The 67,233-nt window shown below is 44.4% G+C and overlaps 1 protein-coding gene, 1 non-coding gene and 1 pseudogene across 4 annotated transcripts; 1 reads left to right on the plus strand and 2 right to left on the minus strand.

Moving 5' to 3' along the window:
- Nucleotides 1–26,556: 26,556 nt before the first annotated feature.
- On the minus strand, nt 26,557–43,104 carry Elp6 (elongator acetyltransferase complex subunit 6). 3 transcript variants are annotated; one of them, XM_029562277.1, is made up of 8 exons: nt 42,845–43,104; nt 42,473–42,617; nt 39,904–39,982; nt 36,084–36,154; nt 34,500–34,618; nt 31,929–32,130; nt 29,557–29,703; nt 26,557–27,110 (listed from the first exon to the last, which is right to left on the minus strand). In XM_029562277.1, exons 1-8 carry the CDS (start codon nt 43,087–43,089, stop codon nt 26,982–26,984), a joined length of 1,137 nt encoding a protein of 378 aa, XP_029418137.1. In that variant the 5' UTR covers nt 43,090–43,104; the 3' UTR covers nt 26,557–26,981. The 3 variants fall into 3 exon arrangements, with proteins under 3 accessions (XP_029418137.1, XP_008828899.1, XP_017652923.1); XM_008830677.3 differs by lacking the exon at nt 42,473–42,617 and having other exon boundaries at nt 42,845–43,009; XM_017797434.2 differs by lacking the exon at nt 42,845–43,104 and having other exon boundaries at nt 42,416–42,502.
- Nucleotides 43,105–45,906: 2,802 nt separating this feature from the next.
- LOC115069883 lies at nt 45,907–60,518 on the plus strand (annotated as a pseudogene).
- On the minus strand, nt 49,591–49,693 carry LOC115069952. Its single transcript, XR_003849185.1, has one exon. It is a non-coding gene; the product is annotated as a small nucleolar RNA U13 (small nucleolar RNA).
- Nucleotides 60,519–67,233: the final 6,715 nt, after the last annotated feature.

Consider the following 67,233-nt stretch of genomic DNA (forward strand, 5'->3'; position numbering starts at 1 on the left):
CACATGTAAACATACATACACATGCAAACCACACACACATACATGAAAAATGGAAGAAAAAAAGTTCTATAAATATAACAAATTAAGAACCACACTTTTTTTTTTTTTTGGAGGGGTGCCTATAATTATAGCACTTGGGAGATAGGGGCAGGAACAATATGCAATAGTAAAAGGTCATCCTCAGCTAACCAGCTCAAGTTCAAGGCAAGTCTGGACTACATGAGACTCTATCTCAAAAAAAAAAAAAAATCAAACTTCTGCACTATATATGGATGGTGGCTCATGCCTATAATCTTAGCACTTGGGAGGCAGAGGTGGAAGGGTTACAAATCCCAGGATGATGCCAGCCTGGACAACATAGTTAGAAGACAGAGAAGGGGGTATGAGGGAGGAAAGAGGAGAGGGAAGAGGGAGAGGAAAGAAGGGAGGCAGAAAGGGGAAGTAATCAAGTTTTCATAATAAAACCAATTCAGGGGCTGCAACGATGCCTCAGTGAATAAGAGCACCTGCACAAGCATGAGAACCTAGGTTCAGATCTCAATATGCACATAAAAAGAAAGCAAGCCCAGGGTCATGTGTGCCTATAACTCCAGAGCTATGGGGGAGCAGAAACAGAAAGATTGCTGGGGCTTGCTGGTCCCTAGCCTAACTCCAAGCTCAGTTGAGAGACTGTCTCAAATGAATAAGGTAGAAATCGACAGAGCAGGACACCCAACATACTCCTCTGCACATACACATTCACACACATGCATGTGCGCACGCACTCACGCACATACGCACACACATACATACACACACAGAAGGATCAGCAATTCATATCACTAGCAAGGTGCTGAATTTCCTTTAAATAAGCTTTTTTTTTTTTTTTTTTTTTGAGACAGGGTCTCCCTGTAGCCCTGGGTGGCCTGAAACTATGTAGATCAAGCTGGCCTCAATCTCACAGAGATCTCCCTGCCTCTGCCTCCAGAGTGCTGGAATTAAAGGTGCGTACCACCATGCCCAGCCCATAAATAAGTAATTTTTACAAAATCAATTAAGAATACCAAAAAAGAAATGGATATAAATAGCTTTTTCACAGATAAGAAAATGTAAATGGCCCTTCAACTTCATCACAACTAGAGAGATATAACCCTGAGGGCTAGAGCTATGGCTCAATGGTAGAATGCTTGCCTAGCATGCAAAAGGAGCTGAATTCAACACCAGCAGAGGAAAGACAAAGACAACACAGCACTGAGCTAGCACATTCCCTCCACTACTCTTAACCTTTCTATGTGCTGAGCTAAACAGTACGAGGGTGTGCAGAAATGTGAAACTATAAAGACCAAACCACACAGTGTTAGCCAGGGTTGTATCAATAAGGAGGCTCTGCCACAGGCTGCTTAGGAGCACGTGTACATAAAACTACTGTGAGTTTATCTGTAAGAACTAGAAGGGTCACAAGAGCACATGCTCCCCAACCCAGTCCCCTTCCTCTGGAAATGATGGGCAATTGCACTTGGCCATGAGGGGGCTGATGCCTACAATGCTGCCTGTATGAGTGTAAAAAAAATACCCTACAGAGTCGGCAAAATGGCTCAGTGGGTAAAGGCACTTGCTGCCAAGCCTGATGACCTGAGTTCCATCCCTGACACCCATATGGCAAGTTGTGGTGTAACCTTCACACACATGAGGTGGTATGCACATGACCATACACACACACACACACACAAATAAAAGTTTTATATATATAATATATATAGAAAATGTTTTATATATATATATATATAGAGAGAGAGAGAGAGAGAGAGAGAGAGAGAAGAGAGAGAGCCCCAGCTGGCCTGGAACTTGCTATGTAGACCAGGCTAGACTCAACCTCACAGCAATCTACCTGTCTCTGCCTCTAGAGTGCTGAGACCAACACCATCATGCCCAGCAAAATACATTTTTCTTTTCTTTTTTATTTTATGTGTATGAGTGTATTGCCTGCATGTATGTAAATGCACCTATGTTCTGCAATGCCAGCGGAGGTCAGAAGGACTAGTCAGATCCCCTGGAACTGGAGTTATGGATGGTTGTTTTTAGCCATCATGTGGGTGCTGGGAATCAAACCTGGGTCCTCTGCAAGAGCAGCCAGTGCTCTTTAGCCACTGAGCCATCTCAGTCCCTTTCTTTTTTTTAAAGAAATCTGATTAGAAGGAAATGACAGTCTTCTTTAAGAGTGTGGCCCCTGGTAGGTTGACCACACTCCAGTGGATGGCCCCAAACCCATGAGGACATGAAGTTAGAAAGTGGTGAGGAGGTAGGAGGTGGATCTGGGAGGAGTGGGGAATGGATATGATCAAAATACTTTGTATGAGTCAGGTGTGATAGAGCACCCCTTTAATTCCAGGAGAAAGGGATCAAAGTCTGATCTTTGTGAATTCAAGGCCAGCCTGGTCTACATAGCGAGCCTCTGTTTTAAAAAATAAACAAACAAAACAAAAACTATATGAAATTCTCAAAGAATAAAAAACAATGTATATTGTTTGTTGGTTTGTTTGTTTGTTTGTTGATGCAGGGTCTCCCTATTGCCCCAGCTGGCCTGGAACTTGCTTATATAGACCAGGCTGATGTTGATTTCACAGAGATCTGCATACCTTTGCCTCCCAAGTGCCTGGGGAATTAAAGAAATGCACCATTACACACATTGAAAAATATATTTCTTTGCCGGACATGGTGGCACACGCCTTTAATCCCAGCACTCTAGAGGCAGAGGCAGGTGGATTTCCCTGAATTCAAGGCTAGCATGGTCTATATAGTGAGTTCCAGGCCAGCTGGGGCTGCAGGGAAACCCTGTCTCAAAAAGACAAAAAAACAAACATACAAACAAACAAAATACATATATATTTCTTTAAAAATACTACAATTCTATCAATGGTGCTCTGGCTAAATAAATTAAGGCACATCTGAACAACTATCCAGTTGTAAAAACAAGAATGAATATGGAAGTTCTCATGTACTCTGTGTGTGTGTGTGTGTGTGTGTGTGTGTGTGTGTGCGCATGCGCATGTATGTGTGTGCATGGGAGCCGCTTGGGATTCAACTCAGGGTCTCATGCAAACACTCTACCACTGAGCTACAGCCTGGCCCAGCACTTGTTATTAATAATGAACAGTCATATCATAAGAAAAACATAGAACCTAGGCATGGTGACTCATGTTTGTAACTTCAGCACTTGGGAGGCTGAAGCAGAATAGCTGCTCAAAGTTTGAGGCTAGCCTGGACTATAATAGTGAGTTCTAAGCAAGCCCAGACTATAGAATGAAACTGTCTCATACATACACACAAAAAGTGGGGGATGGGGATGGAGTTCAGTTGGTAGAGTACTTGCCTAGCACATCGTGAGCATCTCATAAAACTGGACATGGTGGCATATGCCTACAATCCCAGCACCTGGGAGGTAGAGGCAGGAAGATCAGGAGTGCAAAGTTATCCCTGGCCACACAGCAAGTTCTAGGCCAGCCTAGATTATATGAGATTTTGCTTAAAAAAAAAAAAGTGGGGCTGGAGAGAGATGGTCTCTGGTTCCCAGCACCCACATGAAAGCTAACACCTGTCCATAACTCCAGTTCTAGGGGATCCAGTGCCCTCTTCAGCCCTCTACATGTACATAAGTGCACCACATGTATCCAGTACACAATTAACCCAATTAATATACATAAAAAAATAAATAAAATTTGTTGAAAATTATTTTCAAAAATGAAAGAAAAGGAAATATTCAGAGAAAAAAACAAGAGAATATCATGTGCTACTTTCAAGTTAGAAAAAGTTATCAGTGTGTATCTGTTTGTGCATGCACAAATACCCCTAAATGGACACATAAGACAGGGTAACACTGCCGCCTCTGGGGAGAGGATCTGTACCTTGGAGCAGGATAGAAGGGAAACTTTCCTGTGCATACTCTGCTACAACTTTTGAATTTTGTGTTCTGTAAGTAAATTCCTCCATTTTAAAAGCTAAAAGGCAAAAATAATGAAGCTTTCCTGTGGCTGCAGTAGCTCCCCTCTCTGAGCTTCTGCGGTATATTTCCAGCCTGCTCTGTGCTCATCTAGACTCTCTCTGCACCCTTTACGGACTGCAGTGCATCCAGGGAGGAGGTCACGGTTGAGTTACCTTGTGCTCCTGAGAGCACCCAGTGCCTCATTTGGACCAGGGTGGAAAGTCACTGCAACTCTGTTCACTGTGCTAAGCTAGTCCACTGGTGCAAACAATTCATTTCTTCAGGGCAAAGAAAAGTATGTTTTTTTCTTAAGTTGTTTTACAAAAGTAGCAAAGCTCAGAGCAGGAAACTTAGCTTCTCTAAGCATCAAAATTAGCCAAATAAGCTGGAAGAATTTTCAGCAGACCAAGTTAGCTATGCTGAAAAGAGAAAGGAATTTCTTTTCATTGCAATTAATGAAAGCTGATTTCAGAGACTGAAGCACAAACATCCAAGGAGATGGCTTCTGCCACATTTCATAGTCACTGTTGCGATGGCACAGCAACATCTACGTTAAAGGAAAACCGAATTGCATTTATCAGTTGAGATGACTATCATAACCATACACATAATCTTCAAAATCAAACACCAACAAATAAAGGTTTTTGTCCCTATTTTTATTTCTTCTTGACCTTGTCAGGAATGACTACCAAAATGATTGAACAATTGATCACTGGTACGAATTTAAGCAAAGAATCTATTTTTTACTTAATTTTTTGATTGATTTTTATTTTGTGTGTATGAATGTATTGCCTGCATGTATATAAGTGCACCTGTGTCATGCAATGCCCAAAGAGGTCAGAAAAAGGCATTGGATTCCCTGGAACTGGAGTTACTGATGGTTGTCAGCTGCCATGTGGGTGCTGGGATTCAAACCCGGGTCTTCTGCAAGAACAGTCAGTGCTCTTAACTGCTGAGCCATCTCTCCAGTCCCTCAAAAGAATCATCCAGTCCTTATGGGCCTCACTACCATGGATAAAACCCTTGGTTCAGGAGATGCCAGCAGAAGCAAGGCCAGGACCAGCACAATTAGGTCACACTGGCTGGAGGCCTGTTGTCTGATTTTCTGTTGGTAGTATACTCTCATGGAAGACACCAAGGCTCTAGATAATTTATACAATCTCATCTCTAAAATAGATGTGGTGAGTCTCTGCTCTATCACTACTACTTCAAGAGATCTTACTATAAATGCTATACAGAAGAAGCTCCATTCTAAACATGGAGAATGCAAAGAGCTGTCTGTGATGGGGAGGGTAGCAGAGAAGAAAGTCAAAAGAAGAAGTTCTCCTGAGGCCCTTTTTCTTGGGGCCAGAGTCTGGGAACCCTCCAAACTCTTAGCAGAGTACACTGGCCCCTTTCAATAACTTCTTTCCAAGGAGACTCTCCACCCCTGCAGCTCTTTCTTGCCATCTGTGCCCATGTCTCCCATCCTGTTCACTGCTAAGCCCAAACCAGGCCCCAAAACTCCTTTTGTAAATTTTTTTTCTTTTTCCATTTTTATGTGTGCAGTGTGTGCATGTGTGTATGCATGTATCTGCATGTGTGGGGGCATACATTTGGGGGAGTGCACATGATGTCAGGAATCATTCATTCTCAATAGCTCTTCTAAATCTTATTCACTAAGGCAGGGTCCTTCAATCAAACCCAGAGCTTGCTGACATGGCTAGTCTTATTAGCCAGCCTGATATTGGGATCCCCTGTCTCTACATTCTGAGGCTGGAATTATAGACAGGCCGCCCACTTTAACCGCTAAGCCATCTTCTCAGCCTCTCCTTCCATACTCTTTGAAGTCGAAGGATAGCTTGCTGATGGGCTCAAAAACCTAACAGCAATAGGTTCCTGTCAAGTCACAAGGTATGAAGCCTCACAGACAAATAGAAATCATATCTACATGGTACTCATTCCCAAATATTTGGTCACAGTCTAAAAACATGCTATTTTTATTTCTGGCAAATTGAACTGCTTTCTGCATATCTATAATCTTATACTGACATTTTCCAACTACCAAGACAGCCATGGATTATGATATGTTCTGTGACCAACACAATTATTCCAAATTTTCATAATCATTACTCAGGATTAACATGTGATTGCCTTCCTGACTTTTAGCAGGCAAAGAGACAGAAAGCAGAAAGCTAAAGATTCTGGAGTTAAAAGAGATGTAATCGCCAAGAATATCTGTTTTTTCGTTTGTTTGTTTTTGAGACAGAGTCACAATATGTAGCTCTGGCTGGCCTAGAACTCCCTTTATACTTTATAGATCAGGCTGGCCTTGAACTCACAGATACCCACCTGCCTCTTCCTCCTGAGTGATGTGCACCACCACCACCTGCTACAGTATCTTATTTTTACTGGTGAAGAAAGAGGCTGCCAGGCCTGGTGGCATGCTTATAATCCTAGCACTCAGGAGGCTGAGACAGGAGCATCAAGAGCTCAAGACCAGTCTGAGTTGAGTGAGTTTCAGGACAACCTACGCTACATAGCAAGACTTTATCTCACAAAAAGAAAGAAGAGAAGAAGGGAGAATGGGGAAAAAGGAAAAGAGGGAGGGAGGGAGAAAACTGCCTGAGGCTTAGGAAGATCATGCCATATGATCCAGATCACACAGGAACAACAGGCAACACACAAGTGCCAGCTCCCAGCCCAAAAACACTATGATAAATAGATGATTCCCTAGCACCTTTCAACAAAATACTTTGTTTTAATCTAGACAGCAGTCTACCATTCAGATTTAAATGTTTTACTATATTCAGGACAAAGTAATATACCTTTATTTTTTAGTAGTAAGTATACACATATGTGTATATATAAAAACATAAAATTAGGGGCTGGAGAGATGGCTCAGCAGTTAAGAGCACTAGCTGCTCTTGAAGAGGACCCAGGTTCGAATCCCAGCACCCACATGGCAGCTAACAACTATCATTAACTCCAGTTCCAGGGGATCAAATGCCCTCTTTGATTCTCCGTAGACATTGCATAACATGGGTGCACTTACACACAAGCATAACACTCATACAGGGAAAAGAAAAATAAAAAATTAAAACCATAAAATTAACATTTTAACTTTTTGTTTTGAGACCAGGTCTCACTATATTTTCAAAGCTGGCCTGGAACTTGCAATGATCCTCTGGCCTCTGACTTCTGAGTGCTGGGATTACAGGCATGTACCACCATCTGGCAACAACTGCTACCTATATACTAAGGGTATATTAAATCCACCATTCTTTCAATCTGAGAACTGCTTAAGGAAGGAGCATAAAACTCCTTAATGGGCTAAGTCACAATTCATGGTCCAACACCATCAGCAGCAACCATTAAAAGAGCTGACCATGAAGATATACCCAAACCTGAAATATATCCATAATTTGTTATTTTCTAGTCTCCAATGACACCATGTCCCTCCCTGGGGTCCAACCTTCAAGGGTCTCTGCCTCCTTGGCTCTATCCTTGCAGGCGTTGATCCTGGCTGGCTTCCTCATCCATCTTCCCCCCAGGGCTTCTCATCTAGCCTCCAGGCTCAAGTCTCATCAACTTGCTGACTCTTAAACACACCCATCTCAAGCTTCTCCCCTGAGCTCCTATTCACACTCCTGGTTTCACTTGGCATCTCCTTTCAGACTTCTAATAAGCATTTCAGATCAACAAGACCAAAACCAACCTCTTAATTTCTCCCCAAAAGTCTGTTCTTCCCTCATCTATCTTAGCTAACTCTATCACTAGCCACAATGATTATTGCTCAGGTCAAAAGTTTGAGATATGGCCATGAGTGGTGGCAGAGGCAGAAGAAGGTGGCTCACTGAGGATTTGAGGCCAGCCTGGTCTACACAGTGAGTTCCAGGCCAGCCAAGACTAAATAGTGAGACCCCATCTCAACTAAAAATAAAAATTAAAAAGTAACAAATAATGATAATGATGTGGGAGCTAGAGATATGGCTCAGGGGTTAAAGAACTAGCTGCCTTGCAGAGGGCCCAAGTTCAGTTCCAAGTACCCAGATGACTAACAATCATCTGTAACTCCAGTTCCAGGGAATTCAATGCTCTGCCCTCTGCAGGCATTGCACAAAAGGAGTGTACATACATACAGGCAAAACACTCATACACATAAAGTAAAAATAATAAATAAAATATTAAAATACTAATAAAATATTAAGAAAAAACGAAGAGAGAGAGAGAGACAGAGAGAGGAGAGGAAGAAAACAAAGAAGGGAAAAGGCAGAGCAGGAGGCCTCTCCTTCATGGCACTAATCACCTTAACTATCACAGCCTCTCTTTCGCATATGCCTTGGCTGTAACACAAAGGTTTCTAGTGCTTTTTTTTTTCCTGCCAAACTCAATGTTTTGTATTTCTTTATGCTCCATTTGCTTTTTCACTGTAGGCCTGTATAAGAGTAATCAGTAATAACCATGCCACAGACGCAACACTATGCAGCCTTAAATTTTCCTCTGCCAGCCGGGCATGGTGGCGCACGCCTGTAGTCCCAGCACTTGGGAGGCAGAGGCAGGTGGATCTATATGAGTTCAAGGCCAGCCTGGTCTACATAGTGAGTTCCAGGACAGCTGGGGCTACAGGGAGACACTGTTTCAAAAAGACAAAAAAAAAAAATTTTTTTTCCTCTGCCAAAGAAAGTCTATTACTTTTTTAAAATATTTTATTATTTTTATTTTTTATATGTATGCATGTTGCCTGCATGTAGGTAAGTGCACCCGTGTTGTGCAATGCCCGAGGAGTACAGAAGAGGCTGTCAGATCCCCTGGAACTGGAGCTAAGGACAGCTGTTAGCTGCCATGTGGGTGCTGGGATTTGAACCTGGGTCTTCTGCAAGTTTAGCCAGTGTTCTTAACTGCTGAGCCATCTCTCCAGGGCCAGAAAGTCTATTACTTTTTAAAAAATGTGTATTAGTGTTCTGCCAGAATGTATGTAAGTACACATGTATGCAGTGCCCACAGAGACCAGAAAAAGGCGTTGGATTCCCCAGGAATTGGAGTTACAGGCAGTTTTTAGTTGCCCTGTGAGTTCTGGGAACTGAATCCAGGTCCTCTCCAAGAACATTAAGTGCTTTTAACCACTGAGCCATCTCTCCAGCCCCAGTCCATTTATTTTAAATTTAACCTCATGTAAATTTTTAGGACATGGGCAGAAAACAAGTCAGATTCTTTCCCAAAATACACGAATGGCCTCTAGTACAGTTGCTATAGTCTTTGTTCCTGTCTGAAGCCACAGGCTGGGTCTGCACCAATGCACATTGCTCTCAGCACCACTGTCTTCCAGGCTTCTACTGGGACAGCCCAATAAGCTCTGCCTACAGCATTCAACTACATTTCTAGTACAAAATTCCAAACTCTTCTATATTCCTCCAAAAATAACAGGTTCTTCACAGCAATACTCTTGATGCCAACTTCTGTATTAGTTTCCTATTGCTGTGATAAAATACCATGACCATAAGCTTTATTTTAGCTTGTGGTTACTGAGGGGCAGTCCATATGGTGGGGAGGCAGGGCATCAACTGGCTGGAGCAGGAAACAGAGATCACATCATCACATAGAAAGTAGAAAGAGTCCACTGTAAGAGAGGCAAGGCTATATATAAACTCTCCAAGCTTGCCCCCAGTGACATACTTCTTCCTGCAAGGCTCCATGCCCTATAAATTCCATAACCTCTCCAAACAGTGCCACCATGTAGTTACCAAGTGTTCACATACATGAGGCTATGGGAGTCATTTCTCATTTAAACCACCACACACTAGGCTTGTGAATTTCTTTTTATTTTTTAAGACTCATTTGCACTTTTATTATTTATGTGTATGTGACTATCTGAGTATATGCTCATATGTGTGTGCAGTGTCCATAAAGGCCAGACAAAGGCCTTGAAACCCTTGGAGCTGGAGTTATAGGAGTTAGTGAGTCACCCAACATAGATGCTGGGGTCCAAACTCTGATCTTCATGATAGAGCAGCAAGCATTTTTAACCACTGAGCCATCTCTCCAGCCCTTCAAATTTTTAATATTACTTAAAAAACAAATTCATGGTTGGAGAGATGGCTCAGTGGTTAAGAGCACTGGCTCTTCTTGCAAAGGATATGGGTTCAATTCCCAGCACCCGCATGGCGGCCAACAACTGTCACCTAACTCCAGTTCTAGGGGATCCGATGCCTTCTACTGACCTCCATGGGCATTGCATGACATGGGTGCACTTACATATATTCAGGCAATACACTCATACACATAAAATATTAAAAAATCATACAATCTTTGGGGCTGGAGAGATGGCTCAGTGGTTAAGAGCACTGGCTGCTCTTGCAGAGGACCTGGGTTCTATTTCCAGCACCCACTTGGCAGTTAACAACCACATGCAACTTCAGATCCAGGAGAATCCAACACCCTCTTTTTTTTTTTTTGGTCTTTTTGAGACAGGGTCTCCCTGTAGCCCCAGCTGTCCTGGAACTCACTATGTAGACCAGGCTGGGTTTGAACTCACAGAGATCCACCTGCCTCTGCCTCCCGAGTGCTGGGATTAAAGGCATGTGCCACCATGCCCGGCCTACCCTCTTCTTTTTAAAAAAGGAATAAAGAAGTAAATAAATCACAATGATCATCTCAAGTGGTGCAGAAAAAAGTGACAAAGCTCAATACTTTCTTGATAAAAACACTAAATAAAGCTGGGTATGGTGGCACACATCTTTAATCCCAACACTCGAGAGGCAGAGGCAGGCGTATCTCTGTGAGTTCGAGGACACCTTGGTCTACTCACTGTGTAGGTCCAGGAAAAACCTAAATAACTAGGATTGAAGGAACAACACAAAAACACAAAATGGCTACATATGAAAAATTCACAGGTAATGCACACTCAGCAGGTGAGTCCACAAGCACCAAAATCTTTCCCTAAGATTAGAACAAGATAAGGATATCCCTTTTTGCCACTCTTATTTAATATCATACTGAAGGGTCTAGCCAGAGCAATCAAGTGAAACTCTTCTCCCCTTCCCCACCTATCCTTCTCCTTAGGCATCTAAATTCAAAAGGAGCAAATAAAATTATCTCTATCCAGATGACTTGACTGTAAACTACAAACACAACTATATTTCTATTTGTGTGTGTGAGTGCATGTGTGTATGTATAGATGCATACACAGGTATCTTTGTCTCTATCTTTTTTTTTTTTGGTTTTTTGAGACAGGGTCTCCCTGTAGCACCAGCTGGCCTAGAACTCACAGAGATACACCTGCCTCTGCCTCCCAAGTGCTAGGACCAAAGGCGTGCGCCACCACGTCCGGCATCTATCTTTTTTTTTTTTTTTTTATTTACTATTATTCTGTATGCACATGATGGATGTGGACAGGGTGTGTGTCACAGTGCTCATGTAGACGTCAGAGGACAATTTTGTGAAGTCAGTCCTCTGACTTTTACATTTAGGTGGATTCTAGGATCAAGCTCAGGTTGCCAGACTTTATGCAGCAAGTGCCTTTATCCACTGAGCCAGCCCCTCCACTTTTATTTTTATTTGTTTTTTGTCTTTTTGAGACAGGGTCTCCCTGTAGCCCCAGCTGGCCTGGAACTTGCTATGTAGACCAGGATGGCCTCAAACTTACAGAGATCCACGTGCCTCTGCCTCCCAAGTGCTAGGATACATGCTTGACCTGCAATCTAGAAATGGTTTAAAGTATACGGAAGGATTTGAGCAAGTCATATACAAGTTCTATACTATTTTACAGAAAAGTTTGAGCAACCACAGATTTTAGTACCATCAGGGGATCCTGGAGCCAATCCTCCATGGATACTGAGGGACAACTTTATACCCAAATTAACATGTAAAAAAAAAAATATATATATATATATATGCATAGGGGCTGGAGAGATGGCTCAGCAGTTAAGATCACTTGCCATGCTTGCAGAGGACCCAGGTTCAGTGGTTCCCAGCACCCACATGGTGGCTCACAACTGTCTGTAACTCTAGTTTCAAGGGATTTAACACTCTCTTCTGGCCCCTGAGGGCACTGCACACATGGGTACACATACATACATGCATGCAAAATACTTGTACACACAAAACACTCATACACACAAAAATTTTTTAATTAAATTAAACTTTAAAAAAACATAAAAGAACTAAAAGCAGGGACTCCAAGAGCTATCTGTATACTCATGTTTCTACTGCTCAGCCTTTTGGCTGAGATCAAGTATACACTTACATTTCTAGTGTCATTATTCCCAATGACCAAAAGGTGGAAACAGCTCCAATGCTCACTGACAGATATAAGGATAAAGACACTATATGGATACACATACAAGAGAATAAATGAAATCTGACACATGGTACATGGATGAATCATTCAAACATCAAGCTAAGTGAAACAAACCAGACCCAAAAGAAATACAATTCCCCTAAATGAGAGAACTTACCATAATCAAGTTCACAGACACAGAAATAACAGAGGTGGCCAGCGCTGGAAAATGGGACAAAGAAGGAGCTCTTTAACGGAGAGAGTTTCTATATGGAATAATGAAAAAATTCTGGAAATAGTAATGACACCTACACAACACTGTAAATATAGTTAGTATTACTGATTAGTACATTTAGTGGTTACAACTGTAAATTTTATATATTAGTCTTCCTCAAATTTAAAAAAAAAAAAAAAAAAAAAAAACAAAAAAAAAAGACTGCCAACAGTAAGCACTGGTAAATATGGAGAGCAGTTAGAATTTTTTATACATCATTGGTAGGAATGTAATGGTACAATCACTTTGGAAAGCTAAAGTTGTTTATGAAGTTAGAAGTATGTAAAAAAATCAGTAATAAAGAAAAGGATAGCAAGTAGAGATGAAAAGAGCACCCCACCTTTCTGAACTCCATCAGCCCAGATTCAGGTCTGTGATGCTGGCTTACTCCCTTTCATCACAACACCATCCACTACCTCAACTGCCAATGCAGCAACAGAGAAGACTATGAAATCGTGGGTACATCAACATTAAAATGTGGGCTGTTGTCAGGCAAACCTAGGTTTGCATACAAGCTCAGAACCAACTGACTAGTGACCTAAGGTCAGTCCAAAAACTTTTCTGAAATTCATCCATAAAAGAAATAACACTATCATCTCATCTGTTTATTATGGGAATTGAGATAAACTAATATTGGAGCCCTTAACACAGTACCCAGACAGCATAAGCACTCAACAAACTCAATAAATAAATTACCTAGAAGTATTACTTTAGGTGGCAAAAGTCACCTGGACCTTGTTTCTTTAGCCCAACTCAGGACTATATAGCAAGTTACAGAGGCAGTAGTTTAGATGGCAGAATTTGGCAGACCTGGTTTGAAGGCCTGATCCTTCATTCACTGGTTGGGTGTCCCTGAGAACCCAGTTTCTCTATGACAAGCCCTTTCATTATTCAATGAAAGTGATAACGCAAACCACACATATAGTACTTGTCAAAGCCAGTAAATAAAAGACTGGTGGTCAACGAATGGACACCTATGGTCAGGGTGAGTGAAGGGCACATGATCCTGAGTCATCCTAGGGTCCCTGGGACACATTTATCTGCAGTGATCCTGAGACAGTGGTGGCTTTACTACCACCATGTTAATAAGTATACACCAAAGCCCAGCATTTCCTTTCCCAACCTGACAGTTAACCAGCTCATATAGGACCTCAGGCAAACTGCTATCTCTATGCCTGTTTTCTAGCTACAAACTGAAAATAAACTTTTTGACCCACCTCAGGACAGTAATCAACATTGGTGTGGAGGGGGCTCCTAAACCAGTAATTATAAAGTATATGGAAACCTCTGGAGAGGTGCCATTTTTGCCAAAGTAGCAAAACAAGAGAGCATGCAAACATCAAATGAGTTCATAATAAGTGAAAATCAATTCTATTTCAATTTATTACCGAAAGAATGACTGCATAGCCAGGAGCAGTCACACACACACACCTGTTTTCCCACATACTCAGGAAACTCAGGCAGAAGGATAAAAATTCAAAGTCAGCCTGGACAACTTAGCGAGGCTCGGTCTCAAAATAGAGCCACAGGTGTTGCTCAGGATAGACCAATGTCCTAACCCCTCCCCAAATAATGAAAGAATGAGTATGGAAATAATATTTATACTTCTATATATTTTTGGTGGTGGTGTTTTAGCATGTGTCCTGAGGAATGCTGTAAATATATAAAACACTTTAAACTGAAATATATTAACATACATTTTAAAAGATACAGTTTTCAGGCCAGGCGTGGTGGCGCACACCTTTAATCCCAGTACTTGGGAGGCAGAAGCAGGCGGATCTCTGTGAGTTCAAGGCCAGTCTGGTCTACATAGTGAGTTCCAGGCCAGCTGGGGCTACAGGGAGACCATGTCTCAAAAATAAAAAAAAAAGACCCCCCCCCCAAAAAGATACTTTCCAATTAAGCATCACTCAAGAGCACCTAAAATGCATTCAACACTAACTAGACACCCTTAATCCTGTCTTCCAAATAAAAGCTTCAGCCTTTAGCACAAGATTCTGAGATGACTGCACACTAATAAGGACACCCTATAACCAAACCACAAATGCACACAAAGATAACATCATTAAAGAAACGCCCCTATGTCGACTTCACAAAAATTAATACAAGATCACCAGAGAGTTTAATCCTCAGCTCTGATTGTCATCATAGAAGATAAACAAAAAGATCAGAACTTAGGGGAGACTCCAGTCAGCCCCCCACCCCCTAACTCACTGCCCACTTCATCACCTCCATCTGCACAACTTTCTGGGATGTATGGGGACCTGCAAATAGCTCCCTGCAAGTAGCGCTATCACATTATAATCTTGAGGCAACAAACCCACCTAGAAGTAAACACCAGCAACAGGAGTGAGCAAAGTTTAGGTTTAAGCAATTGGGAAACTAGGAGCCGAGCACACCCAGCAAACAATCTACATGTTGCCTCCCGTTCGGATCTTCAGAGAGGCATTCACAGGGTCTTGCAGCCCACACTCGGGAAACCCCAGACAACCCCGAAGCAGCCCGAGGCCACTGGACGCCAGACCCCGCGGCGAGCCCCAGGCAGCGGGGCCCGGGTGGGGGTGCGGCCGAGGTCAGGGTGGAGCCGCGACCGCCCTCCCAGCTCCCCGGCGGCGATCGCCGGAACGGCCCTCACGCTGCTGGACAGCGCCCACGCCCCGGCGGCCAGCTGGCCCCCATCCCGGAACTCCCGGGCACAAGCGGCTGGAGGCCCGAGCCGGGGGCCTGGGGCGCCGAGGAGAGGCGCCCAGAGGTACCTGTGGCGCCTAGGCAGCTCTCGGGGCGGCGGCGGCGGCGGCAGCGCGGCGTGCGTGCTCCGGGGCCGCGGTCTGGTGTTTGGCGCCTGCAGCTCCCGCCCCTTCACCTCTCACCTCCTACCTTTCCCCTCCCGCTTCACCGCCCTTCACACGTGCTCCCAGCGGCGTGCGCGTGCGCAGTCGAGCTCCCCCGGTGGCTCCCGTTCGCCTCCTGGCGGCCGCCCGCCATAGGACCCCCCCTCGAAGGAAGTATTGTGGTGGTCCACAGCCTGAAGGTGGAAAGGGCAGCGAGGGTCGCTTTGAAGTCTTTGACAGCACGTTCCCCGAAAGTCCCAAAGAAAGTGCACAAGAGACTCAGGTTCCTTGTTTTATAATGCCGAAGAAGCGGGGCTGGGCTTATGACTCAATGGTAAGAGCACTTGCCTGGCACTCTGGAAGCCTGGGGTTCGATGCGCAGCATCACCAAAAAAGAAAAAAAAAAGGAATTAGAAGCAACTGGGTTATACAGCAAATGCAGATAGTTGAACTAAGTCTCCCATTTCAAGGCTATTTTATGACTACTTACAATGAAAGATAACCCTGAAAGAAGTTTCAGGTACAAGCTAGAGTATGATTACATTTTTGTTAAAAACAATGAGCCAGGAAGGGTGGAAGGAGATAGTAATGTGATGTGTGGTCGGTGTTTATCTCTAGATGGGAAGATTGCGGGCGTACGAGGCTCTTCTGGATGCTGATCTGCCTTTAATCGCCTTGCACATGTAACGGGTAATACATCATCAATAGCTGAGCTAAGCATGTTGCATATGCCCTCTCAATACACCTTGAAAACAAAAGTGGGTCTCACAGAAGGGGAAGGTGAGAGGTCCCAAGCACCCAGCAATAGCCCCAACTCTGGTTGCTACCCTTCCATTTGACCTTGGGTTCACCTGCTGAAAGACCTTGATCATACCAGCTCCAACTTTTGCCTTTCTGAATGTCAGGAGCATCATCACCCCCATTCTGCTGCCCTAAACATGGTCCTGTAACTCACCTTATCCTGTGTAAAATAGATTCTATTCCTGCAGTCAAGGGCCCCAATGTAAGGGGAACAGAAAGTTGAGGCACAGTCACTATGCAAGACAGAAATCAGAGGTGGCCCTTCTGACCACTAGAGCCCTGATGACCCTCCTAGGCCTTCTTCAAAAGATCATACCTGATCATTCAGCCCATTCCTACCAAACTCTGGATTTCTTCTCTGTCAGATTGGCCTCCCTTCCTGTCCTACCATAGTGGCAATAAAATAATACCAAGAACAAATATCTTTGACCAAAATAACCTTTGGGATTATGCCCTGTGTTTAGGGTTAGGGTTAGGGTTAACATGCCTTTTTTTTTTTTTTTTTTTTTTTTTGAGACAGGGTCTCACTTTGTAGCCCCAACTATCCCGGAACTTGCTATAAAGACCAGATAGATTATCCTCAAACTCAGAAAGATCGGCCTGCCTCTGTCTCCAAGTGCTTGAGATGTCTGGACAAAATAAGAGCTTTTATTCTATAAAGAATGTTGCCAGTGGTGGTGTAGTTAATTTAACAGAGTGCTTGCCTAGTATACACAAAGCCCTAGGTTTGATACCCAGCAAGGAGCAACCTGGGTATGGTGGATCACAACTGTAAGCACAGCACTGAGGAAGTGGAGGCAAGAACATCAGAAGTTCAAGATCACACTTGTCCACATAGTGAATTTGAGGCCAGCCTAGAATACAAGAGACTCTATCTGAAAAAATAAAAAGAAAAAAAGGAGGAGGAGGGAGAAGAGGAAGAAGTCAGGATGGGATATAGCTCAGTGGTAGCACACTTGCCTAGCATATGCAAGGCCCTAAGTTCAAACCCCAGTACTGAAAAAAAAAAATTGAGAGGCGTAAGGGCAAATGTGTAATTCTATCATCCAAGAGTCTAAGGCAGGAGGAGGATTGATGTAAGTTCAAGACCAGCCTTAACTACATAATAATTTCCAAGGTCAGCCTAGGCTACATATGGAGACCCTGTCTCAAAAACAAAAGGAAAAAAAAAAAGAATTCATTTGATTGCCATTTTCCAATTAGAAGTAACAGTAGAGGGGCTGGAGAGATGGCTCAGCAGTTAAGAGCATTAGCTGTTTTTCACAGGATTCAGGTTCAGTTCCCAGCACCCATATGGTGGTTAACAACCATGTGTAACTCCAGTTCCAGGGGATCCGACGCCCTCTTCTGGTCTCTGCACGCATTGTACTTACATACATGCAGGCAAAACACTCGTAGACATAAAAATAAAAAAAAAATTAAAAGCAACAGTAGAGAGTAAGGTAGGGAACTTTATCTTTACCCCATCCCATCCTTAGATCACTCTCTTCAAGTCTGAGCTCTCAAATCACATCTACCCTCTCAGAAACCTGGGTATAAAAGGATGTCACTTCTGTCACAGGTTCCTTTCTTTCTTACCCTCAGCCTCTGTTCTTTTTTGTTTTGTTTTGTTTTGTTTTGGGGGGTTTTGTTTGTTTTTTGACACAGGATCTCCCTGTAGCCCCAGCTGGCCCAGAACTCGCTATGTAGACCAGGCTGACCTTGAACTCATAGAGATCCACCTGCCTCTGCCTTCCAAGTGCTGGGTTTAAAGGTGTGCACCACCACACCCAGCTCTGTTCTTTTTAGTATATGTAAAAATCTAGCTAGCTTTTGTTTGTTGGGTGTTATTTTAAGTGCTGAGACTTGAACCCAAATTATGTTATAAAAAAATGCATTATGAAAAAAATGCATTATGACTGAGCCCCACCTAGTTTTTCTTGGCTGTTTGTTTGCAGTTGTGGGAATCCAAGGGTCTCCCACGCATGCTACACCATCATTCTACCAACTGAGCTATATCTCCAACCCAATCTTTCAGTTTTCTGATTGAACCCAGCAAGACTGAGCCCTGCTTTTTACTTCCAAGTTCCTTAAAAGAATGTGGTCCCAAAGTCACATCACAGCATAATCACTTAAGGAATATTCAAAGTCAGACCAGAGCTCTGCTGAGCCATGGGTCCACTGGACTAAAGTCTTGTCTCCAGAGAGGGAACTGTTCCCAGGAACTGCTGTCACTTCCCACTTCCCACCACACCCTATCCTTTCCCTACCCACCTTTCCACCAAAGCTGTATTCTTTCAAAACAAGAACCTGTAAGGGACAAGCCTCTAAGGGACACAACCTCTGTGTGTTGAAACATGATGTGCACAGGCAGGACCCACCAAATACCCCTAAGGGAACAGAAGCTTGTGGAGCCAGGGCAAATCTGCCATAAAGTTCCCCCCTACAGTAGAAGAAAGTGGTCGTGATTTTAGGTCTTCTCTCTTATATTTTTTCATAAAAACATGCGGAAAAGGTGATAAACCCATCACAGAGATACCATAAATTGTACAATTGTTAAGGTATTTCATATCTGCCAACAACAAAAAAAAACTATTCATTTCTCAATCCATCTTTTTTCTGTTTGCTTGCCTGCTTGTCTCTGGTTGGTTGGTTGGTTGGTTGGTTGGTTAGTTGGTTGGTTGGTTGGTGGTTGATTGAGACAAGAGTTTCACTATGCAGCCCTGGTTGGCCTTGAATTTGCAGCAATCCTCCTACCTCTGCCTCCCCAGTGCTGGGATTACAGGCACGCACCACCATGCCTCTCAAACCATCTTATTTTTTATGGTATTTTCAGTAAGTTGCAGATAACTAATTTTAAGTTTGTATATATAACAGTTCAGCCAAGTTCAACTTTATTTCAGGTTGGTGGTCCATGAGAAGCAAACTCAAGATTTTTTTTAAACATAACTAGAGTCAGGAAATCATCAAAAACTTAATAATTCCCAGTACTTATGTTTCTATCCTGGACCTAGTGTTATACCTGATGACAATTAATCCTCAGGACAATCTTGAGAAATAGAGATGAGCTGGGCATGGTGGTGCACACCCTTGATTGCCTTTGATCCCAGCACTTGAGAGGCAGAGGCAGGTGGATCTCTGTGAGTTTGAGGCCGGCCTGGTCTACCTAGTTGAGTTCCAGGACAACTGGGGCTACAGGGATACCCTGTCTCAAAACAACAAAAGAAAAAAGAAAGAAAGGAAGGAAGAAAAGGGGGGGAGGGAAGGAAGGAAGGAGGGAGGGAGGGAGGGAGAGAGGAAGGAAGGAAAGAAAGAATATAGCCAGGCATGAAAGGAAGGAAAAAAGAAAAATAGAGATGAGTCTATTTTACAAATGTAGAAACCGTCCTCTAAAGAGAAGCTATGTTGAGCATGGTGATGCAAGTCTGTAATCCCAGCACTTAGGAAGCAGAGACAGGATTGCCACAAGTTCAAGAACAACCTGGCCTATTTAGTGAAACCTTGTCTCAAAAAGCTAAAATAAACCAGGCACAGTGGTGCACTCATTTAATCTCAGCACTCAGGAAAAAGAAGCAGGCAGATCTCTGTGAGTCTGAGCCCAGGCTGACCTACACACCAAGTTCCAGGACAGCTAGGGCTCCAAAGTGAGACTCTGTCTCAAAAAGAGAAAAAAAGAAAAAGTGATAGCAATTGGCAACATGATCAAGCAGAAATGGCTGCTACAGGACTAGGCTCCTTGGATTCAATTCCAGCTCCAACATATACAGCAGCTGTGCAGCTGAGAGAATTCTTTTAACCCCAGGAAACCTCAGCAAGGAAGCCAAGATCCAGAACACAATCAAGAACATCACCCTCTGTGGTTTTTCAAACAAATTACATCAGGATGTAAACACATATAAAATGCCTTGATTCCAGTAAGTGGTAGACACTCAAATCACCATGATATAGTCACCTAAAAATCTTCAAAATTTCAATGCTGGATTGATGTTCATTCAGTGTCTGTATTCCCTAGTAGAATTTACCATCTGTCAGATACCAAAGATATAATAAATTTATTCCCTACCTATAATCCCAGAATTTAAGACAAAGAGGCAGGAGAATCTCAAGTTCAAGGCCAATCAGGTTATGTAGAAAGATCCTTTCTCAGTAAAACAAATTATAAAAGCTGGGGATATAGCTCAGTGGTAGAGTGTTTGCCTAGTATATGTGAAGCCTAGATTGAATCCCCAGTGTTATAAAATAATAATTAATTTAATTAATTAAATTTTGGGGGGTCTTTTTGAGACAGGGTCTCCCTGTAGCTCCAGCTGTCCTAGAACTCACTATGTAAACCAGGCTGGCCTTGAACTCACAGAGATCCGCCTGCCTCTGCCTCCCTAGTGCTGGGATTAAAGGCGTGAGCCACCACGCACAGCTTAATTAAATCCTTTGAGCCATCAAAATGGCTCAGCAGGTAAAGGTGCTTGCTGCCAAGCCTCATGACCCAAGTTAGATCACCAGAACCTGTACAATGGAAGGAAAGAGCCAACTCCTACGGTTGTCACATGATGGCACACACTTTTTATCCCAGTACTCTGGAAGCAGAAGCAGGTGGATTTCTGTGAGTTAAAGGTCAGCCTAGTCTACATAGTGTGTTTCAGGCCACCCAGAACTACATGGTGAGGCCCTTCCAAAAAAAAATTTTTTTGGTCTTTTTTGAGACAGGGTCTCCCAGGCTGGCCTCCATCTCATAGAGATCCACCTGCTTCTGCCTCCCAAGTGCTGGGATTAAAGGTGCACACTACCACCTCTGGCTCCCCCCAAATTTAATAAGAATAGAACTGTGAAATAAGAACTATTATCTCTCCCTTTTTAAGTGAGGAAACTGAGTCTAGAGAGGTTAAATCACTTGACTTCCAATTCCCACTCCCATCCCCCAAACAACTACTAATATAGCATCTGTCTCTACAGATCTGCACTTTCTGAACATTCCAAATAAATGGAATCAGAGGTAGGTGGTTTGTGCCTATAAGCTCAGGAGGCTGAGTCAGAAGGATTCAGAGTTTGAAGCCAGCACAGGCTACACAGTGAATCCAAGGCCAGCCAGGACTGTGTAGCAAGATCATATCTCAAAACCCAAAAGAAAATAAATAGTGATAAAAAATAACCAGGTGCCAGGCGTGGTGGTGCGAGCCTTTAATCCCAGCCCTTGGGAAGCAGAGGCAGGTGGATCTCTGTGAGTTCAAGGCCAGACTGGTCTACATAGTGAGTTTCAGGCCAGCTGGGGCTACAGAGAGACCCTGTCTCATAAAGACCAAAAGATAAATTAAAAAAAAAAAAAAAAACACAAATCTGTAAGCTCAGCACTCGGGAGGCTGTGGCAGGAGGATCACCACATAGTGAGACCCAGTCTCAAAAAAAACAAAACCTTTCCCCATGGAATCGCCATGGGAGCCATGATCCTGCACATTTACCCCTATAACTGGACCACCTTCAAGGCCCTCATCACTGATCAAAGTTCGGCGGGTTCCCATGTTCTCCACACCACGACACTTTCATTTTGGCCAAGCCAATCACACCCCTGAATTTCTCCAGTTTTCCTGGAGGCAAGGTTCCAGCATTTGAGGGTGATGGGAGTCAGTGTGTTTGAAAGCAAACCCTTCTCCTAACATATAAACAATGAGGAGCTTTGGGTGGTGCATTTCATGAGCATTGCTGACTGTGACATGGTTTCCCCAGCCAGCACCTGGGTCCTCCCCACCCTAGACATCACGCACCACAACAAACAGGCCACCCAGAATGCAAAGGAGGTGGTAAGGCAAATCTTGGGGGTGCTAGATGCTTGAAGATGAGGATTTGACATTGACCAATAGCACAGTTGTCTGCATCCTGTTGTGGCTCTAGAAGCAGGTCTTGGAACTTTCTTCCTGCCAGGCCATCCCCAACATCAACTACGCATTCCTCATCTGCCCTGACCAGTCACAGTTCAGGACAGTCTTGGGGAAGGTGAAATTGTGTGAGAAGATGACCCAGTTTGATGCTAAGAAGTTTGCTGAGAGCCGCCTAAAAAGATAGCAAGTTTCACATCATCTAGGGCTTCACAGCCAGACCCTTGTCTCAAACAAAGTTCCTCATAGATAATCAAATCAGAAGCACAAAACAAAAGGGGGCCAGACCACCACCATCACAGATCTCATGCATATTCCTGGGAACGGCCTGTCCACTTGGCCCTGCGCTATGGCTCAAGCTGGTATCTAATTTAATGAAGGAGCAAATTTACAAAGTGCCCAAGAAAGGCCTAAGCTTTTCACAAACGTGTGACTCTGAGGAACTCACTCAGCATTGTATGTTTCGTGAGGGGCAATAAAATCTTGAGAATCCTTAAGTCTGAAGGACTTGCTCCTGATCCTTCTGAAGCTCTGGACCATTTAGTTAAGAAAACATCTGCTCAGGTCTGGAGAGAGGCTCAGCGATTAAAAGCACCAGTTGTTTTTGCAGAAGACCCAGGTTCAGCTCCCAGCACCCACATGGTGACTGACAACCATCTGTGACTCCAGTTCCAGGGATTCAGCGCCCTCTTTTGACCTCTGTGGGGACTGCATGGCATGAATGCATTTAAATACATGCAGGCAATACACTCATACACATAAAATAAAAATAGTAGCCGGGTGTGGTGGCGCACACCTGTAGTCCCAGCACTTGGGAGGCAGAGGCAGGCGGATCTCTGTGAGTTCAAGGCCAGCCTGGTCTTCATAGTGAGTTCCAGGACAGCTGGGGCTTACAGGGAGACCCTGCTTCAAAAAGACCAAAAAAATAAAAATAAAAATAGTAAATTTTTTTAAAAAAAAGAAAGTAGCTGCTGTTCACTAGTATCCTGAGAGAAACAGGAAGGAAAGGGATGCCAAGTTTCATCTGATTCTGATAGAGAGTTGAATCCAACTGGCTTGTTACTCTAAGACCAACCAACCAAGCAGGTCCTCTGCACCCACTAGAAATGAGTCACCCTAGCCTCTGCCCTAGTGGCATAAATTTGTCTTGTGTACTCAAGCAGTAAAATCACTGTTTCAATAATTAAAAAACAGAGAGGGCATTAGTTTTCCATAAATGCTGTTGGGCAATCACTTATCAATATGAAGATAAATTATAGTACTGTAAAAAATTATAAAGGAGTTCAAATGTTACCCATATTTTAAAAATTATTTGAAACTAGAAAACAAAGATTAGCAACTTCATTCTAGTAAGGAAGAAAACTGCATTTCTGAGTTCTGAAGACTTAAAATACCATCAGAAATAAAACAGGAACATCTGAAGTCTTGTTTACATAGCCTCCAGAAAATTTTCATCCACTTTCTGCTCCCTCAGCCAAAACAAAACAATACAAAAAATGGTGAGGGAGTGATAAATGTCCTCTTCTGTGACCTCAACTCCATCACACTATTATTGTTCCAGGTTTTTCCTCCCATTGCACTGTGACCAATGCCATTAGGATTATTTTTTCTTTATAACCCCTTATATGATAAAAGTGTTCTAAAACTATTTAATAAGTATCTAAATATAAAGCAGTCATGTTTGGTGATAAATTTGTTTGTTGTATGGTCCGAATGTGTTAGTGCACCTGTGCTGTGCAATGACCGCAGAGGTCAGAAGGTGTCAGATCCCCTGGAACTGGAGTTATAGACGGTTGTTAGTTGCCATGTGGGTGCTGGGAATCAAACATGGGTCTTCTGTAAGAGCAGTCAGTGCTCTTAACCACTGAGTCATCTCTCCAGTCCTTGTTTTTTTGAGTCAGGATTTTACTATATGTAGCCTAAGGTAGTCTTGAACTTACTGTGTAGCCCAGACTGGCCTTGAACTTGAAGTGATCTACCTGCCACAGCTTCCCAAATGCTGGGATAACAAGTATACACCACCACACCGGTCTCTGAAAACAAAATATATTCTCAAAAAACCAGAATATCAGATTAAGATCAGTCTGAATAACTTAGCAAGTCCTTCTCAATTTTTAAGAAATATTTTATTTGGGGCTGGAGAGATGGCTGCCTGGTCTACATAGAGAGTTTCAGGCTAGCTGGAGCTACAGGGAGACCCTGTCTCAAAACGACCAAAAAAAAAAAAAAAAAAAAAAAAAACAAAAACAAAAACCACCAAACCATTACTGGCTAAACCAGGCATGGTGGAAACATGCCTATAATCCCAGTACTAGGGAGGCTGGGGCAAGAGGATTAACGCAAGGTGATACCAATCTGTTTCACATAGTGAGACCTTGTCAAAAAAGTAAAGCCGGGCGTGGTGGCACAGGCCTTTAATCCTAGCACTTGGGAGGCAGAGGCAGGCAGATCTTTGTGAGTTCAAGGCCAGCCTGGTCTACATAGGGAGTTCCAGGACAGCTGGGGCTGCAGGGAGACCCTGTCTCAAAAAAGACAAAAAAAAAAAAAAGTAAAGAAAAATAATTAGTAGAAAAATTTCCAAACAAAATAAAAAAAATTATAGCTACAATATTCTTATCAATTAAAAATAGTATTTTTGCCGGGCATGGTGGAGCACGCCTTTGATCCCAGCACTTGGGAGGCAGAGGCAGGCAGATCTTTGTAAGTTTGAGGCCAGCCTGAGATCCACCTGTCTCTGCCTCCCAAGTGCTGGAATTAAAGGCATGCGCCACCACACCCAGCTAAGAACATTTTTTTACATTGAGTTGTGTGTGTGGGTCTGTGTCTGTGTGTGTGTGCGCGCGCACGCACGGCAGCTAACAATTTTCCATAATTCCAGTTCCAGGAGTATGCGTGTATGTGCATGCATGCACACACGTGAAGGTCAGAGACCAATTTGAAGGAGTCAGTTCTCTTCGTCCACCATGTGGGTCCTGAGGATCAAACTCAGGTCATCAGGCTTGGCAGCAAGTGCCTTCTGAGCCATCTCATTCCCATGAATCAAAATAAGGGAAGTTAACTATTTAGGCAGCATAACCTATACATTAGTCAATTTGATACAGAGAAAGGTGTTTGGTTTCTTCCCCTTCATAAAATCTAAAAACTATCAACACCTTTTGGTGGGTTTTATTCTTTGTTTATTTTGTTTTTTGAGACAGGGTCCTTACTATGTAGCACTGACTGGCCTAGAACTTGCTACATAGACCAGACTGGCCTCAAACTCAGAGACATCTACTTCTCTGCCTCCAGAGTATAGGGATTAAAGACATGTACCACCATACCTAGCTAAAAATGTAAACATTTGGGCTAGAGAGATGGCTCAGCAGTTAGAAGATCAAGGTTCAGTTCCCAGCATGCACATGGCAGCTAACAATTTTCCATAATTACAGTTCCAGGAGTTTCAATGCCCTCTTCTGGCCTCCACAGGCACTGCACAACATAGGTGCACTTAAATGCAAGCAAAACACTCACACAGATAAAATATTTTTTTGGTCTTTTTTTTTTTTTTTGAGACAGGATCTCCCTGTAGCCCCAACTGACCTGGATTCGCTATGGAGACCAGGCTGGCCTTGAACTCAGAAATCTGAGGCCTACCTCTGCCTTCCAAGTGCTGGGATTAAAGATGTGTGCCACCACATCCAGCTACATAAATGTTTTTTTAAATGTAACAATCTTTTAAAAAGTAAAACATTTTGGGAGCTGGAGAGGTATCTCAGTGGTTAAGAGCACTGGCTGCTCTTACAGAGGATGCAGATTCAGTTCCCAGCACCCACATGGCAGCTATCAACAGTCCATAACTCCAGTTCCAGGGGATCTGATGCCCTCTTACCTCTGAGGGCATTGCATGACACGAGTATACTTATACACATGCTGGCAATACATTCATATACATAAAAATAATAAAATAGTAAAAGGAGGTGGTGTCTTTAAATAAAAATTAAAAATTGAACAACATATAAAAGTTCCTTAGTACACTGCAACAGTATTTTTAAATGTTATTCTTAAGTTATAGTGGCATAATTTACATGTAAAAATAATGCACTCATTTTAAGAGAATATCCCTGGTATTCCCTCTGAGGTGACCCTGACTAAGAAGCTGAGTGGAATCAGTGGTCATCACCAGAAGCTCCCTCCTCTCACTCTCTCTGCCTTCAAAGAAGAGGCAGTAGTTCCTCACCAAGGCCCCATCCTATGTGACAGCAAGGCATTTCCTTTCTCCTCTCTTCAAGGCCATACACAGGTGGCCTGTCCAGGGCCCCATGTGATCAAGGCCCCATGTGATATACCCTTGATGGCTAGGACTCCAGCATATGGGTCAAACTGCACAAACAGGTAGAAGGTTCACACCTCCAGGTGGGGAGCCTGCCCCTGGTCTTCATGAATGTGGGTCAGCAGGTATGGTCTTTGAAGTCCAGCCTAATTACCTAGAGCCTGCTCTAAGCCTTGACTGCCCTTTACTCCTCTCCAAGCCCATTTTCTCACTGGACTTCAAGGAAAAGTCCCTTTTCAGCATAGAAATGAAATTTAAAAGAGACAACCCACAGGAAGCCTAGCATGCGAACATTCTTTATTCCAGCCATCATTATCTTAGTTGTCAGCCTGGATGCCTGCCATCCAGGACAGTTTCCTGACTGGTCCATTCTACTCACTCTGGCTCTGAAAGGCACAACCACCAAAAATGGGTAAGTGAGGCTAAAGCAGTTTCATGGGATGCTCCAAAGGTCCCCTTCAGCTGGGGTTCATCATCTAACCTCTCAGAGCAGAGGTGATATGTAGATGCCTCCCTGTTTCTGAGCAGGGCCCAGAGAAAAAAAGGCACACACACACACATCTCCATAGCACCATTCAACCCATCTGGTCAGTGGAGTTGCCAGTCCAGCCTGAAATAGTCTTACAAAGGTCTGAAGGCCCATTCATGTTTTATCTTCTGTATCCAAAAACAGTCAAGAGTAGCTTTAGCTGCCCCCAAATCAGGTCATAGAACAGCAGGAGACATTCCTTTGGCAAAAAAGAACACGTTCTTATCCTGTATCTTGTACTGGTAAGTGAGGCTTCGATCTCGCTGGGCTGTGGGCTGCAATGGCCTCCTCCAGAGGATCCTCAGCTGTAGAGAGGGAAAAGAGTGAAGGAGGGGCTGTCACTCAAATACCATTGTCAATCACACTGGACCTTCCCCATCACCTTCAACTGAGGTTTCTGTGAGATCTCAGTTAAATTTGTCATATGGTGATAAGACCAACCTCCACGATAAACATTATCAGCCCACTAAAAATCAAGGTTCATCTATACATTACAGCAATGTATTTGTTTGCTGTTACAGAAAAGTTAAGGATGAAAAAGTCCCCAAGAGAAAAACTACAAAAGTGATTTCACATATTTCTCTTTGGTAGGTTTTTCCCTCTCCCCTCCCTTCCCTTCTTTCTCTCCCTTCCCCTCCTCCCCAGCCCCACCCCTTCTCTTTCTGTTGCTATACAGACTAGGTTGGCCACAAACTCATCAGGATCCTCCTGCCTCTGCTTCCAGAATGCTGACTGACATGTATCACCATGCCTGACCCTCCCTCTCTTCTTTCCTATTTATTTTTTAGTATTGGGGGTCGAATTTAGGGCCTTGTATATGGTGCTATTTAGGCAAGTATGCTAGGCAAGTGCTCTAACACTAAGCATACATACATCTCAACTCTTTAGTCTGGTTGGCCTAGAACTCACTATGTAGACTAGGCTAGCCTGGGACTCAGAGATCAGCCTGCTTCTGCCTCCTAAATGCTGGGATTAAAGGCATGTGCCACCACACCTGGCTAAACTAAATTTTTTTTTGATGTTTATTTATTGGGGGAGGGGGACGTACAGGCAGGGTTTTATTATATAACTCTAGCTGGTCTCGATTTTATTAAGTAGACCAGGCAGGCCTGGAACTCAGAGATCCACATTGCATTGCCTTCCAGTGCTGGAATTAAAGGTGTGTGCCACCAAGCCCAGCTTATTTTTATTTTAATTATGTGTATACATATATGTCTTTGTATAGGTATGTGCATGTGCACACAGGTATCAGCAGAGGCCAGAAAAGGACATTGTATCCCCTGGAGCTGGAGTCACTATAAGCTGCCCGATACGGTTTTTAGGAATAGAATTCATGTCTTCTGAAAGAGCAAGCGCTCGTACCTCTTAATCCGTAAGTCACCTCTCCAGCCTGTTTATATTTTTTACACTTATTTTGTGCATGGGGTATGTATGTGGGTACACACATATCAAGACACACATGTGGAGGGGCTGGAGAGATGGCTTAGCAGTTAAGAACACTGACTGTTCTTGCAAAAGACCCAGGTTTGAATCCCAGCACCCACAGGGCAGCTAACTGTCCATAACTACAGTTCCAAGGGATCAGACAATCTCTTCTGTCCTCCATGGGCACTGCATGACAAGGGTGCACTTACCTACATGCAGGCAATACACGCATACACATAAAATAAAAATAATAATAAATTAAAAAGAAAAAAGACACACATGTGAAATTCAGTGGACAACTTGCAGGAATCAGTTCTCTCTTTCCACCATGTGGGTTCCAGGAATAGAACTTGGGTTGTCCTATCTGGCAGCAAGTATTTACCTGCTGAGCTATTATTTTTATGATTTTTAAAGAAATTTCTTTTGCTAGGCATGGTGGCACACACCTTTAATCCCAGCACTTGAAGGCAGAGGCAGGCAGGTTTATATAGCAAGTGTGAGTTCCAAGCTAGTTGGGGCTGCAGGAGACCCTGTCTCAAAAACAACAACAAAAAATTATTATTATTTTATGCATGTGAATGTTTTGCCTGCATATATGGACATGCACCATATGCATATAATGTCCACAGAGGCCAGAGGAGGGCATTAGATCTCCTGGAATTGGAGTTACAAATGGTTGTTAGCTGCCATGTGGGTGTGCTGGGAACTAAACCTGGGTCCTCTGCAAGAGCAGCCAGTGGTCTTAGCCATTAAGCCATTTCTCCAGCCCCCAAGTCTTTATTTTTAAAAGAACTGTGTTGGGGCTGGAGAGATGGCTCAGTGGTTAACAACACTGACTGTTCTTGCAGAAGACCTGGGTTCAAATCCCAGCACCCACATGGCAGCTAACAACTGTCCGTAACGCCAGTTCTAGGGAATCTGACAGCCTCTTCTGTTCTCCATGGGCACTGCACGACACAGGTGCACTTACCTACATGCAGGCAATACATGCATACACATAAAATAATAATAAAATAAATAAAATAATAAAATAAAATAAAAAAATAAAAGAACTGTGTTGAGCAGAAAAATGTACAAAATACTACTTTAGCAGCACAGAAGAATTCTGCTGTTATTTGATGGTATGGCTATAATCCATTCTAGACAACTGTCAACTTTTCAGGAGAACACCACTTTAGTCACAAGTGGGATCACCAGGAAAAACATTCCCTGGTTCAAGAGTCTGTATACCATCTGGTACAGGGCTTTGACTTGCAGTCACACAACTCAGGACTCCCAAGGTTTCCCTCTACCCACAGCATACCCATTGCTCAGCCCAGTACCGACCTGCCCATGCACATCCTTGCAGAAGCCAGTGGCCAGGCCCTCAGCCCGCAGGATCAGGTGGCTCTGATGACTGAGGCCATTCAGCAGGATGTCATTCTCCTCATCCTCAGCATCTCCACTGTCATGCACAAGGGCTACAATGTTTCCCTGCATCAGACACAAAAGGATACCCGGGTCAGGGAACACCAGGTTTTCACATTTCCACCCCTCAGTCCCCACATATCCTTTCACAGACTACCTGCTGCTGCTACAACAGCCCCTTTGTGGGAAAGACCCCTGTGGGGCTCTAGGACCCTAATTCCAAACATCTGCTGGATACTTTCCCTGGTAAGTTCAACCTGAACTTTCAATTCCATTCCTCTGAAACCAAGCTTACCCTAGGGACTCAGTCTCCATTCTTGAATATTACTATTGCTATTATTATTATTATTATTATTACTATTATTATTATTATTATTATTATTTTGGTCTTTTTGAGACAGGGTCTCCCTGTAGCCCCAGCTGGCCTAGAACTCTCTATGGAGACCAGGCTGGCCTAGAACTCTCTATGGAGACCAGGCTGGCCTTGAACTCACAGAGATCCGCCTACCTCTGCCTCCCGAGTGCTGGGATTAAAGGCATGCACCATAACACCTGGCCCTTCTTTTTCTTTTTTAAAACTGTGCCCCCGCCCCTCACAAAAAGAAAAAAACCAAAAAACTGAGCCCCCAAGTTCTATTTTTCTAATATAAAGAAGCATTTTTTTTTTTCCCAAACACCAAGCAGTGGTAGGCCAAAGAGCAAGTTGAGCACAGAAGGTGGCACATAGAAGGCAGCTCTGCCTACTATACTCTCCCCCACTCTCCAGGGGCCCTCCATCAATTTCTTCTCTCACTTTCCTGGGGCCCCCCAAACCCCTCACACATTCTTCCTCTCATGTTCTCTTTCTGCATTACTCTGGTTCCTGGGCCCATGAACATCAGCAAGATAGTCTCAGCAGTTCCCTGAACTTCCAGGCAGGACTGTGCACACTTTGCTGCATCCCTGGCTAACTCATTTAACTCTTCTCTTTTGACTGTTCTGCTATACGTCTGGCCTCACCATGCAAATGTCCACAAGCTCCTACTGGCTATGCTATCACTGACTCAATCAGTGGCCCCTGTGTACCAGGCACTATGTTAAACACCACACTGGTGTGTTACGAGCCTCACCTCATTCAATGTCTTTTTGTTGTTTTGTTTTTTGAGACGGTGTCCTACATAGACCTGGCAGGCCTGGAATTATGTGGCCCAACTTAAAGGGCTAAGATTACAGGTATGTGCTACCATGTCCAGCTTCACACTCAAATCTTTTTTTTCCCTTTTTAAAAAAAAACACTATTGCTGGGCATGGTGGTGCATGCCTTTAATCCTAGCACTCAGGAGGCTGAGGCAGGTGATGGATCTCTGTGAGATCAAGACCAGCCTGGTCTACATAGTGAGTTCCAAATCAGTTGGGGCTACAGGGAGACACCATATATTTATATATTTTTATGAATATGAGTGTTTTGGCTGTAAATATGTATGTGAACCACATGCATACAATCCCTGCAGTGGTCAGAAGAGGGCATCAGATTCCCTGGAACTGAAATTATGGATAGTTAACCACCATGTGGGAGCTGGGAACTGAATCCCGGTCCTCTGTAAGAGCAGCCAGTACTCTTAGCCAGAAATTCTAGCCCATAAACAAAATAAAATAAGTAAATAAAATATTGGGCAGTGCTTTTACCTGGCCTCAAACTCACAATTCTATTGTCACAGCCTCCTAAGTGCTGGGTTTATAAGCATGTGATACCATGTCCAGTTGCATTTAAGCTTTTTGTGTCTCAAGTATCTCAGGTTAGCCTAAACTCACTATGTAGCCAAGGATAACCTTAAAATTCTGATGCTCTAACCTTTGCATCCCAAGTGCTAAGATTATAGGCATGTGCCACCACACCTGGTTCTATGCAGTGCTGGGGATCAAACCCAAGCCTTCTTAAATAATAGACAAGCATGCTACCAACTGAGGTACACCCTCAGTCCTACTTTACCATTTTTAAAGCAGTTTAATGGCAAGTTCTGGGCTCAATCCATGAAGAAAGACAATACAAAGCCATTATTTAAGTTCATCTTCAAAATATATTAAAGGCCCAGAGGCTGAGATTATAGCATCATCATATACAGTGCTGGCCATCCTTTAACTCTGGGGGATTTATTTTTAGTAATGCTAAGGGCAGGACAGGATGGGTGAGCCAAAGGATTTCTGAGTCTACCAAGGAAAGTCAGACCGCAAATAAACAGAGCAAGAGTGACAAGTGAATCTGGGCTCTTAGAGACCACAGAGAGAGCCTCGACAGGAAATCTCATTAGTACCTTCAGTTCACAGCACACAGCAGCTCTGCAGTACTGGATGAAGTCCAGCACGGTGACGGCCCCCACACCCAGGCTTAGCAGCACACTGAGGTTGTCCACCAACAGCACTGGGTACCTCCACATGGTCTCCTCACTGTCCCTGGGCTTCAAGGCATCCCGCACAAACTCATACAGTGACTGCAGGTTCCCTCCATTGGCCTCCCTAGAGACAAAGGACAAAAGACACCAGAGCTCAGTCTACAAATGTGGTGGATATGTTATGTCATGTTATTATTATTATTACTATTATTATTTTGGTCTTTTTGAGACAGGGTCTCCCTGTAGCCCCAACTGTCCTGGAACTCACTATGTAGACCAGGCTGGCCTTGAACTCACAGAGATCCACCTGCCTCTGCCTCCCAAGTGCTGGGATTAAAGGTGTGCACCACGACACCTGGCAGTGTTGAGACAGGGTTTTATATGTCAAGGCTGGTCTCAAACTCACTATGTAGCCAAGGATGACCTTGATCTTCTGATCTTCCTGTCTCTACCTCCTGAGTGCTGAGATTGCAGGCATGTGTCACCACACCTAGTTTTATACAATGCTGAGTTCTCAAGCTTTGTGCATGCTAGGCAAGCACTCTATCAACTGGGCTACATCCCCAGCCTTTCCTTTTCAATAGAACATCACTCTGGAGCTGGCCTATAACTCACTATACTACTGCCTCTGCCTCCCAAGTGCTAGAATTATGGGCATGTACCACCATGCCCAGCTCTACAAATGTTTATCTGGGACACAGTGACCCCAGGCAATGTTGGGGGAGGCAAAGAACCATATAATTGTCTGGAAAAGACATACACACGGTCATGAATAAATTTAACTCCAATTCAGTATTTCCTCAGGCGTACTAGGTACAAACCATCAAGCTAGAATTTGGGGGACACAAAAATGATCACATTTGGGGCCCTGAAGAAACATCATACAAACCTGGCATGGTGGTACATGCCTACGGTCCCAGTTACTAAGGAGGTTGAGGGAGGAGGACAGCAAGTTAGAAGTCAATCTGGACAAGAGAGTGAGACTGTCTCAAAAGAAAAAAATAAGATAAAAAGAGAAACCATACATCTCAGCCCAAGAGCCCATGGAATCTAGAAGATTAACTCAGAATGGGAAAGCAAGGAGGCCTTTCCAGAAGATCATGAGGGGCTATAAGTAGTTAAACAGTATTTCAAGTATCTTAGTGAGGGGTGATAGTCTATGTGCTGCTTCTACACATGACAGATCTGACACGTTCCTGACATGTTGACCCACGCACCTCCACCTTCCCAGTGATGTCCCCCGCAGTCACTTCCCAGCAGTGGGAAGAGGAATGGAACATAGTGCTTAGGGCAAACACCCTCCCACCTCATGTTTCAGGGATGAGCCTTTGCACTTGGGTAATCCTCACTAACAAGAACTCTCCACACACTGGGAGAAAGTGTAACCAGCCCCTGCAGTCAGATGATGAAACCAAGGGTCTGAAGTACTAGGGGACCTATTACACACAGGGTCAGAGAACATAGCCCTCTAGCCACTGCATAAGGGTATGTCTGAAAGAAGGAGTTCCTTTACCGACTCATTTGTAATAGGAAAGATTAGCAGCCACATTTAGGCCTGATGTTCAGAAAGTTTGAGAAGCAGCAAAACCAATCTCAGACCTACAACACTGAATACCAAAAGTTTTTTCCTGAAGTGTCATACAATAAATATTTAAGCTTGCAGATCATATGGTTTTTTATCTCAGCTACCCAGTCTGTTGCTATAAAGTAAAGCATCCAAGGACAATAAGGTAACATACAAATGTGGCTGTGTTCCAATAAAATTTTACTTATGGGCTGGAGAGATGGCTCAGGAGTTAAGAGCACTAGCTGTTCTTGCAGAAGACCTGGGTTTGAATCCCAGCACCCACATGGCAGCTAACAACTGTCTGTAACTCCAGTTCCAGGGGATCCAACAGCCTCTTCTATCCTCCTCGGGCACTGCACAACACGGGTGCACTTACCTATGCAGGCAATACACGCATACACATAAAATAAAACTAATACATAAAATATTTTTAGCCGGGCAAGGTGGCACACGCCTTTAATCCCAGCACTTGGGAGGCAGAGGCAGGAGGATCTCTGTGAGTTTGAGGCCAGCCTGGTCTACATAGCAAGTTCCAGGTCAGCTGAGGCTACAGGGAGCCCCTGTCTCAAAAAGACCAAAAAAAATATATATTTTTTTTAGAAATTTTACTTATAAGAATAGGTCACTGGCCTATGACCCTTAGTTTCTACATGAAGCCAAGAAAAAGCAAAGATGAGTGTGCTAGGACTCTGAGCCATGGTTGGAGAAACACTTCACTGTGCCATACTCCCAGCAAACGATGCTTTCCATAGCTTTCCTAACTATATTCCATTAGCCCCATGATCAGAGCCAATGGCTTTCTGATATGCTACAACACCAAGCAAAGTGTCTGACCCTTGAAGCCACTTTTGCCTTCCCATATAACAAGCCAAAGGAACCACAGAGCAATCATTGTCTGGGCCCCCTGCCAGCTGTGCAGTTCTGACCTGAAAAACTGCAAGGGGTGCGGCTCCTCCTGAGTCTGGAAGAAGATGTCTATTGAGGACTTGAGGCCTTCCAGAAACACAAGTTGTCCACGTTCCCGTGCTGTGGACAGGCTGACACCCTAAACATGACCAAAAAAAAACAAGAGCTAAAGAGATGGCTTACAGAGGATCCAGGTTTGGGTCCCAGCTCACAATTTCTATCTCCAGTTCCAGGGGATCTAATGCCCTCTTCTGGCCTCTGTGGGTACTGCATGCATGCCATGCACAGGGATAGACGTAGGCAAAACACTCATAAACATAAGAATATATACATCTTTACCAAAAAAACAAAACAAAAAACAGAGAGGGGACCTAGAGAGATGCTCAGCAATTAAGAGCACTAGCTACTCTTACAAAGAACCTGGCTTCAGTTCCCAGCACTCACATGATGGCTAACACCATCCAAAACCCCAGCAAATACAGTTTTTGAAAATTAAAGAAAAAAAAAAAAAAAAAACCAGATAGCCGGGCATGGTGGCACACGCCTTTAATTCCAGCACTTGGGAGGCAGAGGCAGGCGGATCTCTGTGAGTTCAAGGCCAGACTGGTCTACATAGTGAGTTCCAGGATAGCTGGGGCTACAGGGAGACCCTGTCTCAAAAAGACCAAAAAAACCCCCCAAAACCAGAATGAGTTATATGTCTTGTAGAGGAACCCATCAGAGTAGCTAGCTACCAGTTAACAAGAGGATTAAGACACATTCATGGCCAAGCATGGTGTCACACACCTTTAGTCCCAGCACTTGGGAGGCAGAGGCAGGCTGATCTCTGTGAGTTCAAGGCCAGTCTGGTCTACACAGTGAGTTCCAGGACAGTTGGGGCTACAGGGAGATCATGTCTCAAAAAGACAGAAAAAAAAAAAAAGATTTAAAAACAAAAAAAAAGGCATCCCAAACCCTGTTGAATTGTTCCTACTTCCATTCTGCTTTCAGATGTTTGTTTATGGGAAGGACTCATGTATCCCAGGTTGGCCTTGACTTAAAATGTAATGAAGTGGGGCTGGAGAGATGGCTCAGCAGTCAAGAACACTGGTTGTTCTTGCAGAAGACCTGGGTTCGAATCCCAGCACCCACATGACAGCTAACAACTGTCTGCAACACCAGTTCCAGGGGATCCAACAGCCTCTTCTGTCCTCCAAGGGCATTGCACTTACCTACATGCAGGCAATACACTCATATGCATTAAAAAAAAAAGTAACAGAGCATAACCTTGAAATTTTGATCCTTCTGCCTCTACCTCAGTTTATGCAGTGCTGGAGATCAAAATCAGGGTTTCATGCATACTAGGCAAGACAACCTTAGCTGCTCCAATCAGTTGGTTTTGATTAACTGACATCTATAAACAATAGGTCTGGTTCTATAAATTTTCAATAAAGCACACTCAGATTCTACCTTAATCCTTTGGATAAGGGGTTTAGGACCTCCAGATTTCTTTAGCCCCTTCTTTGCTAAGTTCTCACAGGAAAGCCCAGCCTTAGCCCATGTTCACATATGCATGACATACGCTTTCACTCAGGCATGTCATCACTGAGGGCTGAAATACTTACCAGCTTCTGTCCCACAATATTGTAGTGACTGAAGGACTGGATGAGTGCCACAAAGCAGACTTTACAATTAGCTTGAAAACAAATACAATGATTGTTAACAAATGTTCTACGTACAATCAGACCTGTACACCTCATTCCTCTGGAAACAGAAGCACTAGGTCTGGACCCCCAGAGGCCTTGTACCCTGACATGCTGAATTTCAGTCTAACATGCACCCTTACATAGCCCAAGCTGGTCTTGAATTCCCTATATAGCCAAGGGTGACCTTGAGTTCTCTATCCTTCTCGCTCTACTTCCTGAGTGCTGGGATTACAAGCATGCACTACCATACCTGGTTTATATGGTGCTGAGGATTCAACCCAGGGCTTCACGTATGCCAAGCAAACACTCTATATACTGAGCTACAGTTCACAGCCCCAAGATGCATTTTTCAAAAAACTATTTTTGTGTGTATGCATAATATGTATGCATGGAAATCAGAGGACAACTTTCTGGAGTTGGTTCTCTCCTTTCACCCTTATGTGGGTTCCAAGCACTGAACTCAAGTCACCAGGCATGGCAGTAAATGTCTTACCACTAAGCCATCTCATCGGCCCTTGTTTTTTTGACAGGGTTTCATGTAGCGCAGGGTATCCTTGAACTCCTAAATTCTTGCTTCTCAAATACTGGGACTAAAGGTGTGTGTCACCAAGGTTGGTTCACTTATTTTTCACATTTAGTAGTTTTGCCTTGTTTCATCGATTCTGAGATATCTGTTAGATACAATACTAGATACTTAATTTAGATTTTTTTTTTTTTTTCGTTTGGTCTTTTTGAGACAGGGTCTTCCTATAGCCACAGCTGGCCTGGAACTCACTATGTAGACTAGGCTGGCCTTGAACTCAGAGATCCACCTGCCTGTCTCCTGAGTGCTGAGATTACAGGCATGAACCACCATGCCCAGCTACCTTAATTTGGATTTTTAAAGCTATGTGCATGTGTGTAAGCATGGATGTGCATGTGCTGACCCATGTCTATGGAAGTAAGAGGACAACTTTTAGGGCTTGGTTCTCACCTTCCACATTTTGGGGGGCGGTCTTTTTAAGACAGAATCTCCCTATAGCCCCAGCTGGCCTCTAGAACTCGCTATGTAGACCAGGCTGGCCTTGAACTCACAGAGCTCCGCCTGCCTCTGCCTCTGCTTCTCAAGTGCTTGGACTAAAGGCATGCACCACCACGCCTGGCTTTTAATATGTTTTTATTCATTATTTTTATTTTATGTGTATAAGTGTATTGTCTACACGTGTGTAAGTGCACTCATGTCATGCAATGCCCAAGGAGGTCGAAAGAAGGCATCAGAACCCCTGGAACTGGAGTTACAGATGGCTGTTAGCCATCAGGAAGGTGCTAGGAATTGAACCACTGAAGCATCTCTCAAGCCCCTCACTTTCCATTTCTTTAGGCAGGGTCTCTCTTGTTTCTGTCACTGAGCTGGTACTCCAGGCTACCAGTTCACAAGCTTCCAGGCCATTCTCCTGTCTTTGCCTCCCACCTTGCTGTAGGTGTGCTGGGATTACAAATGTGCACTATTGCAACTGGCTTTTTTTTTTTTTTTAATTTAAATGTGTATGCGTGTATTGCCTGCATGTAAGTGCACCCGTGTTGTGCAATGCCCATGGAGAACAGAAGAGGCTGTTGGATCCCCTGGAACTGGAGTTATAGACAGTTGTTAGCTGCCATGTAGGTGCTGGGATTTGAACCCGGGTCTTCTGCAAGAATAGCCAATGTTCTTAACCATTGAGCCATCTCTCCAGCCCTGCATCTGGCTTTTTATGTGGGTTCCAAAGATCAAACTCTGCCTTGAGGCTTGTACAGCAGGTGCTTTTAGCCACTGAGCCATTTCCTTCACCCAAGGCAGTTAATTTCATTCTATTGCAAATTTTGTCTTTTTTTCCACTTTTAGTATGTTTACTGTTGGCATTCATAACTGATTTTTACGTACTTATTTATTTTTGTCCTTTTTTTTTGGTCTTTTTGAGAAAGGGTCTCCCTGTAGCCCCAGCTGTCCTAGAACTATGTAGACCAGGCTGGCCTGAACTCACAGAGATCCGCCTGCCTCTGCCTCCAGAGTGCTGGGATTAAAGGTGTGTGCCACCACACCCAGATCTTTTTGTCTTTTTTAAGACTCCCTAAAGTCCCAGCTGGCCTAGAATTTGCTATGTAGACCAGGCTGGCCTTGATCTCACAGAGATTCACCTGACTCTACCTCCCAAGTGCTGAGATTAAAATTGTGCACCACTACACTGAGCAACAGATTTTCTTCATTTGTGTATGAGTGTTTTGCTTGTATGTATGAAAGTGCACCATGTTCATGCAATGCCCACAGAGGTCAGAAGAGGGTGTCAGATCCCCCGGAACTGGAGTTACAGGTGGTTGGTAGCCACCATGTAGGTGCTGGGAACTGAACCCAAGTCCCTACAAGAGCAGCCAGTATTCTTAACCACTGAGCCATACCTCCAGGCCCTACAATTGATTTTTTTTTAATATTTCATTTATTATTTTTTAAAAATTACTTTATCTGGCGTGGTAGTGCACGCCTTTAATCCCAGCACTCGGGAGGCAGAGGCAGGCGATCTCTGTGAGTTCAAGGCCAGCCTGGTCTACATAGTGAGTTCCAGGACAGCTGGGGCTACAGGGAGACCCTGTCTCAAAAAGACCAAAAAAAAAAAAAAAACAAAAAAACAAAAAATTATTTTATGTGTATGCATGTATTGCCTACATGTATGTAAGTGCACCCGTGTTGCGCAATGTCCACGGAGGACAGAAAAGGCTGTTGGATCCCCTGGGACTGGAGTTACGGACAGTTGTTAGCTGTCATGTGGGTGCTGGGATTCAAGCCTGGGTCTTCTGCAAGAACAGTCGGTGTTCTTAACCACTGAGCCATCTCTCCAGTCCCTACAATTGATTTTTTTAAAGCAGTCTTATATTAATAGGAATTAGAATAAATACCAAGAAACCCTACCTACCTGACTGAACCTTATTAATTCTAATAGTTTATCCATAGATTCTCTTGCTTTTCTATGTTGACAATCTTATCATCTGAAGAAAACATAATTTCCATGCCTGTAAATTTGTATGATCAGGCATACCAAAGGTCTGCTAGTTATCCTGACTAGCAGAGTACATCCTTAGAGAGGATCCACTCTGCTGGGGATGTAGCTAAGCTGACAGGGTGCTTGGCTAGCATGTACAAAGTGCTTTGTTTGAGTCTCAGTACCAAATAAAGCCAGGTATGGTGATGTACACCTACAATTCCAGGACTTGAGAGGTACAGAAAAAGGCTCATAAATCCTGGGTCATCCTCAGCTATATAGCAAGGTCAAGGCTTGTCTGGCCTTCCCCCCGCCCCAATAAAGGAGAGATAAGTAGCTTTTATTTGGCTATTTCCTAATCTATTTCCAAATATAAACTGCAGTGGCCACGTTCTATAGGAGGCAGCCACTGCAAGGCAAAATGTCAACAGAGTCAAGGAGCCTAAGGCTTAAAAACACAAGGACTAAAGAACTAAGTCAGGAAGTCATCTAAGGACCTCAGTGAGGTGGTGGCTGCACAGTGCTGGAGAAGACGAAGTGCTGGAGAAGAAGGTAGTATGTGGCTATGCTGCCCACAAATCACTCTTTGGCAGGGTCTAGTAACACAACTATCCAGTAAAAATGGCTCACTGGTTACCCAAACACCAAAGCTGAGTAAGTGCTCTTCCCGTTGCTTCCTTACGTTTTTTCTTTTCTTTTTTCTTTGTTGTCTTGGGTTTCTTGTTCTACAGCATCAGGGAATCACATACCTTTGAGGTAGAAGGAGAGGAAGTGATGTACAAGGAAGCTGCCATCTGTCTTAGCATCACAGAGTAGAGTCAGTGTCCCCTAAAGGTTAGGAGGAACACAAGGTAAGTTAGACTCCCTGGAAAAAGCTAAGTTCCAGTAAAGAAATCAAGTCAATTGTGTAAATTTCTACACTTGAACAGCATATTTTGTTAATGATATATTTGTGCTAAATTTATCCAAAAACTGAATAAATTAGGGCTTAGGAGATGGCTCAGTAGGTAAAATGCTTGCTGTGCAAGAACAAGGACCTGAGTTTGAATCCCCAGAACCCATGTAAAGCTGGACTTGGTAGTGCACATCTGTAGTCTCAGAGCTGCCGTGGGGAGACGAGAGACAAAGACAGGAGAATTCCCAGAAACTCTTGGGCCAGCTGGCATAGCAGTGTAGAACAACAAAGTCCCAAAGTAGAAGGGGAGGACCAACTTCCACACCATGGCATGTGTACAACTACATTTACATACAAAAATTTGTGAACTCAAAAACACAAAGATTAAAAAATGAAAAAGAAATCACCAGGCCTGGTGGTGTACACCTTTAGTCCCAGCACTCGGGAGGCAGAGGCAGGTGGATCTCTGTGAGTTCAAAGCCAGCCTGGTCTACATAGTGAGTTCCAGGCCAGCTGGGGCTACAGAGAGACCCTGTCTCAAAAAGACCAAAAAAAAAAAAAAAGAAAAAAAAAGAAAAAAAATCACTGGGTATGGAGGCACACACCTTTAATCCCAGCACTCTGGAGGCAGAGGCAGACAGATTTCTGTTTGAGGCCAGCCTAGTCTACATAGCAAGTTCCAGGCCAGCTGGGGCTATAGGGAGACACTATCTCAAAAAGGCTAAAAAAGCTGGGTATGGTGGTGTACACCTTTAATCCTAGCACTTGGGAGGCAGAGGCAGGCCAATCTTTGTGAGTCTGAGGCCAGCCTGGTCTACATAGTGAGTTCCAGGACAACTGGGGCTGCAGGGAGACCCTGTCTCAAAACACCAAGAAAAAAAAAAAAAAGACCAAAAGACAGAAAAAAGAAAAAATTCAAGATTATGGGGAAATGTCAGTAAAGTTATACGTATTGTTACTTATGATGGGCAAGCATATATCTCAGTCTTTACTTTCTTTTTTAATATTTTATTATTTTATGTGTATGAGTGTATTGCCTGCATGTATTGAACCCATGTCATGCAATGCCTGCAGAGATCAAAAGAGGGCATTGAGGGCTGGAGAGATGGCTCAGCAGTTAAGAACACTGGCTGTTCTTGCAGAATCCCAGCACCCACATGGCAGCTAACAACTGTCCTAACTCCAGTTCCAAGGGATCCGACAGCCTCTTCTGTCTTCTTTGGGCATTGTACAACACGGGTGTACTTACCTACATGCAGGCAATACACATATATACATAAAATATAAATAATAAATAAAACAAAATAAAAAGAGGGCATTGAATCCCCTGGAACTGGAGTTACAGATGGTTATCAGTTAGTTGCCATGTGGGTGCTGGGAACTGAACCCCAACCCTCTCTCCAGCCCCAGCCTTTACTTTCTTAAGTCAAAAATAGGGAATAAAATTCTCTTCTCTACTCCTTACCTTGGTAGCTTAAGGAACAGTCTTAGGGAGAATTAGATTCAAAACGAAGCATGGTTTTATCACCAATCTTCAATTAAAATTAGATTGCCATGAATAGAAGGGACCTTCAGAAAAGGACTTCCAGCCAGGACTGGTGTAGGATTGTGAGTCTAAGGCCAGCCAGCCAGTGATGGACAGTGAGACCATCTCAAAAAAAGATTTTAAAAAGTGTCTTCTGCCCTAAACTTCCTCCCTGATGTCAACTTTGTACAGTGGAAGAGGAGAGTTCTCTCTCTTCCTTTGTTTTCTCTCTCCTCACTCTCGCTCTCGCTCTCTCTCGTCTGTGTATGTACCTCCAATGATAAAGTTCCCCAATAGCCCTGGTTCAGACTGTGATGAGCCCTAGAAAGCTGTCTGAAGATGGTCTCTTCAGTGTCTGGCTAACTGCCCCAGCCTCAATGCTGCACAACTTAAACAAATGTGCCTAATGTTTATGAGCTTCAGGGTTTTTTCCCACATATAAAATACCAAGACACACCCTCCCAACCAAGTGCTGTCATTTCTGGGTGTCTTTCTGTTCCCACCTCACAGGGCCGTGGAAGTGGCTAGCAACTGGCAAGGCAACCTAACTGGAGTTTTGGACAGACAACTACTAGGCAACTAAAATCCACAAGGAACCATTCAGAGCTACAATTTGTCTAGCACCATAAGGATAAAAAAAAAAAAGGCTTTATATACACGGCACGTTGGCTGCCTGAAGAGGCTCACCAGTTCATTAGGAAGACAAATTATAGAATAAGCCAACTATGCTCCTGGAAAAGATAACCCTTGTTAAAATGGGAGGTTTTGAGGTTCCATGAAGAGTGAAGAGATTTTGGCGGAACTCAGGGGCCCAAGGCTCTTAGTACAACGGTATGCTGACCATTCGGAGCTAATCAGAAGATGGGAATAGAAGAGGCATATGTTCCATGAAACCTGCCGAATGTTCTGAGGCAGAGGGAGACTCGGGGTAGGCAAGATGGTGGTCCCAAAAGGATGTAGGAGTATCGAATTTTCTCCTCTCGGGCCTGTTCTGCAACATCGTCTGGGACCAGGACCTCGCGGAGTACACGATCCTGGGAGGCCTGCAAGGGCACACGGGGCCTCTGTGAACAGGAAGGACCGTCTAGACGCCCACAGTCCGCAAGCCCCGGACTAGGCTCCGGGCAAGCCTGGTCCAGACTACAACTCCCAGAAGCCCAGAGTTTAAGACAGTAGGGCCTTTCCCACCCGGCCGGACGCGATGAATTCCGGATACAATCTTCCGCAGCGCCCTCAAGACCCGCCCGCTTCCGGCCGCGCGACATCTTGCCTGCTCGGTCCTGTCAGGAGTGGTGTTGAGGAGGTTATTGAGTTCCGGAAACATTGAGGACCGGGATGAGAAGCTGCGATTCTTCCGGAGAGACTGGAAGCTGAAGAGCAACACGCACGCGAGCTCGTGCGATAAAGTGTGCGTGCGTAATTACATTCCGCGACAGAGACGCAGCCAATCAGGCTGGTGGCTGGGGTGCTGCTGCGCACGCGCAGGAGCACGTGTCCCAGGTGTTTCTGGGCCATCTCTGGATGCCACTCTTGGTCCCTCCACATGGCTGTAGAAGGCTTCCTCGTGTGCTGGATCGATGGAGCAAGGCCACCACGGCACAGGCCCTCCCAGAAAGCAGGAAAACGGAATTTACTAGCACAGAATTACATTGTGAAAAATTCCGTGGATGAGAGCAAAAGCCCCAGCCGGAGAGATGGCCCAACCATAAAGAGTACTTATTGCCATTGTAGAGGCTCGGAATTTGGTTCTCAGCACCCATGTCCGGGTGGTTCATGACTGCCTGTAATTCTATCTCCAGGGGATCCGACCCCTCTTCTGGCCTCTGTGGACACCCTTACTCATGCACACACATAGCACGTAAATAAAAGAAAATGCCAGAGAGAGAAATGGCTCAGTGGTAGATAGCTTACCTAGCATATACAAACCTCTGTCCCATCCCGAGTACAGCAAAAACAAAAACTTGTCGTGTGATCGCAGCACTTGAGAGGCTGAGGCAGAATTGCCACACATTTGAAGGCAGCCTGGGCTACATGAGACTATCTCTAAAAAAATAATTAATTAAAACGTCCATTCTCTGGAGGTACCACAGAGTAAAGCAATAGCCAGATAGGAGTAGACTTCAAAATTAAAAAGGTTGTCAGGGGAGGCCTCACTAAGAAAGTGGTTGGAGCCAGGTGTGGTGATGTAAGCCTTTAATCTCAGCACTCAGAACGCAGAGACAGGAGAATCTCTTGTTAGAGTAGTCAGGGCTGCGTAGTAAGACTGCCTCAAAAAAAAAAGCTCTAATACAGCCTGCATGATCCTTCTCAGAACTTTTGCAATGAAGTTCCCTCTACCTAAAATGATTCTTTTGCCAGATGTTTAAAGTTTTTTAAAGTTTATTATTTTTATTTTATTGTATGAGTGTATTGCCTGCATGTATGCAAGTGTACCCATGTCGTGCAAAGCTCACAGAGGACAGAAGGCATCAGATCCCTGGGAACTGGAGTGACAGATGGTTATTAGCCACCATGTGGATTCTGGGATTCAAACCCCTGACCTCTGTAAGAGCAGCCATTGCTTTTAACCACTGAACCATCTCTTCAGTACCTCAGTCAATTTTTCAAAGATCTTGTTTATATTATGAGTATGGATGTTTTGTCTGTAGGTACATGCAGCACATGCATGCCAGAAGAGAACATCAGACCCCCTGGAACTGGTGTTTTTAACTCCCATTTGGGTTCTGGGAATGGAACCCTGGTCCTCTAAAAGAGCACTAAGATCTCTTAACTGCTCAGCCATCTCTTCAGACTGCATTCAGCCAATTTGGGGAGGGGGGTCTTTTTGAGACAGGGTTTCCCTGTAGCCCCAGGTGGCCTGGAACTCACTATGTAGACGAGGCTGGCCTTGAACTCACAAAGATTTGCCTGCCTCTGCCTCCCAAGTGCTACGATTAAAGGCGTGCACCACCATGCCCAGCATATTCAATCAATTTTAAGTCACAGCTTCCTTGGAATCTTTCACTCAGATGTCACTTTATCTTGGAGACCTTCCCTGAGCACCCTATTTACATCATATATCTTTTTTTTTTTTTAAACCTAATGAGCCTCAGACCATGAGAGACAAACCTGTAATTCCACTAAAGTCAAGCTGACCCATTGCATAGGTAAGCATCTAAGGGCCTGTCACAAAGGAAAAGAGAATAGGATTTGGAAAAGGGTGTATGGAGTTCGAAGGAACTGTTGTTTATAGTTTCATTTCTATTTTTGCGTTAGTTTTAGTTTAGGTGAAATTTAAATGAAGTAATGTTTGGTAAGCTCAAAACTAAATACATCTATGTGTGATGGGGTCACTAATTGGCCTGGATCCTGTTTTTGTAAAAGCTACAAGATTAAGATGAGGAATAAAATCCCTTATCTGAAGCTCTGCACCTGAGATAGAAATGAAAACCTACTTCTGTGTCAAAGTGACTCAGATCCATCCTCTAGCCAAAATAGGCTGTTTAAAGTATACTGGTGTGTGAGAAAGAAGAGCAACCACTGGGCCAGAGAGATGGCTTAGCATGTAAAAATACTTGCCTTGCAAGACTGATGACCTGAGTTTGATCCCCAGAACCGAGAGTAGAAGGGGAGATACAACTCCTGAAAGTTGTCCTTTGACCTTCACACATGAGTCATGGCACATGTACAACCACACTCAATGTATACACACACAATAATAATAAAAATTTAAATAAAAAAGAAAAAAGCAACTACCCCCTTCCCAGAGCTGGCCTGGGGCTCACAGCTAGGACTTGCCATTCTGTTGAACATCAACATCACAAAATATCAAACTCATTGTGCAAGGTTGTGAGCAGTGGGCTCATTTTTCTTTTTGTTTTCTTTTTCTTTTATGTTTTTGTTTTTAGATTTATTTTATGTGTATAAGTGTTTGCCTGCGGGTATGTATGTGTACCATGTGTAAGGCTAATGCTCAAAGAGGCCCATGGAGGCCAGAAGATCCCCTGGAACTAGAGTTGCAGACAGTTGTGAGCTGCTGCTGGGAACCAAACCCAAGTCCTTTGCAAGAGCAGCAAGTGCTCTTAACAGCTGAGTCGTCTTTTCAGCCCCTCACTTCCTTTTCTTTTTGTGCATTTGCCAGGGGTGGGGGGTGGGGGGTGGATGTTGCTTAGTTTTTGGTTGGTTGGTTGGCTGGATAACACTCATAAATAAAAATAAATAATAAACTTTTTTGACTGTCCTAAATTGTTTATTGGTTATGAATTTTACTAACACGACATATTAGTGGTAACGGTGGAGCTGGAGAGTGTTGTGCTGTCTCCTGGCTGCACAGCAAGAACCACCAATGATAGTATGGTGGAGCTTGTGGCCCTTTCCAAGGCCACCACTCTTGTGGCCTGCAGATATGAGCCCAGATATCTCCCTGTGCTTGTGGACTGCTCTGGTGATCCACTGGGTGTCAGGATTTCTTCTGATAGCCTTATGGAATGGATCAATGAGGACAACCTCAAAGAATTTATCTGTGGAATCTTCAACCCAGGAAGAATTTGGGACTCTCAAGGCCGCACGCAAGTGGGGTCCAGCCCTCTTGTTGGCAACAGACTGAAGGCTCCAGGAGAGCTTGAGCTGGTTAACTCCATGATGGACAGGCTTGCCATAAGACACACCCTTAGGAACTGGGCATTTGTGGTAACTTTGCTTGGCCTTGTAGACCAGCCTACATGCTTTGTCCAGTCAGATGGGGCCAGGTGCCCCGTTGGGTGGGCGGTAGTGCCAGCAACAGACCACAGCACAAAGCTCATCAGTCGGACTGCTTCTTCCACCACAGCTCCTGGAGGTACCTGTAGGCACCTATTTTGGCTCACCTGATGGCCACAGCCAGACAGAAAGCTTTTTTGGTCTTTTTGAGAAAGGGTCTCCTTGTAGCCCCAGCTGACCTGGAACTCACTATGTAGACCAGGTTGGCCTTGAACTCACAGAAATCTGCCTGCCTCTGCCCTCCCCACCCCAGTGGGCCACCACGCCCAGCCATAAATTAATAAACTTTAAAAAAAAAAGAAAAGAAAAACAGACCAGTGACATGGCTCAGCCTTACAACCTGAGTTTGATCCCCAGGATCCTGTGTAGAAGGAGAGAGCTGTTTCCCACAAGTTGTCCTCTGTCCTCCACATGCACACCATCACATGTGTGCATGCATGTGAACATACACAAGAACAAAATATATAAAAATATTTTATTTTTATCTCAGAGATTTGCCAGCTTCTGTCTCCTGAGTGCTGACATTAAAGGCAGGTGCCACCATGCCCAGCTCTAAAATATATTTTTTAATATTTTATTTATCATTCTTATTTTGTGCGTATAAGTGTATTGCCTGCATGTATGTAACTGTACCCCTGTCATGCAATGATTGTGGGGGTCAGAAGAGAGCATCAGATTTCCCTGGAATTGGAGTTACAGATGGTTGTTAACTGCCATGTGGGTCTGGGAAACAAACCCAGGTCCTCTGCAAGAGCAGCAGTGCGCTTAACCACTGATCCATCTCTCCAGTCCCTCAGCCTGAAAATATTTTAAAGAGTCTGGAGAGATGGCTCAGTGATGAAGAGCACTGACTGCTCTTGCAGAGGACCTGGGTTCAGTTCCCTGTACCCAATGACAGTTAACAACTGTGTACAACTTCAGGTCCAGGGAATCAGATGTCCTCTTCTGACTTCCACAGGCATTGCACCATATGTGGTGCACTTACATATATTCATACAGAACACTTATACACATAAAATAAAAATAAATTTAAAAAGTAGCAAAAAAAACAGAGTAATCCTGGTATGTTGGCACATGTCTGTAGTTCCACAGGTTCTGGAGGCTGACATGGCAGGATCACTTGAGCCCAGAAGTTTGAGACCAACCTGGGTAACATAGCAAGGTTATGTCTTAATGAGGAAGAAAAGCAGTTGGCTGTGTATGACTAGATTTGCCTCTGGGCACCTTTCTACTTCATTGACCAGCATGCTTGTCTTTACAACAGTAGCAATCAGGCTGTGTGTTTTGTATTGTTTGCTTTTTCTGCTTGTGTGATGGGGTATGACCCCAGGGCCTTGTGTGTGCCAGGCAAGTACTTGACCATGCTTATACCTTCAGTTCCTATCACTGCTAATTTGTTTGTTTGTTGAGACAGCTCACCTTGAATTTGCTGTGTAGCTAAGGATAACCTTGAACTTCTGTCCTCCTGTTTCCACCTCTCAAGAGTTGGGATCACAGGCATGTGCCAATAGTCCTGGCTCAATCATGATATTTCAATTAATACAACTTTACAATAGATTGTTCAAATCAAGTCGCATTAACCCTCCAACTGTTCTTTTTCTTTTTGTCTTTTTCCTCAAAGTTGTTTTGGTTATTCTAGTTTGCATTTCAGTATGAATTTTAAAATAGCTTGTCAATTTCTTTTTTAATGATTTATTTTTATTTTTACAAATGTTTTGATTGCCAGTATGATTATTGATGTGTGTAGTGCCCACAAAGGCCAGAAGAAGATGACAGAGCCACCATGTAGGTGCTGGGACTTGTACCTGTGTCTCTGGAAGAACATCAAGTACACATATCTCCTGAGTCACCTCTCTGGCCCCAGCTCATCAATTTCTAAAAACAAAACAATAACAAAAACCCACCCTGTACAATTTTGATTGACATTGCACTCAATTTATAGATCAGCTTGGGGATGATTGCCTTTTTTTGTTGTTGTTTTGAGGCAGGGTCTCACTATGTAGCCCTGACTGGCCTGGAACTTGGTATGTGGACCAAGGTGGCCTGGAACTCACAGAGACCTGCCTGCCTCTGCCTCCTGAGTGCTGGGATTAAAGACGTGTGCTGCCACATCTGGCATGACTGACATTTTAACAGTATACAGTGTTCCAGTCCAGGGACAGCTTTATCACACCACTCATTTCCCTCTTCTTTAATTTCTCTATGCAAGATTTTGTAGTCTCCAGTATTCACGTCTTTCACAGCTTTGAGAAATGTATCCTATTTCACATTAAAAAAAAATTTACAGCACTCAGAAGGCAGAGGCAGGCGGATCTCTGTGAGTTCAAGGCTAGCCTGGTCTCCATAGTGAATCCAGGACAGCTGGGGCTACAGGGAGACCCGGTCTCAAAAAGACACACACACAAAAAAAATTTATGGCCGGGCATAGTGGCACATGCCTTTAATCCCAGCACTTGGGAGGCAGAGGCAGGCAGATCTCTGTGAGTGCAAGACCAACCTGGTCTACATAGTGAGTTCCAGGCCAGCTGGGGCTACTGGGAAACCCTCTCTCAAAAAAGACGCCCCCCCCACAAAATTTTATTTATTGTTTTTATTTTATGTGTATGGGTGTTTTGCCTACATGTGTGTAGGTGAACCACATATATGCAATGTCCCACAGAGGTCAGAAGAGGGTATCAGATTCCCTGGAGTTACGGATGGTTGTCAGCTGCCATATGGACGCTGGCAATCAAACCCACGTCCTCTGGAAGAACAGCCAGTGCTCTTAACCCCCGAGCCATCTCTCTAGCCCCCTATTTCACATTTTTATACTATCATAAATACTAACCTTAAATTTTCAATTTCTCTTACTTTGTTGCTATTATTCAGAAATATAACTGTCATTACTGTCATTAGTTGTGGGGGGTATGGGAATGTGGGAACAATTGTGGAGTGGATTCTTCCCATCATTACATGGGTTTGTTGGATTGAGCTCAGGTCATCATGCTTGCTCTACAGGGGCTTTTACCCACTGAGCCTCTCTCTGACCCTGATCATTTGTTTTTTTGCATGTGTGCTGCAAGGGATTGAACCCAGGGCCTCACATGTGCGAGGCAAGTACATCTCCAGCTCTCAATTTATTTTGTGCATTGATTTATCCTTCATTTCTTCTAAATGTGTTAATCCCAGTAGCTGTTTTTAAAGATTCTATTGGCTATCCTATGTAGATGATCATGGTATTAGTGAGTAAGGATAGTTTTATTTTTTATTATTTTTATTTTTATTTTCTCCCCAAGTTCACGTCAGACGGGTGATGCACCAGTGCATGACAAGGTTCTTGGGTGGCACATGTCATGCATGCATGTGAACACCCAATTACCATGCTTATGAACCACAAAAGGATGTGAGTAAGGACAGTTTTACCTCTTCCTTTCTCACCTATGCACCTCTTATTTATGTTTCTGAAAATGGTGAGAACACGCATCCTTTAGGGAAAATATTTGATCTCTCAACATTGAATATGTCAGCTGTGGGTTTTTCATTACTGCCCTTTATCAGGTTAAAAAGATCCCTGCTCTCCCTGGTTCTGTCCCCTTGTTTTTCTTGTATTTTCTTCATGTTCTTGCTCTGTGTCACAGTCTTTTCTATGGTACTCTGTCCTAATAATTCTAGGGCCTTGATCTGCCCATAACCTTAGGTCCAGTCTTTCAAACTCAGGGACCACGCCAGGGGCTGGAGAGATGTCTCAGCTGGAGAGATGATTCTTCCATAGGACTTGAGTTCAGTTCCCAGTATCCACATCAGGTGGCTCCAACCACCTGTAACTCCAGCTCCAGGGGACCTCACACTCTCTTCTGGCCTCTACAAGTACCCATATACATAGCAGATATACACACATACATGTAAAATAAATAAATAAATAATAGGAGAGATGGCTCAGCAGTTAAGAGCACTGCTGCTCTTTTAGAGGACCAGAGCTCAGTTTCTGGCACCCACATCAGGTAGGTCATAATCACCTCTAACTCCAGCTCCAAGGGATCTGACATCATCTTCTGTCCTCTTGTGTCCTTCTGTGGACACACACACACACACACACACACACACACCCTTTAAGAGCTGAGCATGATAACATATACCTTTAATTTCACCATTTGGGAGGTAGAGACTGGTGGCACTCTGTTAAATTGAAGTCAGCCAGGGGCTGGAGAGATAGCGCAGCAGTTAAGAACACTGACTGTTCTTGCAGAAGACCCAGATTTGAATCCCAGCACCCACATGGCAGCTAAGAACTGTCATAACTCCAGTTCTAGGGGATCCCATATCTTCTTCTGACTCCTGTGGGCATTGCATGACATGGGTGCAGTAACATACATGCAGGCAATACATGTACACATAAAATAAATATTTTTATGTCGGGGAATGCCGACATAATCCTAGTACTTAGTAGGCAGATATCTGAGAGTTTGAGACCTAATTGGTCTCCATAGTGAGTTCTAGGACAACCAAGGATACATAGTGAAACTATGTCTAAAAAATGATGAGGATGATGATAATGGAGATTATCCCAGGCCTTAGTTGGGCCTTCTCAACTCCAAAGGCTTTTCTCCCATGGGAGTGTATTGCCTGCATGTATGTGAGTGTACCCGTGTTGTGCAATGCCAGCAGAGGTCAGAAGAGGGCTTCAGATTCTCCTGGAACTGGAGTTGAGGATGGTTCGTAGCTGCCGTGTGGGTGCTGGGAATCGAACCTGGGTCCTCTGTAAAAGCAGTCAGTGCTCTTAACCACTGAGCCATCTCTCCAGCCCCAACCACCTGGGTAATTGCTTACAGTTCCCTGGTTGCATTCTTTTTGCACTCTTCTCCTTTGGATACTGGTGACCATCAGTACTAGGACACACCACAGAACAGTTCCCAGCTCTATTCCAAACACTGCCACTTCCCTCTGCCTTCCTCTAAATTGATGAGTTATTTTCTTCTTTTTTAAATATAATTTTATTTATGTGTATGAATGTATTGCCTGCATGTATATAAGTGCACCCATGTTGTGCAATGTCTGTGGAGGTCAGAAGAGGGTGTCGGATCCTCTGGAAGTAGTTACCAGGAGTTGTTAACCTCCATGTGGGTGCTGGTTAATCGAACCCAGGTCCTCTGTAAATGCAGTCAGTGCTCCTAAGCACTGAGCCATCTCTCCAGTCCTGAGTTATTTTCTTCTAAGTGCTGCCTAACACCTCTGCCATCTGACTCAGATGGAGTTGAAGGTGCACCTATATAACTCACCAGGCAGAAGTAAAAGGAGAGGTAAGCAAGTTGGGCTATCTCCTACATAGCCACCAGAGGGCAGCAGACACTGGCAGATACTGCTGGGTTAACAAATCCTAACAGAGTTATGCATCCTGACAGAGACTCTATCTCCTGTCCCAGCTCCCTTAGTTCCCATCTTAAGAAGCAAAGACTGGGGTAGTGAAACATGCCTTGAGTCCCAGCACTAGGGAGGCAGAGGCAGGGGGATCTCTGTTAGTTTGAGGCCAGCCTGGTCTATATAGCAAGTACCAGCCAGGACTACATAGTGAAACTCTGTCTCAACAAAAAATAAGCAATAAAATAAAGTAAAATAAAATAAAATAAAATAAAATAAAATAAGTGGGGGTGGTGGAGAGATGGCTCAGCTGTTAAGAGCATCGGCTGCTCTTGAAGAAGAATCAGGTTTGGTTCCCAGCACCCACATGGCAGCTAACAACCATCCATGACTCCAGTTCTAGGGTATCCAACGCCCTCTTCTGACTTCTGTAGGCATTGCATAACACTGGTATACTTACATACATGCAGGCAATATACTCATACACATAAAATTTTAAAAAGAGCTGGGCGTGGTGGCGCATGCCTTTAGTCCCAGCATTCAGGAAGCAGAGGCAGGCAGATCTCTGTAAGTTCAAGGCCAGCCTGGTCTACATAGTGAGTTCAGGTCAGCTGGGACTACAGGGAGACCCTGTATCAAAAAGACAAAAAAAAATTTTAAGAAGGAAGGAAGGAAAAAAGAAGAGAAGTCAAGCAGCAATTAATCCACGGGCACTGCTATGCCAGGGCCTCCCTCAGAAGTGTCCTCCAGGCCTCCATGTCATCTGTCTCACAGTGAAAGCCAGGGTCATCAGGTGATCCTCAGGTCCTTGCTGCCCTGAGTTCATGTTCTCTTGCACACATGTTCTATCAAGGGCCTCAGAGACAACCACACCAGCTCTGCATATTCATATCTACTGTCCTAAGCCTTAGATATCTGCAGGTCTAGCTTCCTTGAACTCCCTTGGTCTCTTCTACATGAGGCCCTCGCTGAAGCATCCATGTGGTAGACACAGTTACACCCACCCCCACCAGATCAGACAAACCTCCAGTTCTGTTTTCCAAGGACTTTCTCCCCCTGCATAGCACTTCATCCAAGGTCACATCTTTTCCCCAGAAGCTTTGGTCTGCTAAGTGAAGCAGGGCTAGAGGGGACTGACCATTTCCACCCCATATGGGACACAGATGGAATACTCCTGTTCCAGACTGCCTCCCTGAAACTTTCCTGGGTTTCCAACACTGTTCAAGTACCAGTTCTTCCTCTATCCAATCCTGCTTCTTCCTCCTTCCTTCACAGGCATTGACTGCACATTCCATCTCCGCATTTTCTGCCAGAGAACTCAAACGGGGGCATTACTCCCCAAACTCCCACTTCATTTGTATCCCTAAAACTTACTACCATCTAACGCGCAGTTCAGTCCACTTACCAGGTATCCTTCCTCACTACAATGCAAGCTAGATGAGGGCAGAGATTTTTGTTTCTTCCTCACTGATGTATTACTAGAACCTAGAGTACTTGTGATGCAGTAGGTGCCATGTAAACATGAATGAGTGAATAAGACATGGGCCTGTGGTCAGGTTAGTATAACTGGAGGAAAACGGGTTTGTGAAAGAGTTTAAGAAGAGTGGCTTTAGCCACCTTTCCCCACATGACTGGACTGAGAGGAAAAGAACTTGGATGGGAACTCGGCAGAGCAGGAAGTGAGACAGAAGTAAGAGAGGGCTAGACAGGGGTGTGTGGTCAAATCAGGACTGCTGAGGTCTGAGAAAAGAAGGCAAAGTGTCTCCCAGAACGTGTACCTGACAGGATAGGCAACCAGAACAATTTTATTCCTTCTTTCTTAATTTCTATTACACTTTATTTACTTACTGTGTATATGTACATATGCGTGAGCATGGCACGACACACATGTGGAGTCAATTAAGGCTATGGGAATGCTCAGCTATGATTTATATGCATGATGTATTTTTTGAGACAGGGTCCCCCTATAGCCCTATCTGGCCTAGAACTCATTGTGTAGACCAGGCTAGCCTAGATCTCACAGAGATCCACCTGCCTCTGTCTCCTGACTGCTGGGATTAAAGGCTTAGACCACCAAGCCCAGCCAAGACAGGGTTTCTAGCTGGGATCTTAGGCTCACCAATTAGCCTACACCACTGGCTGGCCAGAGATCCAGGGATGCTCTTTTCATCTCCTCAGTCCTGGGATTTTGTGAGTGCTAGTGATCAGACTCAGGTCCTTGAGCTTGCACAGCAAGCAAGCACTTTACTGACTGAGCTATCTCTCCAGCCCCTGCAATGGTTTTTCTATCCACTTTTGTCAGGCCTGGTCAAGGGTCAACCCCAGTAGGGCTGATTACCCATACCTAGGTCCACTGAGGCTCGAGACACATGAATCTCAAGCTGAGGTGAGAGGTTGAGCACAAAATGAGTCAGTCAATGCTGAGAAGAGAAGAAAGTGAGAGGTAATGTGAATAATGGAATGTGAAGGCAGGGCCTTGGGTGTCAAGCTGCTGAAGAGATGGGGGAATATAGCAGGTATGTAGTTCAGACAGCCTTGAAGCCAGCGCAGCACTGGCTGCCTTGCATTAGAAGAGGTGGGACAGAAAGCCAGAAAGGGCTGAATCCCACCTGGTGATGAAGACAGTAAGATATTTAAAAGATTGGAGAAGTGACAGAACCTAGGCTAAGAGTAGAATTAATTCATCAGTAGCCACAGGAGGTCCAAGAGTAAAGACAAGGGTATGGAATTGATCTAGTATGTTTGGGGCCTAGAAGGACACGGTGCGCATGTCCAACAACCCACCTGGGAACCTGGTGCCTAACTCAGGGTTACAGCTGGGGGAGGGGGAAGTGTGTAGGGAAAAAAATCTTCACTGTTCTGGCTAAGAGTAAGGAGAGGCCTTCTATGTGTCTTGTCTATAACCCCAGAGGGTTTCTAAGGTGCCCTTTTAGCTGTGGGAGGACTGGGTTACTGCCCTGTCCAACTTTGGTTAAAAGGGAGATCAAAAAGGCCTTCTCACTGCATGACATCAAGCACAGATAAAGCTGGTCAGTCTGGACTGCGCTTTGGAAGCTTTTTGAGGCCACAAGAAAGAGAAGTTACTATTTAAAGTCTCAGCTGCCACCTGGGTCCTTGAGAAGAAAGAGCGACTTTGTGTAGACAGGAAAGGCAGGGTTGAAATGATATCTTGAGAGAGAAAGCAGTGAATGGGCCCTGCAGAAGCAGCATAGTAAGGAGCCTGTGGCCCAGGCTTGGGTGCTGTGGAGGCATGTGGGGCCTGTAGCTCCCAGAGCACTTTGAAGAACAGTGATATCTAGCATCATATGCTTCTTAAGCCCTTCGGTGTGGTGAGCCTGCTGCCAATCTAAGCCCTGAGATAATGACTCCATCTGCAGAAGCCTCTTGTGAAGGGCTCAAAAAAAGAAAAGGGGGCTGGAGAGATGACTCAGTGGTTAAGAGCACTGACTGCTCTTGCAGAGGATCCAGGTTCAGTTCCCAGCACCCATATGGTGGCTAACAACCATTCTAACTCCAGTTCCAGGGGATCTGATGCCCTCTTCTGGACATTGCACAATATGGATCCACTTACATGCATGCAGGCAAAACATTCATACACATAAAAGGTAAAAATGGGCCAGGTGTGGTGGCACACGCCTTTAATCCCAGTACTCTGGAGCTACAGGAAGACTCTGTCTCAAAAAGACCAAAATAATAATAATAATAATAATAAATAATAATAATAATAAAAATAATTGTAAAAAGCAAAGAAAAAAATTTCATTCTCTTAAAATGGTTCTAAGGTCATAGAGTAAATATGATGGTGTGCACCTGTAATAGCAGCACTCAGGAGGCAGAGGCAGGTGGATCTCTGTGAGTTGGAAGCCAGCCTGGTCTACATAGCAAGTTCCAGGCAAGCCAGGGCTACATAGTGAGACCTTGTCCCAAAAAACTAAAAGAAAAAAAAAAATCTACTGAAATGTGATAAACTGATCAAAACTATAGAATTTTAAAAAATATTTTTTAAAATTCCATAGTTTTGATCAGTTTATCACATTTCAGTAGATTTTTTTTTTTCTTTTAGTTTTTTGGGACAAGGTCTCACTATGTAGCCCTGGCTTGCCTGGAACTTGCTATGTAGACCAGGCTGGCCTCGAATTCACAGAGATCCACCTGCCTCTGCCTCCCGAGTGCTGGGATTAAAGGCATGCGCCACCACGCCCCACTGTAAGCCACCATATTTTGAGGTTATTCTTACACAGTCATAGAAACCAGAGCATCTTCCCAGCAAGGCCTTTTCAAAGACTATCACCTGTTTACCCTGTTTCAAAACTCAAGCCACACGTCCACCTGTCACCCCCTCCCATTGTATTTTTCTCCTCAGCATTTCCCATACTGACTTACTATACACTTCAATTGTTTATTTAATGTCTTCCCCAGTAGGGTGTCAACACCCTGCAGGGAAGGATTTTTGCCTGTCAAGTTTATTGCTGAATTGCCAGTGTATAGACTGCTGTTTTACACAGTGTGTGCTCTGTGTTTGTTAACTACATGGATGGGAAGACTCAACACCAGAGTATGGTTGGTGGTTATTTCTGGAAGGAGAGAGTGGAAGCATGTATCAGGAGATCTGACTATCACCTGTATTTCCTTCCTTCCCTCCCTCCCTCCCTCCCTTCCATTCCTCCTTCCTTCCTTCCCCCTTTCCATGCTAAGCATGTGCTCTACCACTGAGCTACACTCTCATTTTCTTATTCAGAAAAATTGAAGCAAATACAAAAGCTATTAATCTTTCATTAAATTGTTTTTTTCAAGACCAGAGAGATGACTCTGTGGTTAAAGGTGCTTGCCACCAAGCCTGTTTAACTAAATTGGATCCCCAGAACCCACATGGAGGAGGAGAGATTTGACTCCTATAAGTTGTTCTCTGACCTCTGCACAAGGGCTGTGGTACTCTGGTACTTGTGAGTACACACACACACACACACACACACACACACACAAAATCTTTGCAAAGTGAAGTGTGGTGTCACAAGCTTGTAATCCCAGCACTTAGGAAATGGAGGCAAGAGGATCGGGAGTTCAAGGTCATCCTGGGCCACATAGTTAATTTGAGGTCAGCTTGGGCTAAGGAGACACTATCTCAAAAACAAGAGCAACAACAACAACAACACAACCAGAACCAAAAACAAAACAAATAAATGAAGAATAAAACCCTCAAAACAAACAAAACCTTTGCCACATTATCCTCTATACTTCCAATGATAAAATATTTATGCAAATAAGGTTTGTACAAGGATGCTCATAACAGTTGTTTGCAATAGACAAGAGGAATCGAATCAGATGTTTGTCAGTTGCTGGCTCGATAACAATAAAGCGGAACAAAACTACTGATGCATCCATACTCAAAATCATCAGGCTGGGACTGGAGAGTGGTTAAGAGCATGGGCTGCTCTTCCAGAGGATCCAGGTTTGGTTCCCAGCACCCACATGGCAGCTAACAATCATATGTAACTCCAGTTCCAGATCTGACGCCCTCTTCTGGCCTCTGCGGACTTTGCATGGCACAGATGCACTTAGACGCATGCAGGCAATACACTCAAACACATGTAATAAAAATAAATAAGCCTGGGTGTGGTGGTGCACACCTTTGATCTCAGCACTCAGGAGGCAGAGGCAGGCAGATCTTTGTGAGTTTGAGGCCAGCCTGGTCTACACTGAGAGTTCCAGGTCAGCTGGGGCTACAGGGAGACCCTATCTCAAACAAAATAAAACAAAACAAAAAATTAATTAAAAAATAACCATCAGGGGGGCTGGAGAGATGGCTCAGCAGTTAAGAATACTAGTTGTTCTTGCAGAAGACCTGGGTTCAAATCCCAGCACCCACATGGCAGCTAACAACTGACCATAACTCCAGTCCCAGGGGATCTGACAGCCTCTTCTGACCTCTGCGGGCATTGTACAACATGGGTGCACTTACCTACATGCAGGCAATACATGTGTACACATAAAATAAAAATAATAAATAAAATTAAAAAAAAAAAAACAACCATCAGAAAGAAGTCATATGCAAACAAGTGCAGGCTGCATGACTCCATTTACAAGAGAGGCTAAGGTAGGCAAAACCACCCATGGTGAGAGCACATCAGCCCAGCACCCTGCTGAGGATAAGGCCAGTTCCAGGCTGTCCCCTTTCCTCCTCTTCCTTCATTCTGTCCCTGCTCAAATGCTCCAGTTCAGTATAACCCTAGGTACATCACAGCCTTTTTCTGTACCTCAGTTTCCCCATATGTGCATTCGGGTGCTCCAGCACAGAATAATCCTGGGCACATCATAACCTCTTTCTGTGCCTCAGTTTTCCCATACATGCATACAGAGGTTGGAAAGGCAGAGATAGGTTTCATATGGCCTAGACATGCCAGGACTTTGAGTCCCATATAAGCCATTGCTGACTCAGCAAATCCCCTGCCAGCCAGTGAGTGGCTCTGGCCTCTTTGGCAGGGAGAGGATGTCTAAGGCCGGTGGAGCTTTGGCCTTAGACAGAGGCCATAGCGGCTTGGTGTCTACCACCCATCCCTGATGGGGGCGGGGTTCCCTGTGCTCCCCTAAAGCACCAGGCTCTGAGGGTGAGAGACTGGAGGTCCCTCCTCACCTTTTGTTTTTGTCTCTTTCTCCAGGGCTTTGCATGCCAATGAAAATGCAGCCTTGAGAATAAAAGCCCCTTGTCCACAGTTCTGAGCCCTAATCCTCTTACGTATCATCAGGGGAAAGCTGGGGCTGGGGGCAGGAGGGTTGCTCTAATTCCCTGCCAGCTCAGCCCTTGTCCCACACTCTAGTGCCAGCTGCATCTCATCACAGAGGGCTATGGCGCAGGCCAAGCAGCCCCAGAGCTTGTGATCACCCTTCAGTCCCTAATGAGAATATGAGCTCTGGATGGAGCTTAGATAGTTCAGATGGGTCTGAGGACTCATCTTGTCCCAAAGGCCACGGGGCACTTTAGAGCTCTAGCCACTTCCAGTGTGGCCTGGCCAAGGGTTCTACCTCCCTGTCCTGGAATGCAGAATTATTCTTCAAGCATTAAGGGAGTTTGAAATGGGTGGTCACAGGGTCTCTCTGGTCTCATTAGTTTTTTTTTTTTTTTTCAGGAAGCTTAGATAGAACCTCAGCTATGCTGGAGACTGGCTGGTTCCATGGGAGTGACAGAGGGTCAGACATCCCTGCATTAGGGAGAAGTACCACCTTCACTGCGGCCACACAGACACCCAGCTGCTGGCCAGACCCTGGGGAGATGAGGATGACTATAGGGTGTTGACAAGTAGGTAAGAGAGGTCAGCAGACTGGGGTTGGAGTTGGGGGCTGGGCAGCAGCTGGACATTGGCATTCTGAGGGTTTGGAGCTGTTCTAGTTTGTTTCTTCATTGCTGTGTCAAAACACTTTGACCACTACCAACTTGGGGAGGAAAGGGTTTATTTGTCTTACATTTCCTGGGTCACAGTTCATCACTGAGAGGGCCCAAGGTAGGAAATTCAGGGCAGGAACCTGGAGGCAGGAGCACAGGCCATGGAGGAACACTGCTTACTGGCTTGCTCCCCCAGCCCCTGCCCAACCTGCTTTCTTATACAACATAGGCCCACCTGCCCAGGGGTGGCACCACCTGCAGTGGGCTAGGCCCTCCCACATCACTCAGTAATCAAGAAGATGCCCTACACATGGCCACAGGCCAGTCCAATGGAGGCAATTCCCCTATTGAGGCTCCCTCTACCCAGGTGTGTCAAGTTGACACTATGGCTATCCAGCACAGGAGCTAACCCATGTGAAGTGGTAATAGCTTAGACCAGAATGGTAGCCTGACAAATGAAGGAAGCAGTGATGTTCTAGGTAGATTTTGAAGGCAGATCTAACAAGTAGGATATCCTTACTCTAGTAGGTTCTGAGTTTAATAAGATTTGTTGAAGGCTGGGTATGGTGGTGCATGCCTTCAATCTCAGCACTTGGGAGGCAGAAGCAAGTAGATCTCTGTAAGTTCAAGGCTAGTCTGGTCCACATAGTGAGTTCCATGCCAGTCAGAGCTACACAGTGATTACCCTGTCTCGAAAGAAACCCAAAACTAAACCAACAACAAAAACCCAACACCTCAGGCTGGAGAGATGGCTCAGCAGTTAAGAACATGTACTGTTCATCCAGATGACCCAAGTTTGGTTCCCAGCACCCACAGTAAGCGGCACATAGCCACCTATAACTCTAGTTTCAGGAGGATCCAATGCCTCTGGCTTCTGGTGGGTATCTGCAATCACGAATGCACACACAAACACACACACAGAGATACACAAACACTTTAAAAAACAAAACAAAACAGAAATACCCCCATAGTCCCAAGCATCTCTTGTAGTCCCAAGTCCCTCAGGGAGCCTCATGTTACTGTGAAGATGTGGCCAAGGTCAAGAACCACAACATACACAACCAGTTCCCAAAATGGGACAGAAATGGCATCCAGAAACCCCTGATCACAAAGATAGAGGTATCTTAAAGGAGTAGACCACAAATTCCTGAAGAACATGCGGTTTGCAAAGACACACAACAGTAAGGGCCTAAAGAAGATACAGGCCAACAACGCAAAGGCCATGAGCACATGCACCGAGGCTGTCAAGGCCCTTGTGAAGCCCAAGGAGGTTAATTAAGCTCAAGATGCCAAATGGTCCTAACGGCAAGCTCTATACCGTCTTGCTTTCATCGCCCACCTCAAGCTTGGGAAGTGGATTCATGGCTACAAGGCCAAGGTTCACAGCCTCTGCCAACCAAAGGCCAAGATTGGGGCTGCAGCTCCAGCTAAGACCCAGGCTCTGGCTCCAGCTCAGGCTCTCAAAGGTGCCCAGGCCCCTGTGAAGACCCCATAGTAAAAGTCTCCATCCACCAGTGTGAAGACAGATGGATCCAAACAAACAAAAGCCAGACATGGTGGCACACACCAATAGTCTCAGAACCTGGGAGATAGAAGTGGGATGACCAGGAGTTCAAGGCCAGCCTGGGTTACAGAGTGAGACCTTGTCTCAACAAACAAACAAACAAAAATAATGTGAATTTTTTTCAGTGCCAAAAAGAGGTTTAGAAGAAAGGTTTGTGAGATACTTTGGATTGTGCTGGCTGGTTTGTTTGTTTGTTTCATAAGTAGGGTAGTGACATAATTAGAACTATATGTAGATAGGCCATCTTGCCAACCAAGTCAGACATCCAGTCTCCCACCAGTCAGACAGCAGTGAGGAGCAGGGAGGCAGGCACATCTATGACAGGTATTTCATTAATTAACTACGATTAATATAATTTATTTATTTATCTTTTTGAGACAGGGTCTCCCTGTAGCCCCAGCTATCCTGGAACTCACTATGTAGACCAGGCTGGCCTCGAATTCACAAAGATCTGCCTGCCTCAGCCTCCCAAGAGCTGGGATTAAAGGTGTGTGCTACCACACCCAGCTGATTAATTACAATTAATATATTTTAAAGGTTTATTTATTTTTATTTTATATGTATGAGTGTTTTGCCTGCATGGATGTAAGTATACTGTGTACATCTAGTGCCCACAGAGGCAAAAAGAAGGCATTGGATCCCCTGAGACTGGAGTTACAGATGGTGTGAGCTACCATGTGGGTGCTAGGAACTGAACCCAGGTCATCTAAAAGAGCAGTCAGTGCTCTTAACTACTGAGTCAGCTCTCCAGTCCCTTAACTAATATTTCTATTTAGTTTTTGGGGGTACAGGGTCTCACTCTGTAGCATAAGATGGACTTGAATTCACAATCTTCCTGCCTCAGACTCCTAAGTGCTGGTATTACAGGCATGAGCCACCACACCTGGCTCATGGCAGTATTTTTATGGGTCGTGATAAAGGAAGAATCAGAATGTGACATATGTCTCCTCAAAGTGTAGGAGATGGCAGGGGTTTTGTGGGTGTTGTATCCTTGGAACCATGTCAGGAGGAAGGCCCAACCAAGTGCTCTGGTCTATGGGCAGAGGAGATGGCATCAAACCAGAAGAGCTGAGATGCAAGTGACATGTGGGGACAAGAGCCAGCATGGTGGTAAGAGCAGGTGACACCACAGATTCCATGTGTAGACCTGCAACTTGTAAACCTGAGGTAACTGCAGATGCTTGGGCAGCAGTAATCATGGGCTGCATGTTGCTTGGTCCTGAGTCAGCCCTAAGTAAGACAGATCATCATAAACAGAGCCACTTAGGTACTGGGAGGCAGGGCATGACCTCAGTAATACAAATACCCAACAGCTCCACAGGAAACACTCTCAGTCAATGGGGTGCCCATACATTGTAGGGCTGTCTCTCTTCTCATGGTTTTGTGATCCTGCTCTCATCTCACCTCTGCTCCTGCTATTCCTAGATTGTCTTATGTCAAGTTTACCAATGAGCTCCAGACTGTTAACCTACTATAGTCAACTCTCATTGCTTATCCTCTGACTTGAGAATCAGTATTTTTTCCCACAATGGACCACTTCTTAGCATATGTCCCCTGCCTTACTTTCCTGACTCTCTTGCTTCCCTGTCTCCTTTTCAGTGCCCTTGAAGTTTCCTCCTCTTTCTCAGACTTCCTCCAAGACGGTCCAGGGCTCAGGCAGGGAGTCTGCAGAAGCTTAGAACTCTACTTTAAAACAATTACTGGGAGCTGGAGAAATGGCACAGAGGTTAAGAGCACTTGCTGCACACAATCATGAGGACCAGAATTTGGGTTCCAGCACCCCATATAACAAGCCAAGGGTTCTTCCTGTGCACACCTGGAATCCCAGCTCTGAGGGGAGGTGGAGACAGCTGGGGCTTGGTGATTTTCAGCATAGTTAAGAAAATGGGAACCTAAGATTCAGGGAGAGACTCCGCTTCAAAGGAATAGGTGGAAAGTGATAGAGGAGGACACCTGATGCCCTCTTCTGGCCTCCCTGTATTCCATACAGTCACATAGACATACACAAACTCAAATACATATTTTTAAAATATAAATAAATAGGGCTGTGGAGAGATGGCTCAGCAGTTAAGAGCATTGGTTGCTCTTGCAGAGGACTTGGGTTTGATTCCCAGCACCTACATGGTGGCTAGAAAACATCTGTAACTCCAGTCCTAGGGGATCTGATGCCCTATTCTGACCTCTGCAGGCCTTGCATGACACAGGTGCACTTAAACACATTCAGGCAATACGCCCATACACATAAAATAAAAACAATAACACATTTATATATAGAAAGAAAGAAAGAAAAAAACAATAACTGCCATTGTTGAGGACTGGCTGCTTGGTATTGGAATAAAACAACAACCTTAATTCCCTCTCAGGAACCTTACACTGCTTACCTCCAATCCCACACACCAGTCAGTACATGGTCTGATACAAAATAAGATATTGTTCGGGGCTCAGCAGGAAAAGGCACTTGCCACCCAATTCTGGTGACTTGAGTTTGATCCCTGGAATCCAGATAAAGGTATAAAGAGAGAGCTAACTCTACAAAGTTATCCTGTGACCTCCACATGAACACTGTGGCACCCCCCCACCACATAGACACATCATGCACATATACACAGACAAAAACACACACAGTAATAATAAATACTTTTTTTTACAGAAAACCCAGGTTCATTTCCTTGCAGTCACATCAGATGACTTAAAACTCCTATAACTCCAGTTCCAGGGGATCTAGCATTTTCTTGTGGCCTCCGTGGGCACTGTATGTACATGGTGCACATACACATGCTCAGTTCCACACACATATACATAAAATAAAAAAAGTATATATTTCAAAATGTTTTTCCTAAATCGTTGACAAAAGCACAGAGGTTCTGCCTTGGGTGAAGCTATTGAATTAATACACAAGATGGTTGAGAGATAAACACTGAAGTATGATGATGTCTCAAGCCACAATTCTGTGAAACAGTCACTTTCTGTGGTGTAGCCTTGATGAATTACACTGAGCTCCTGATTTTTCCTTTTCAAAACCACTAAAGATAATGTGTCTAGCTGGGCATGGTGGGGCACACCTTTAATCCTGGCACTCTGGAGGCAGAGGCAGGTGGATCTCTTTGAGTTTAAGGCCAGCCTGATCTACATAGGGAGTTCCAAACCTGGAACTACAGGGAGACCCTGTTTCAAAAAACAACAAAAAAGATAATGTGCCTGTTAGTCTTTCATAGACATAGGGTCAACCAACTGTGGATCAAAAAAGTTTTTTGTTTCTGATCCAGAGTGGCAGCCCACACCTTTAATCCCTGCACTCAGGAAGGAGAGGCAGCCAGGTTGCTGAGAGTCTGAGGCTAACCTGTTTATCTATATAGCCAGTTCCAGATTAGCTAGGGTTAAATCACGAGACCCTGTCTAAAAAAAAAAAAAAATTCAGGACTGGAAAGATGGGTCAACCAAGAGTGCATACTGCTCTTGCAGAGGACCTGAGTTCAGTTTCCAGCATTCACATCAGGGAGCTCACAACTGCCTGTAACTCCATTTCCAGGGCATCCAACACCTCTGGCTTCTGTGGGCACCTGTACTCACATACACATACCCTCACAGACACAGACACATATACATAATTAAAAATAATAAAAATGCCAGTCGTGGTGGCACATGCCTTTAATCCCAGCACTCGGGAGGCAGAGGCAGGCGGATCTCTGTGAGTTCAAGGCCAGCCTGGTCAACATAGTGAGTTCCAGGTCAGCTGGGGTTACAGGGAGACCCTGTCTCAAAAAGACTAAAATAAGAATAATGATAATAATAATTAAAAATAATATCTTAAAAAATGTTTCTGGGGGCTGGAGAGATGGTGTAGCAGTTAAGAGCACTTACTGCTTTTGCAGAGGACCCGGGTTTGATTCCCAGCACCCACATGGTGGCTAACAACCATCTGTAACTCTGGTTCCGGGGGAATCCAACACCTTCTTCTGACCTCCATGGGCATTGCATGACATGGGTGCACTTACACACATGCAGGCAATACACATAAAATAAAAATAATAAATAAAAATATTTTTTAGTCGGGCATGGTGGTGCACGCCTTTGATCCCAGCACTTGGGAGGCAGAGGCAGGTGGATCTCTGTGAGTTCAAGGCCAGCCTGGTCTACATAGTGAATCCAGGACAGCTGGGGCTACAGGGAGACCCTGTCTCAAAAAGACAAAAAAAAAAAATTTTTTTTTTAAAGTATCTGGCCAGGCATGGGGGCACACACCTTTAATCCTAGCACTCAGGAAGCAGAGGCAGGCAGATCTCTGTGAGTTAGACGCCAGCCTGGTCTACATATCGAGTTCCAGGCCAGCTGGGGCTACAGGGAGACACTGTCTCAAAAAGACCAAAAATTGTTTCTGTACTGAACATTCAAGACTCTTTCTAGTCATTCCCTAAACAACCCAGGATGGCAACTATTTATATAAAATTTATATTTAATTGGTATTATAAGTAATCTGAAGATGATTTAAAGTATATGGGAGGGGCTGTCGACATGCCTTAGTAGGTGAAAGAGCTTGCTGCCAAGCCTAACAACCTAAGTTCAATCCCCAGGACCTACATGGTGGAAGGAGAGAACCTACTCCTGTAAGTTGTCCTCTGACCTCCACAGGCATGCCTGTGGCACATGTGGTCCCCCTCACATAAAAAATAAGTAAATATAAAAAAAAATTAAAATTTGTAGGAGGCTACATGTAGGGTTATATGCAAATACTGAGGCATTTTATAGAAAAGGATTTGAGCATTTGCTGATTTTGGTATTTTGGGGGATGGGGTGGTCCTGGAAAAAATTCTTCATGATATCAAGGACGTCTGTAATGCTATTGACTACAGTGTACAATTTCTGGCTCCATGAGAGCTATTTGGCGTATTAATCACAGTTCAGTAAATTCTGGGGGATGGAGGCTTATTAGGAAGGGATTTCCTGTCATCTGAGTTATGCAGAAAGCCTCCACACTTCTCACAAGTGTGTCAGAGAGGTAAAGTTATTGGATGGCCTTAGTTGACTGAAGGTGGATGTCTGGAGCTAGAAAAGGCTACCAGGGTTGTCTGGCTTGGGCCAATAGGGCCAGACTTTTCTACCACCCCTCCCCAGTCTGGACCAGTTATTGGATGTGGGCCACCTGGAAAGGGTGATGGGTATAGCAGCTCTGCAGTAGACTCTAGATTCTAGACTTTGCTGACTGTGGCCCCAGCTGGGCTATCAACTCTTTCCTGAGGAAGAGATTCTGTGTCCATACCACATGAATGTGCTTAGGGCTGATGGTGGACACCCTCATAAGGGTCTACATATAGATGTGTTCCAGCCCTGTTCATGCCCCTTAGTCCCATCTTGGACATCATCCCTAGAGAAGCAGGCTTGGGCCATTTGGGCAAAGGACTCTGGAAGCGTGGCCTGTGGTTGGACCTGTGCCAGCTAAAGCTCATGCAAATTTGGGGAGATGAGGGCAGTGTGGCTCTTATTGGGTTTGAGGTGCTGTCCCGGAAGACCCATAGTCTGAAGACCTGCTAAGTCAATGTGCTGGGAAGGAGTCCAACTGTTTGTTATAACACAGAACACAGCAGGAGCTTCACAGTTTACAAAGTGTTGCCGGCACTCCCTGCTCCCTACCCTTCCTCCTACTATCATTAGCTTGTTTTTAGCACCACTAACTGGCAAGCACCCTGGGACCAACAGAGCCAGGGAGGAATGTGACACCAGGTAGGATGGCCAGGCTCTGGAGCTGGTTGCTCTCAAAGGACTTAATTGAAGATGTAAATGACAGACTCAAGACTCAACAGAGTGGCAGATGGGACTTACAGTGAGCTCAAAGGTGACTGTAGAACACAATACAGGACTTGAAAATTAGCTTAACAGATTAATGCTCAGTTTTTACAAAGGTTAAGTCACAGCCTTGGGTACCAAGCCTCACTGTATAATTAGAAAAATACTTTCATCATAACCAGTGTCAGGGGGACTGAGTGGGTATGTGCTCAGGATGACTCAACAGAAGGGAGCAGGCTACTTGAGGAAGAGGAGGTGATGGGGCTGATCTTCCAGCCCAGCAGATTCTACAGCTGAACTCTGAGGAGGTCAATAGGTCTAAATAAAAACTTAGGTTCTGGAGTGATGGCTCAGCAGTTAAGAGGATGTACTGTTCTTGCAGAGAAACAAAGTTCATTTTCCAGCACCTATGTCGGGTTGTAAGAGTGAGACCACTGAGGACAAGTCAGCCTTCGGGTTGCAACAGCATGAGGTTTATTTGATACACAGGTACCTGTGGGCACAAAGTCTCCTCGGAGGACTTGCGCGCCTACAGGCTGGGGTTTGGCACTTTTATAGAGCAGAAGCAGGGTACAGAAGCAGAAGCGCGGTTATTGGTTAATTCAAAAACACACAGAGTAATTTCAAAAGCACACAGAAATATGGGGTAAGGGTCGGGGCTAAGGGGAAGTGGGATTGCTAAATGGGAGGTGACCTCAGGGACACAGAGGTTTTTCTCCTGATTTCCTGGTATCGAGCCCCAGGGATTGCCAGATGCAGATGGCTTGACCACTACGTCCTGTTTTTCTGATAAGCTAGTTTCTTAATGCTTGACATCTTGTCAGGCATTCCTATCAGGTGGCCTCATGGCGCCTAGGTTTTTTCA

Source organism: Nannospalax galili, unplaced genomic scaffold (assembly GCF_000622305.1).
Source record: "Nannospalax galili isolate Female #2095 unplaced genomic scaffold, S.galili_v1.0 scaffold1050, whole genome shotgun sequence".
In the NCBI taxonomy this organism is placed as follows: Eukaryota; Metazoa; Chordata; class Mammalia; order Rodentia; family Spalacidae; genus Nannospalax; species Nannospalax galili.

Coding starts and splice junctions, on each gene's coding strand:
- Elp6 (XM_029562277.1), bottom strand. CDS start 43,089: ATGGCCCAGAAACACCTGGGACACGTGCTCCTGCGCGTGCGCAGCAGC. Junction 39,983..42,472: donor CCTCTGCCTCAGAACATTCG/GCAGGTTTCATG, acceptor CCTAACCTTTAG/GGGACACTGACTCTACTCTG. Junction 36,155..39,903: donor CCTCTCCTTCTACCTCAAAG/GTATGTGATTCC, acceptor TTTGTTTTCAAG/CTAATTGTAAAGTCTGCTTT.